This window comes from Salmo trutta, chromosome 26 (assembly GCF_901001165.1).
Source record: "Salmo trutta chromosome 26, fSalTru1.1, whole genome shotgun sequence".
NCBI classification, from domain to species: domain Eukaryota; kingdom Metazoa; phylum Chordata; class Actinopteri; order Salmoniformes; family Salmonidae; genus Salmo; species Salmo trutta.
In genome coordinates, this window is record NC_042982.1 from 11,108,798 (window position 1) to 11,167,178 (window position 58,381).

Here is a 58,381-nt window from a genome sequence, read left to right on the forward strand (position 1 = left end):
AACAATAGTACACAAGTATAAACACCATGGGACCACACAGCCGTCATACCGCTTAGGAAAGAGACGTGTTCTATCTCCTAGAGATGAATGTACTTTGGTGCAAAAAGTGCAAATCAATCCCAGAACAACAGCAACGGACCTTGTGAAGATGCTGGAGGAAACAGGTACAAAAGTATCTATATCCACAGTAAAACGAGTCCTGTATCGACATAACCTGAAAGGCCGCTCAGCAAGGAAAAAGCCACTGCTCAAAAACCGGCATAAAAAAGCCGGACTACGGTTTGCAACTGCACATGGGGACAAAGATTGTAGTTTCTGGAGAAATGTCTTCTGGTCTGATGAAACAAAAATATAACTGTTTGGCCATAATGACCATCGTTATGTTTGGAGGAAAAAGGGGGAGGCTTGCAAGCCGAAGAACACCATCCCAACCATGAAGCATGGGGGTGGCAGCATCATGTTGTGGGGGGTGCTTTGCTGCAGGAGGGTCTGGTGCACTTCACAAAATAGATGGCATCATGAGGGAGATAAATGATGTGGATATATTAAAGCAACATCTCAAGACATCAGTCAGGAAGTTAAAGCTTGGTTGCAAATGGGTCTTCCAAATGAACAATGACCCCAAGCATACTTCCAAAGTTGTGGCAAAATGGCTTAAGGGCAACAAAGTCAAGGTATTGGAGTGGCCATCACAAAGCCCTGACCTCAATCCTATAGAAAATTTGTGGGCAGAACTGAAAAGTTCTACAAACCTGACTCAGTTACACCAGCTCTGTCAGGAGGAATGGGCCAAAATTCACCCAACTTATTGTGGGAAGCTTGTGGAAGGCTACCCGAAACATTTGACCCAAGTTAAACAATTTAAAGGCAATGCTACCAAATACTAATTGAGTGTATGTAAACTTCTGACCCACTGGGAATGTGATGAAAGAAATAAAAGCTGAAATAAATCATTCTCTCTACTATTATTCTGACATTTCACATTCTTAAAATAAAGTTGTGATCCTAACTGACCTAAGACAGGGAATTTTTACTAGGATTAAATGTCAGGAATTGTGAAAAAACTGAGTTTAAATGTATTTGGCTAAGGTGTATGTAAACTTCTGACTTCAACTGTATATCCTACAACCTGTCACTTTTTATGTAGAAACCCACCTCAACCACTGCAGTACCCCTGCACATCGAATAACGTGCTAGCACTGACCTGTATATACTTGCATTCTCATGTTTCTAACTCACATCGCTGTTCTTGTGTGGTTTTTAATTAAATTACATTTTTTAAATGTTCTATTGTTATCTATATTATTTTTATTATCTCTGCATTGTTGGGAAAGACCTCTCAAGGTTAGAATTTATGCCTGTTGTATCCTGTGTACGTGGTGAATAAACTTTAAAACTTGAATCTAGTTGGAACAGATAGACAAACAGATGGATACCCAGTCATACAGGTCCTTCAGTGGTAATGATCCATGTTGCCCCAACTTCATCCTTTCAACTCCTGAAACCGAAGAACCAGCTTTAAATATCACTTAAAAGCCCTCCACTATGTGGATACAATGCATGAAAACAGACACATTCCCCTTTGATAAATCTGAGTGAATTTGCAAAACGATACTGAATGCTTCATTTAGCTTATTCATGATCAAATCTGAAGCTGGCTTTGTTTATGTTACAGGTCTTTCAGGTGTCAACCTGAATTCAGGGCTAATCATAACATGGTAAATGAAAATCCGGGACACTCAAATTATTATGATATGTTGCGTTTGGTATGGTATGTATTCATTTGGAGATGTCCATCATCCATTTCGTATGCTATGTTACAAATTACAATTCATGATATGTTCCGTATTACAATTCGTATGATATGTTACAAATTGCAATTGTTGTGGCTAACGTTAGCTAGGTTGGCTAGGTGGCTAACGCTAACGTTAGCTAGGCTTGGGGTTAGGGGTTAATGTTAGGGTTAGGAGTTAGGTTAGGGTTAAGGTTAGGAGTTAGGCGAAGGGTTGGCTAACATGCTAAGTAGTTGCAAGTAGGTAAAAAGTAGTGAGTAGTTGCAAAGTTGCTAATTAGCTAAAATGCTAAAGTTGTCCGTGATGAGATGTGAACACGCAACCCTGACCGATCACCCTCTTATGTAACCATACCAAAAGTAACATATCAAACTAATTTGAGTGTCTCGGATTTTCATTTACTATGTTATGTCAGGTCTATGAGACCAGGCTGCAGGTGTAGGGTGAACAGGTGAAGTTGCCTCTAGATGCTGATCTGGGGTCAGTTTTGAATTTCCCCCAGTGATGGTTAAGGCTAGTATCAGGATAGGGGAAGCTGATCCTAGGTTTGTATCTATGGGAAACTTCACCCCGGTGTGTGTCTGTCAGAGGTTGATTAATTTCCATAGACATAAATGCTATGCAGCTGTGGACCAGCTCCCTGTCCACTCTCACTGCCCTGGCTAAGGGTTCAAACCTGGCCAGCCTGTAGCCCAGGTCAGTGCTCACCATCTGATGTGAAAGGTCAAAGGTAATTGGAAGTCAAAAGAGATACATATCCTCATTGATGTATCAAGTAGACCTACTAAAAACACATTGGTCATGTTTGAGATCAATTACATTGCAGTCGGCTACTGCAAACTGACTGATCTCCAAATCCCCTTGCATGATAAATAACTACTCATTATTATTTTTAGATCAGTCAGTCTGCTCAGTTGGTGATCTGCGATTAAGCAAAATGTATGCTCTCGGAATAGGGTCATTGTCTTCCATTATGCAAATAGAGACAAGCTTGCATTCAAACCTAGTGAAATTCACACCATCTTCGTTTGGTCCCAATCGTCTGTATGGACAGAACCCTCCCTTTCAGGGTACAGCAGTAGAAGCACCGCCTTCACGACTTGACTGACATGGAAGTGGCGAGATGCATCCTGGGAGCTCTGGAGCGCCGCTACAATTGATTGGTCCAATCCGGACACACAGCGAACACACAGGTGCTCCAGCATGAAACATAGGAACAAGATGGACGCCCGCCACTCCCCTCCCAGGCCCTTCGTCTCTGTAGAAGAGAAATATTGTCATAGATTAGCACTGACTTAATATGCCAATTACTTGGCAAGTCTTGGTAATTAAACTTTTGTGGATTTTGTGTATGGCTATTGGTTACATGAAAAACTGCAGGACTGTATGTAATATGCACTCTATGTATGGCTTATAACCAATAATAATCAGTATGGTCCTATTATACTCTGGTTTGGCCTCTTAGTGTTCTCCTTTCCCTAACACCATGCCTCTCACCCAGCAGTGTGTGTTGCCTGCTCGGCTCAGTGCTCTCGCTGTGCAGCTGAACACAGGCAGCCTGCAGTGCCTTCCCTGCAGCAGACAGGTCCAGGCACATGTGGGGCTGCAGCCCCATCTGGTGGCCTGATGAGAGGGTTTATAACTCTATGTCCACCACCCCCAGGGCCCACCCAGCTGAGTCCCTCACAGGGAGCACCAGTCTGTACGCCCCAAACACGACATAGTGCCCAACCTGGGAGGTGTCACAGCACTGGAACAGGTAGTCTCTGGAATAGAGGGTGGATCTACATTAGCCTGGTCCCAGATCTGTTTGGGCTGTCTTGCCAACTCCTATGGTCATTGTCTTGTTTGGTATATGCAGCAGAAACAGATCTAGTATCAGGCTAGAACGTCATGTGGACTCTGGATGATAAATATCACAGTAGTTCCATAGACTGTCATAAGCTGGTAGATCAATGTGCCATTAGAGTAGTTTGACATCGTATTGTAGTACTAGCAAAGTCATACATTACAGACTAAAACAGGTCCAATTATTTACCTGGAGAAGTGATCTGAGCGCCGTAAGGAAGGAGGAGGGGAGAGCCAATGGGAGCGACTAGAACCTCCCTCCATCACCATCATCTTCCTCAGAGAGTAGCCACCGCCCTGTAAATGGTGCTTATTAGCCTGCTTAAAGTTGGTTAGATATCTTATTTGGAAACTTCTGTGTACCTGAATTTGATGGTTAGGGTGTGTGGTTAAGCTAATGCTGGGGTTGAGATATCTGTTTAAATTGTTTATTTAGTGTATGAGTGCTGTGTATAGAAAGTAGCCTATAGTGGATTGATGTTACTGTCTTCTCTTCAGTTACCTGTCCATCTGAAGGCTCCATCAGATAGGAGGTGATACTGTGAATGGCAGAGACTCTGCTGTGTAGCCAGAGTGAGGTGCTCTCCACAATGTGCAGTATGCTGCAGCGAGTCACCACATGCTGGAGAGCTCTGCTGAATTCACTGCTCACGCCCCTGGGCAAAAATAGGATATTATTACTGAGTCAAAGCTAATGAATGGTGTTTTTAGGATATTTACTTTTTTGAATACTCTTTGAGCGTTATAGAAATATCGCCCTGGGTTTTACACTGCACAATACAGCCATTCTAGCCTGGTCGCAGATCTGTTTGGGCTGTCTTGCTAACTCCTATGGTCATTGTCAGCCAAATGTTGGTAAGTTGGTAAGACAGCACAAACAGATCTGGGAGCAGCCATTCCTCTCACCTGGTAGAAGTCTATCTCATGGCGTGAGGACAGGTGTGTGTCGTTTGAATCTCGGTGTGTGTCGAGACCCAGCACCCCAATAGCTCGTCCCTGCTCTCGGGGGTCCAATATGGGAATGGCGATAAACGAGCCATAACACTGTGAAGAGGCTCGAGACTCGTCGAAAAGGTAGACCCCTCCGTGAGCGCCCACTCTGGGCACGTGCACTGGACTACAGCTCTCTATGGCTGAGAAACTACAGCAGGGAGAAACAGTAAAAGAGACAGTCAGAGATCCTATAATGAGAGAGAGAGAAGATAGCTACAATAACGGGTAACAAGGCTCTGAAAGAACTTCCCGTGCTCCCAAAAACCATAAGAAACTAGCACTTCAGATCCGCCTATAGTTGAAACTGAAATGGCATTAGTGAGTGAGTGAGAGCATAGAGGGACTACAGGGTTAGAGGGGATGGTTTAAAGGCCAAAACGACTAGACCAACAAATAACATAGACGCAAGCTGCAGCTGACATGTTGCTATGGGTAAGACGGTTATACTAAAGGCTAAATTGATCGACTGATTGACTGATTGTGTGATTGATTGGTTGATTGATTGACGTGTCGCTAACAAGGGCAGAGCTGTCTCCTGACACTGACCTGACAGGGGCCTGGTGTGGCTGGGGCATCTTGTTGAGAACCAGACGGGCATCCTCAGTAGTACAGGCCACGTAACGCAGTCTAGAGCCCTCTTCCTCCAGCAGGGCTACAGAGACACTCAACAGCTTCCCCTTCGCATTCACCTCTGCTTCCTGCCACACACAGACACGCGTGGCTTCAAATCACATTGATTTCATCAAGCTGTTTTTAGGTCAGCAGTTGTCACAAAATGCTTCACAGTAACAAAGTGCTGTGATCAGCTGGACAAACTACACAAACTGTCTTCAACAAATCCACATTCACCATAAGAGTCTAAGAAGAAATTAAGCAATATAGAACCAAAAAGGGTTCAACGGCACGCTTATGACCAAAAGAATACAAAATGATCTCTATAGAACCACAAATCACCTAAGCAACTTATTTTAAGCGGTATACATATTATACAATATTATTCAATAGTACCTATTTCAGACTGTTGACTATTGTTTTATGCTTCTGTATGCTACTGATCAGCCATCTGGTTAAAGTGAAACTACAGTAATGTTGTCATGTCTGAAATGTAAGGTGTCAGACTCACTCTGAGCACGGCGCTAAACACAGACCCATAAACAGGCTCCATCTGGGCTGCACCTCTTTGGGCTGCTCTCCCAATCTCCTGCAGCCAGGCCTGCCTGGTAGCCCCTCTACTCCTGTCCTTGCCCCCTCGCAGGGTTGCCCGCTCCTGCAGGTAGACCAGGAGCTCCTGGAAGACCCAGACCCATGAGCCCTCCTCTGGAGGCCTCTCCACCAGGAAAGCCCTCAGTAAGGCCTGGAATTGTCCCGGAGAGAGGACAGAGCAGCTGGAGAGAGGTGGCTCACCATGCTGCCAGGCTTGAACAGGGCGGGGGGAGGGGGACGGGGGAATAAGAGAGATTGTGTGGTTAAGGTTGTATGAAATGGACAGATAATGTCTTCACAGCACACACAGGTGGTGGACTTAATCATCACCCATAGCACAGCAGCTACTTTAAAAGAGACTAGTTGTGGGGACAGCAGATTACATTATACCAGATTACCGGTAGTTCTCATTGTAATGTGGTTGTAATGACGTCATTTCAGCCAGTTTTGCTTGCGGGGGGTCTACTATGTTGGTTAGCCCCCACAGCCAAGTCCCTGTGACCTCTGACCTCTCCGTAAGGCCCCTTCCTCTGTGCCATCCTTGTACAGACTTAGCTCTCTCTCCACCTCCTCTCTGTCCACAGCTCCTCTGCCCTCGCTGTCCCAGGAGAAGAAAAGAGACGACACCTCCTTTGACCTCCTGTCTTCTTCTTCCTGCTGGTTACACTAAAGACAACATAGTAGCCTTCATTATTTTAATTCTACACAGCCCATAAGGCCTAAGTACACAGTCGGACACAGTTTACAGGATAGCAATAGGAGACCGGGAAAAGACCTCCAGACCACGGCTTTTGTACAGCACAGTACAGTACACTAGTCATTCCATTTCTATAGGCCACAGACAGCTCCTTCACCGTCTCCTCTCGTCTCTCTTAAATCTCTTATCACCTGCTGCAGCTGGCGCAGTCTCTCGCTCTCTTTCTCTCTGTAGCCAGCTTTGATGTGTTCAGCCAGGCTGTCCACCATAGCGCCACTGGATGCTCTGCCCAGGAAACTGAGCACAAACTGCAGGAACTGCCCTCGGCTCACCGTCTGACTGTCATAGGCACACATGGTCCAGCGTGACCCTGGATCCTCTGCATCTGTGGAGAACAGATGGTGAATTAATAAATGACGGCTAGGACATTATTTCTGACCCTGACCCCTTCATGACCTCTTCTATGTTCCCTCGGTCCTCTGGAGGTTTATGGCAGTTTGGTGCCCCAGCTCTAGGCTCTCTGTGGGGGTAACCCTGTTCCCCTCTCCCTTCCTCTCTTCTCCCCCTTTTATCTCGTACGTGTGTGGGTGTGCGTGTTTACTCACAGAGGTTAGGATCATGTATGGACTCCTGTGTGCTCTCATTCTGATCATGGTAGAAGGACCAACACTCTCTGTCTGTCCAGACACCCAGTCTAAACCAACAAATAGATACTTTCATCAGATCTCAAAGCACTTTTATTATGTTAAATTACTTCCTCCATCAATCCTGATGGGATTCTCTGCGATAATTTCACCACAAGCTATCCGTTATGCAGTAGAAAGATGTGACGAGCTAATGGGGAATGGTGTTCTATTAAAAAAAGTGAATCATTGGTATTTACTGCAGTGTGTTAATGAATGTGGTTAAGCATGGTTCAGTTAGTCACCTTAGCACAGTCACAGTGGGAGAAGGCCTGAGAGAGTGTCTCTGTCCAGAGCCTCAAATTCCCAGCACAGCCGTGTTCCCGGCTACACATGGAGAGATGTTCCAGAAACAGCTGGAACTTCTCCTCAGAGAGCCCCCAGACAGACAGACAGACAGACAGACAGACAGACAGACTAAAATAACAGAAGAGAAATACTGAGCACTGCTCGCCTATACAAATCACAAACGAGGGGGTCAAAAGCATTTCTCACATGGACAAATTGGTCTTGCTGTAGTGAGTCAGGTGTGCCGGCATCATCGGTGTTCAGGTCCCAGGCCAACTGATCATCTGAAAAAGAATCCCTCTTAAATACAGATGTAGGATTTTAATTTGATCACTCTTTTGTTGCTGAGAATATGCAGATGAGCTTCGTGATTTACATAAATTCCCTGAAAACCCTCACAAACACACAGTTAGATTAACAGTATTGCACTTTTCATGTAGTGTAATTTTAGCTAGCTAATAGCCTAACCACCGATCAAGCAACATTATGGACAAAATGTTAAAATCCTGTTGCTGCAGGATTGATTTGCTGCGACAGTAGTGGTCAAAGTAACCCATTCTTGCAGTCAATGACCAAAAGCGCCCTCTTTGGCCTCATGAGTGGAATGTTATTAATATTTTTAATAATTGTATCATTAATAACATTTTTATTTATCCTGTGTGTCTTTTTCAAACAGTTTTATATCTGACATGGTAAAGGTGGCTTCTTTTTTGTAAGTCCATAACCATGTGTATGAGGTGTATACTTTTGTTTCAAAGTAGATTGGTTTAAGACTACCAAGAAACACTCTGTGTGGCCCTGATTTAGCACACTGCAGTAAAAGGTTAAGATCCTTCACCTGTACACTGGTTAAAATGCCTGAACATCTTCAAACTGCATCATGACCAGAACATACATGAACTTTTGGAATGAAGGAGTTCATTGAAGCTGAGTAGAGCCTTCTGCACCTGCAACATAGCCATGTGTTAGTGGGCTTACAGACGTCAAACACCCTCTTAGAAAAAATATCTAGAACCTAAAAGGGTTCTTCGGCTGTCCCTATAGGAGCACCCTGTGAAGAACCCTTGTTGGTTCCAGGTAGAACCTTTTTTTTTTCTTTGTGTAAAGGGTTCTCCATGGAACCCAAAATGGTTCTACCTGGAGCCTAAAAGGGTTATCCTATGGGATTTTTCCTCACAAATATAAATTACATGGATTTACTTCTATTTTCGTGCTGTTTGATGTTAGTTGAGTCAATTGGATTAAAACACAGAGAAAGATTGCTTGTTTCCTCTGTTCTCTTTTGTGCAGTACATCTTTGAGTTCCGCCCTGCTCCCAGTCCCTGATCCAAACACAGAACAGCTTTAATTAAAAGCTGAGTTCTCTATAGTCTTATTGTCTGTCTTGACGTTAAACCCCCAAAGCATTTATCCCCATCATTAATCCTAATCCCATTTTCTCTTACTCTCTCCAATCCACTAATCCATACAGAGGTAGATAGCTAGCTCAGATTAACACCGAGGTGCAATGTACAAGTCTGTACTGTACTGGTCTGATATACACAATGAATAGGGCCAGGAGGTCTTCTTGACTACGGGAAAACTCTGGACCCTATATGGCCAGGAAAAACTCCTGGACCTCATCATACATCACCCTACCTTGAGGCTCTTTGTATTCCTCATATGTCAACCCCTCCTCGCTTTATATGTGTGGTCTGTTCCTACCAGGTACAGAGAGAGGGTGTGGTCTGTTCCTACCAGGTACAGAGAGAGGGTGTGGTCTGTTCCTACCAGGTACAGAGAGAGGGTGTGGTCTGTTCCAACCAGGTACAGAGAGAGGGTGTGGTCTGTTCCTACCAGGTACAGAGAGAGGGTGTGGTCTGTTCCTACCAGGTACAGAGAGAGGGTGTGGTCTGTTCCTACCAGGTACAGAGAGAGGGTGTGGTCTGTTCCTACCAGGTACAGAGAGAGGGTGTGGTCTGTTCCTACCAGGTACAGAGAGAGGGTGTGGTCTGAGAGGGTGTGGCCCTCCGTCTCTCCACGGTACGCCTCTGGATCTCCTCTCCCCTCTGCAGCTCCACCCTGCACTGCCCCACCTGCCTCTTCAGCTCAGACAAGCTGGGACAACATTGGACAAATGGGAATGGTTAACCATGGGTTAAATAAGGACGTTTGCAGAATGGTATGTTTTTCCCTGGACTTTGAACAGATATCCATTCAATTCCTACAATATTCCTCGGTAACAATTTATTTGGATAGTGCATCTGTAGATGCTCTACAGACTATCAGTAACATTTCAACTAACTATCTACAAACCCTAGCCCTAATCTTAACCCTTATCCTATCCCTAAACCTAACCTTAACCCTTACCTTTATTCTAAACCTAACCCTAACTGTAACCTTAGCAAGCAGTTGCTTATCAACAGATAATTTGTTGATAGTATGACCATCTGTAGAGCATCTACAGATGGACTATTCGGACTCTCCAAATAAAGTGTGACCTATTGCTCTGCCGCTGATAGAACTGATGACATACTGTATATTTTGTTTTGGTTTCTTGTTGATGGAAAACAGTAGGATACAGCCTTCATCAGTGGTCTAAAGTACTTAAATACTACTTAAGTCGTTTTTTGGGGGTATCTGTACTTTACTATTTATATTTTTTGACAACTTTTACTTTACCACATTCCTAAAGAAAATAATGTACTTTTTACTCCTTACATTTTCGCTGACACCCAAAAGTACTCGTTACATTTTGAATGCTTTAGCAGGACAGGAAAATGGTCCAATTCACACACTTATCAAGAGAACATCCCTGGTCATCTCTACTGCCTCTGATCTGGAGGACTCACTAAACATACATGCTTTGTTTGTGAATTTTGTCTGAGTGTTGAACTGTGCCCCTGGCTCTCCGCCAATAATAATAAAAAAATATATAATTGTGAAGTCTGGTTTGCTTAATATAAGACATTTTAAATGATTTATATTTTTACTTTTGATACTTAAGTACATTTAAAACCAAACACTTTTAGACTTTTACTCAAGTAGTATTTTACTGGGCGACTTTCACTTTTTCTTGAGTCCTTTTCTTTTAAGGTATCTTTACTTTTGCTCAAGTATGACAATTGGGTACTTTTTCCACCGCTGGGCTTCATCATGTTCTTCAGAGTGCTTACTAATGAAAATGTTGTATAATCATCAGACTTCAATTGTCCATTCTCTCTGTCTCTGTGTGTGAGAGAGCGTAACCAAATGAGGGGTACCATACATGTTTATTATTATTGAATAATGGTGTGCCAGATTATTTGAGACATGAGAGAAATAGGTACTACAGTACTTCTGGTGGGGTGAGAGCAGCCTCATGGGCTGTGACAATCATTAAGCCAAGGAATGAGCATAAAGGCACATGGAGGCCCAGATACACTGTATGCTCCACCATCAACAATCTCCACCAGCATATTGCTATTCTATAAAATACAATTACCAATTTAACGAAAAGGGGTATAAGAATTAGGCATATGAGTAGATTGTCGCCTTTGGTTCTTCTTAGGGTAGAGTAGCATCCTAACCAAGCCTGCACTGATGGAGATGGAGGAGGAGCAATACGGTTTTGGTGGGGGAGATGCCATCAATCATTCTGTCATTACTCCATACACAATCATCTCTCCCTCACCCTCTCCCCACTCCTCTCTCTTCCTCGCCTTCACTTTGGTATGGCGCCCCATCTGTGATTTTCTCTCTATCACCCTCTCTCCCTCTCTCTCTCTCTCTCTCGCTCCCTCTCTCTCTCTCTCTCTCAGAGGTGATGAATATATCCCACCGGCTGCCTGGTGCATGTAGCAGTTGCAGGGTGAGCTCCAGCCCCAGGCGGTCCTGGGCTGCCTCTGCCTCTTCTCGGTCAGAAAGGAGGGGGATGAAGAGAGGGGGAGGAGGAGGAGGACCTTATCAAGCAATGGCACAGATAAAGCAGGGGACTGAATGGAGATGAACCCACTTCAACCTCACCCCTCCTCCTTTCCCCTTCTTCTCCCTCTCCCTCAGTCTCTTCCCTCCGCTCTGCCTCTCTAAGGAGCTGCACGACACATTTGACCAGAGACGGTAAGACCTTCTCCAGCAGGTAAATCCTGCAAAGACAGAGCAGAGCACACATTCATGAATAATATATGGTAGAGCTAATTCTCTTGCTAAATGAGCTACATCAGATTGGGGAATGGGGAGATGAATGTTCTAACCTAGAATCCATGGATTGTTCTTCATCCTGACTGAGCCAGTACTGGGTAAGAGGGTCAGTCAAGGCCCATGCTCCTTGGGTCAGTTGAACTTTGCGGACACACTCCCTGTGGGAGTCCAGTCTGCGCCCCAGCTCTGACCCTCAGCTGGTGATCTGTCTCTCCAAAGTGCTCTCCCACCCCTCTCTGTCCTCCTGAGACCCTTTCATTTGTATCCCCCTTTTCCCTCCTCAGATAGAGTGAGGATAGAGGGTCTGCTGTAAAATGTTAAAATGAGGAGAAAACTAGGGCAACTGATCTGATTGGTGGGTGTCTTTGACAGAAGGGGGTGGACCTTGTAGGCTATTTTGCACTCATATTCATTTTCTCTGCGAAAGAAGGTATTTAAGATAGGTATTTACTTTTTTTTTAGAGATCATTACAGATATTTATGTGCAATACAATATTTATATTCAGCAAAAAAACTGAAAATGATGTCAAAAGATTAAATGATGCATAATAAACTACCCTAAGAAATATGATTAATTTATGGAAAACACACAAATAACCCCCTGACCAAGACTAAAATGTATTCATGTTTTCTGTTAGTTATCTTTTCCTTTGCCTTCTATATCAGACTCCTTGTTTACCTTTTCCCGTTCTACTTGTGTGCGAAACGGATTGACGACATTCCAATCCTCCCCTTTCTCTCCCCTTGAGTACAATTCCCAAAGGATGGAGGCAATGCAGGCAGTCAATAAACAGCCCTGTGGAAATGAATCTCTGCACCTCAAATCTGGATCTACCCCTGTAACCAACAACACCCTCCCCAGTGTGTGTAGGGGTGGCGTCTGCTGGTTGCAAGGCACAGGTCTCTGTTTGATGGTCACTAAGGGAAGGAGAAAGATCACTTGTTGTAAATGAGAGGAGGCAAAGGGAGGGAGGGGCCACAGCCACTGAAACATGACCTCATCGCTCAGCTCAACTTCACTGCAGAGCAGTGTGTGTTTCATATGATAGGTTCCCTCCCTTTTATTTTGACACTTAATTGGGAGGCCTTTTCACAATAGAGTCTACAATGGAGTCTACTTGGAAAATACATTGGCGCCTTCATTTTTGCACAAAATGTTCTTGTGTTTTCTTTTCCCATTTCTTCCCCTCGGTTGCGTACAAGAGGAAGTGCAGGCTAGGGCATGGTATTTGGTACGTGACAGAAGTCACATTTCCTTTTCAAACCAACATTCTGTAAAATGACCTGAAACTCTCTCTGCGTAAAAGCTCCCTGAAAAGCTCTCTTTAAAAATCCTTCTGAAAGAGCTACAGTGCCTTCAGAAAAGTATTCATCCACATTTTGTTGTGTTACAGCCTGAATTCAATGGGATAGATTTTTGTTTTCTCACCCATCTGTACACAATACCCCATAATGACAAAGTGAAAACAAGTATTCACACCCCCTTGCTATGACACAATTGAGCTCAGGTGCATCCAATTTCCTTTGATCATCCTTGAGACGTCTCTACAACTTGATTGGAGTCCACCTGTGGCCAATTCAATTGTCTGGACATGATTTAGAACGAACCACACCTGTCTATATAAGGTCTCACAGTTGACAGTACACGTCAGAGGTGGGAGTTTTGGCGGAAAAGATGACGGAAGCTGATGTGGATCTTGAACCTAATGGTGGTTGAGCCAAGGAGAACTGGACTACTGTCCAAAAGAATGGAAAACAGAGCAAAGTAGCATACAGTGCTGAGAATATATTTTCTTGTCTTGTAGGATTACGGCTTATTCATGAGGAGCAGCTGATCGGATTACCAATCTTGAAGAATCCATTTAAGATATCCAAACTGGTGGAGAGAGTGCTGGGTAAAGTGAAAGCTGTGAGGATTACGAGAGGCGGGTTTGTTCAGATCTTTCTGTACTTCTGAGGATCAGAAGAAAAGTGTGTTGCGTCTCACCAGAAAGTTTGACATGTCGTGTGTGTCTCTTCAGGAACAAGGCAGCCCTCAAGGGGGTAATATATGGCGTCTCGTGGGAAGTCGATGTTACAGAGATGAAAAATGTTCCTGGAGTGAATGATGCACGTCGGATGAATCGTGTGGTGAACGAAGAAAAAGTGAAGTCAGTTCTTTCGTTTTTGATATGGAGTCTCTCCCTACTCAAGTGCGGTTGGGGTATATCAACTACAGAGTCAGAGCATTTATCCTAAGACCAATCATTGTAAAGCTTTTGGACATGTTTCAAATGTTTGCAGAAGGGAGAAGCTGAGATGTCCAAGTAGTAGAAATGTAATGTCTTGTGTTTGTTTATATATATATATATATATATATACATACAGTTCAAGTCGGAATACATTTAAACTCAGTATTTTCATAATTCCTGCCATTTAATCCTAGTAAAAATACCCTGTCTTAGGTCAGTTAGGTTGACCACTTTATTTTAAGAATGTGAAATGTCAGAATAATAGTAAAGAGAATTATTTATTTATTTCAGCTTGTATTTCTTTCATCACATTCCCAGTGGGTCAGAAGTTTAAATACACTCAATTAGTATTTGGTAGCATTGCCTTTAAATTGTTTAACTTGGGTCAAATGTTTCAGGTAGCCTCCCACAAGCTTCCCACATTAAGTTGGGTGAATTTTGGCCCATTCCTCCTGACAGAGCTGGTGTAACTGAGTCAGGTTTGTAGGCCTCCTTGCTCGCACACACTTTTTCAGTCCTGCCCACAAATTTTCTATAGGATTGAGGTCAGGTCTTTGTGATGGCCACTCCAATACCTTGACTTTGTTGTCCTTAAGCCCTTTTGATACAACTTTGGAAGTATGCTTGGGGTCATTGTCCATTTGGAAGACCCATTTGTGACCAAGCTTTAACTTCCTGACTGATGTCTTGAGATGTTGCTTCAATATATCCACATAATTTTCCTCCCTCATGATGGCATCTATTTTGTGAAGTGCACCAGTCCCTCATGCAGCAAAGCACCCCAACAACATGATGCTGCCACCCCCTTGCTTCACGGTTGGGATGGTGTTCTTCGGCTTGCAAGCCCCCCCCTTTTTCCTCCAAACATAAGGATGGTCATTATGGCCAAACAGTTCTACTTTTTGTTTCATCAGACCAGAAGACATTTCTCCATAAAGTACGATCTTTGTCCCCATGTGCAGTTGCAAACCGTAGTCTGGCTTTTTTATGGCAGTTTTGGAGCAGTGGCTTCTTCCTTGCTGAGCGGCCTTTCAGGTTATGTCGATATAGGACTCGTTTTACTGTGGATATAGATACTTTTGAACCGGTTTCCTCCAACATCTTCACAAGGTCCTTTGCTGTTGTTCTGGGACTGATTTGCACTTTTTGCACCAAAGTACATTCATCTCTAGGAGACAGAACGCTTCTGCGTACTATTGTTTGTACAGATGAACCTGGTACCATCAGGCATTTGGAAATTGCTCCCAAGGATGAACCAGACTTGTGGGGGTCTACAATTATTTTTTGGAAGTCTTGGCTGATTTCTTTTGATTTTCCCATGATGTCAAGCAAAGAGCCACTGAGTTTGAAGGTAGGCCTTGGATACATCCACAGGTACACCTCCAATTGACTCAAATTATGTCAATTAGCCTATCAGAAGCTTCTAATGCCTTGACATCCATTTTTTTGAATTTTCCAAGCTGTTTAAAGGCACAGTCAACTTAGTTTATGTCAACTTCTGACCCACTGGAATTGTGATACAATGAATTATAAGTGAAATAATCTGTCTGTAAACAATTGTTGGAAAAATGACTTGTGTCATGCACAAAGTAGATGTCCTAACTGACTTGCCAAAACTATAGTTTGTGAACAAGAAATTTGTGGAGTGGTTGAAAAACGAGTTTTAATGACTCCAACCTGAGTGTATGTAAACTTCCGACTTCAACTGTACTGTATATATAAAAAAGTTATTTTACCCCATTTTCTCCCTTATTGGTAGTTACAGTCTTGTCCCATCACTGCAACTTCCTTACGGACTCTGGAGAGACGACAGTTGAGAGCCATGCATCCTCTGAAACACGACCCTGGCAAGCTGCATTGCTTCTTGACACACTCCTCGCTTTACCCGGAAGCCAGCCGCACTAATGGGTCGGAGAAAGCACCGTCCAGCTGGCGACCATAGTCAGCTTGCAGGCACCTGGCCAGCTACAAGGAGTCGCTAGAGCGCGATGGGACAAGTAAATCCCGGCCGGCCAAACCCTCCCCTAACCCGGACGGCACTGGGTCAATTGTGCGCCACCTCATGGGTCTCCCGGTCACGGCCGGCTGTTACACAGCCTGGGATCGAACCCGGGTCTATAGAGACGCCTTAACCGCTGTGCCACTCGGGAGGCCCCGTGTTTTAAAAGGGTTGAAAATGTGACATGTTGCAATTGTGGTGGGAACCATGAAGCCACGTCTTTTGAATGCCTGACAAGGGCAAAAGAGAATGAGGTGGCCACAGTCAGGGCTGTCCAGAGCATTTCATATGCAGCGGCAGTTAAAAGGGTTGAGGGTTCGAATGGTGCTCCCGAAGAGTCCATGGTGGTGTACAGGCCTTCCGGGCTTGCCTTTCACCAGCAGGACCCAGATATTTTAAAGGTTAAGAAGGTCGACTTTGTGGCCTTTATAGCTATTGTGGTTAATGGCACTGCCAAGGTGGATAGGAAGTCAAGGAATATAGATCATTGTGGATGCGGCGGAGTGGTTACTTGGACTGAAAAACTTATTGGCGGAAGAGTTTGTCACAAGCCGTACCACCCTCTCAGGCTCTAGAGCCTGAGAAGGGAAATATGGAGATTTGAAGGAAGGAAGAAGTGGGAATTTTGTTTTTGTCAATGTACAATTTTTATTTCGGTGTATTAAGTTAGTTTTCCCTGTCACCTATGATCTTTATTTTTTTATTTTCAACCCCGTCCAGTTGGTGGTGGCGATACACCTTTTTGGGTTGTAGTCCGCCATAAAACCCACAGAAGAAGAAGAAGGAGTAGTGCATGTCAAAAAAAAATCTTAGTGTGCTGCTTCGGCGAGAGACGTATGCGGGAGGTCATATGAGGAATCATGGAACAACAACAGGAATATTGGGACAGGGACACAGAAACATGGTTTTCTGAGGAGGAATGGAAGCGTAAAAAGAGGAAGAGGAGGTTGAATAGAATGAGAAAAGCAGAGGTTGGCTTTATATCTGAGGAAGATGCCGATAAAAATGGAGATTGGTGTCAAGTTCAAACACAGTGATAAGTGCGTGAATTGGACTATTTTCCTGTCCTGCTAAGCATTCAAAATGTAATGAGAACTTTTGGTTGTCAAGGAAGTACATTCATCTCTAGGAGACAGAACAGGTCTCCTTCCGGAGCGGTATGACGTCTATGTGGTCCCATGGTGTGCATGAATTGCACTATTTTCCTGTCCTGCTAAGCATTCAAAATGTAACGAGAACTTTTGGTTGTCAAGGAAGTACAATAAATAAAAAGTACAATATTTTCTTAAGGAATGTAGTGAAGTAAAAGTTGCCAAAATATAAATAAGAAGGCTCCCAAGCGGCGCAGCAGTCTAAGGCACTGCATCTCAGTGCTAGAAGCGTCACTACAGACTGTGGTTCAATCCCAGGCTGTATCACAACAGGCCCTGAACGGGAGTCCCATAGGGCGGCGTGCAACTGGCCGGGGTAGATTGTCATTGTAAACTGACTTGCCTAGTTAAATAAAAAAGTACAGATACCCCAAAAAACGACTTAAGTAGTACTTTAAAGTATTTTTACTTAAGTACTTTAGACCACTGGAAATGAGTTGGGTGTAGTTGAAACAGTGACGTTAACCTGTAGTGGACTTGTGATATTTGTTTCTGTTTCTTCAGCCCAGAGGGAGAAGGCACTCCGTGTCACGAAACTTCAGGATCTGTTTCTTGTTTTGCTATTATGAACAGGGCACCATTGAAAAGAGTGATTTCTGGGGTAGCGTTAAGTGTGGAGGGAGAGCAATTGAATTTGAAAATTCCTGGTGTTTGTGACACCCGCCGTTTGGAGTCACTGTCAGTCCTTTTGAGTTTTGAGTCAGAGTCTCTACCAGACAAAGTCATGTTAGTATATATCAGTTATCCACTGTGTTTTTTTCAGGTGCAACATTTATGGTTATGTCGCAGCAGTGTGTAAGAGGAAGATTCCAAGATGTGGGAAGTGTGCAGGAGGGCATGGGATAGAGGATTGTGTAGTTTCGGTGGATAAAGTCGTGTGTCAACTGTAGGGGTGCCCATGTGCCTGGTGCGAGAGAGGCAGGTTGAAGTGGCCAGAGTCAGATTAGTGCAGAAGGTGTTGTATGCTGAGGCAGTGAAGAAAGTAGAGGAGGATGGGTAAAGGGTGAGGGATCCTGAGAGGATCCTAGTGAGTAGTAGATTTGTGCCAACACAGAGGGATAGGCCAACAAGTTATTTATGCTTCAGTAAGGTTGGCTTCTTAGTGTTCAAAGCAATGGTTATCAACTGTATTACAGAAATGGAACGTAAATCACAGAACATGGATGTTGTGGTGGCAGCTGCAGAGAAGTATTTGACTTTAGAAGAGTTACAGGGTGTGTTGAGGGATGGTGTCCTGTCCTCCCAAGCCGTTGGCATGGTGCAGGAAGAGATTAGGTCAAAATAGTGGAATGGTGTAGTGGGTTTTTTATTAGTATAGTTTGCAGCTGCAGAGAAGTACCTGGTTGTACAAGATATTACTGAAACCAAGAACCCAATGACCACTCTGACAGAACTACAGAGTTCTTTGGCTGAGATGGCCAGAAGGACAACAGTCTCTACAGCGCTTCACCAATCTGGGCTTTATGGGAGAGTGGCCAGATGGAAGACACTCCTGAGAAAAAGGCACGTGACAGCACTCCTGGAGTTTGCAAAAAGGCACGTTAAAGACTGAGATCATAAGGCAAAAAATTATGTGGTCTGATGAGACAAATTCAACTCTTTGGCCTGAATGTAAAGCGCTATGTCTGGAGAAAACCAGGCACAGCTCATCACCCGTCTAACACCATCCCTACCGTGAAGCACGGTGGTGGCAGTATCATGCTATGGGGATGCTTTTCAGCAGCAGGGACTGGGATATTGATAAGGATAGAGGGAACCATGAATGGAGCCAAATACAGGCAAATCCTTGATGAGAACCTGCTTCAGAGTGCAAATGACCTTAGACTGGAGCAAAGATTTATATTCCAACAGGACTATGACTCCAAGCATACAGTAAAAAAATAACCACTGGAATGGCTTCAGAACAAAAGTCCTTGAGTGGCCCAGCCAATGTCCAGACTTGAATCCCATTGAAAATCTTTGGAAAGACTTGAAGATTGCTGTTCAGCACTAATTTAAGAATTTGAGAAAATCTGAAAGGAAGAAAATCCCCCAAATCCAGATGTGCAAGGTTGATACAGACATACCCAAGACAATTCAAAGCTGTAATCGCCGCCAAAGATGCTTCTACAAAGTTTTGACTAAGGGGTTTAAATATTTATGTAAATTATATATTTCTGTATTTCATTTTCAATAAATGTGCAAAAATGTCTAAAAACATGTTTTCACTTTGTCATCATCTGTGTGTAGAAAAATATATATTTAATCCATTTTGAATTAAGGCTGTAACACAACAAAAATCAAGGGGTATGAATACTTTTGGAAGGCACTGTACATTTACAGTACTCAGTTCAACATCTAGTTTTGATTTACATTTGGTTGAGTTGTCAAGTAACGTAAAATCCCCCCCAAAATTACCATGTCATTGGATTTAGGTTAAAAGTGAGGTGAAAAAATACTAAAATCCCTTGTTGATTACTTTTCCACGTTGATTCAACGTCATCACATTGAGTGAATTGGTTGAAATTACGTTGAAACAACGTTGATTCAACCAGTTTGTTCCAGATGGTATTGCATTTTCATATCCATTAGAGTTCACTCAGCTGCATATTGTTTAAACCATAGACTTATGTAATTACCTATATTTGGTGCGAGGAGCCTCATGTCAAAACGTAATTTTCAAACGTGTAGGACCGCATTATTTTCTTCCAACCTTGCCTGATTGAGTCCAGCATGGTTTTGCTGCGTTCATAACAAGTGGGAAACTTGGAATATACTAGGTCTACTTGTAAACTGTGAGAATGGGATTGTTGTGTGCATTCACATGCTTTGAACTCGACTGACAAATGTCAAACAAGTTGTGTCAACCATAAACTATACGTACAGCTATCATGCTTCCAAACAAATTATGGTGTTAAAAAGGCACAATAATATATATTTTTTTATAAATTACGTTTTGTTTCATTTAATTGCCGAAAATGCTGTTATCGAAGTAATTTCCTTAGTATGTGACGTCAGAGTTCAGCATGTGGGAGAAATCGGAGTTCAGCGATTATTTCCCACTTGTAATTACGAGTTGGCGGGCCGTTCAATTGGATTTCCCCCAGTCGTACACTGGTAATTACGAATGTACGAGTTGTTATGAACGCAGCATTAGACAATGTCGTTTGACAGCTGGCCAGTGGATCGCATGCGCCAAAAGACGCTGCTGAATGAATAGGAGGGAAATCACCAACGACCCAATAACCTCGGGCGCCTTGCATGTCATCTGCTCAAATTATGACCATCTCGCCGCCTCTGCTTTCTCTAACTAAGATATCTGTTTCCTGGACCTTGAATGGCGCTGGTCACCGTTCAGCGTTCGCCAACACCCAGCGTTAGCTCCAGTCCCTGCGTTTCGGTGAGTTGTCGAGCTTGGTCGTCTGTCATAGCACGGGATTTAAGGCTCAATTCTACTGGTATTGTTTAGGGTGGCTATAGCTAGCTAACAAGTAGGTTGTTGTCCCATGCGGTAGTTAGCTAGGGGAAACACTTTTCACAGCACTTCGATACCGAAGTGACCTTTTCGTGGCAGGAGACTGAGGATAAGGTTAGGAAAAGAGTTAGGGTTAGCGGATATGGTCTCCTAACCTGCCACGAAAAGCACTTTGTAGCGAAGTGGGGTGAAACGTGTGTCCCAGCTATCTACACTATAGCTGGTTATGCCCTGCTTTTTTGTGTGCATGCGTTCCTAAGAAACTGTTAAACGGAAATGTGTTTTAGTTGTCTGCGTTGTTGTTTATAAATATACACTTTTGATTTTTGCATGGACACAGTTAAACTTTCCTGTGTCCAGGGAAGTTGTCGCTTAGCTACCACAGTCGATGGCTGGCTGGCCAGCTAGCCAGTGAAGTTTCTCAACTTGTAGCTAGCTAGTTAGCTAGGTATAGTGACTGTTTTGCAATGCAAATAATTTCAGTGCATATCTGACCTGTTTATCCCCAAGTCAATTATATAAATGGTCTAAAAGAACTCAAAGAAGCCAACTCATCATAGCTTAGCTATCTGTCAGTGTCAATCTTGGTTGGCGAGTTTACCGGAGGCATAGCTATCTGATAATAAATGTTGTACTCAGTCACTGCCATAAATGTATAGACAGTGGTGCAAAGTACTTAAGTAGTACTTTAAAGTATTTTTACTTAAGTATTTTTTTGGGGGGGGGGTATCTGTACTTTGCTATTAATATTTGACTTTTACTTCACTACATTCATAAATAAAATAAAGATTTACTTCTTACTCCATGCATTTTCTCTGACACCCAAAAGTGCTCGTTGCGTTTTGAATGGCTACCAGGACAGGAAAAGGATCAAATTCATGCACTTATCAAGAGAACATCCCTATTGCCTCTGATCTGGCGGACTCACTAAACACATGCTTTGTTTCTAAATGATGTCTGAGTGTTGCAGTGTGCTCCTGGCTATCTGTAAATAAAAAAAACAAGAACATTGTGCTGTCTGGTTTGCTTATGTAATGATTCATAATTTTAATACTTAAGTATATTTTAGTAATTACATTTACTTTTGATACTTAAGTATATTTAAAACCAAATACTTTTAAACTTTTACTCAAATAGTATTTTACTGGTTAACTTTTACTTTTTCTACTATGGCATCTTTACTTTTACTCAAGTATGCCATTTGGGTACTTTTTTTCTTCATCTATTTTATTACAACAGACCTAGCCAAAACAATGTCATGGACTCTCACAACAGTTCCATATCAACTAGGCTCTAGTTATTCTGTTAATGTTTTGCATGAAAACCGGGTTAGTATGACATGGCTGTCCAACTACATTTTATGACCCGCACTGGGGAAGATTCCATATGACATATCGACGGTTGCCTGGCTGGCTGATATGCCAGCGGATGATTCCCCATAAGGGTTGTAGCTAGACAGCCTAGCCCAGGGGTAGGCAACCCTGTTCCTGGAGTGTCTGACCAACAGCGTTAATGGATCACTTCTGTGATTGTTAAATTCAACAGCCCTATCCAGCCCTAGACATTGTTTGCATCCCGAATTACACTTTATTCCCTTTTGGTCAAAAGTAGTGGACTATATAGGGACTAGGGTGCTATTTGGGACATATCCATTGAGGGCAGTCTGAGGTCTGTTAGCTAGAGAAAGAAAAATACTTGCTGTGACAGCTCTCAGTGCGAGTTGTCAATGCCTGAATCACATTAGGCCAGTATAAATGGGAAAGAGGAACGTGAGAGATGAACTGTTTGAAAACAATTAAAGCAAAGGTCAACACAGAAATTATGTGTTAGGGGCTCCAGAATCTCCTGTAAGTGTTCAATTGGGTTGAAATCCGGTGGCTGAGACACATACCCTTTAAACCCCCAACAACAGCCGCTGATGATGATTAAGGTAGACACCCCCCCCCCCCCCCCCCCCCCCCCGCAGGGCCTCCTGAGTCTAAGGCACTGCATCGCACTAGAGATCCGTGTTCGATCTCGGCCTGGACCGGGAAACCCATGAGTCGGCGCACAATTGACCCAGCGCAGTCCGGGTTAGGAAAGGGTTTGGCTGGCTGGACTGTCCTTGTCCAATTGCGCTCTAGCGACTCCTTGTGGCGGCCGGGCGCATGCACGCTGACTTCGCTCACCAGCTGTACAGTGTTTCCTCCGACACATTGGTGTGGCTTGCTTCGGGTTCAGCGAGCAGTGTGTCAAGAAGCAGTGCGGCTTGCAGTGATGCCAACTTAGCAATTTGTTGCTACATTTAGCAACTTTTCAGACTACCCTGGTAACCTTTTTTTCAAACAGCACCTAGCAACAAATTTGGCTACTTTCAAATATTTATTTGGAACTTTTAGCTTTTGAAAAGTGACTCAAATGCTAAAATGCACTCATTTCCCCTCTAAATGACACAAAAACAATTTTCTCTGTCACACACAGTCACAACACACATGCCTGGCTGCAAAAGTGCATTGTGAGTGACGTCAGCAGCAGGCGCTCAGCTCGTGCACAGGCAGCAGCAGGCCAGCAGCAATTTCAGCAAATTGCAAATCATTGTTGGCTGACTGCAGTAGTATGCGTTCGAGACAAACCCAATGACTATAGTTGGTCACAAATGTTTGATCTTGAACAGAACTTACATCACTCAACATGTCTCAATCAAAATGATAATAAACAAACAAATCTAAACTAACATGTCAAATCATATTTTTCGCTGAGATGGCCAGTCAATTTGAGTAACGTTATTGTGTATTCTACATAATGACACAGTTTTACGTAATGACGTCATCACGCAATAACATCACAACGTCATTTAGCAACAAATCCACCTGCCTCTAGCAACTTCCCCTGAAAATTGCTTAATTAACTCAGGAACCACACCTGTGTGGACACTAGAGGTTGACCGATTATGATTTTCCAACGCCGATACCGATTTATTGGCGGACTCAAAAAAAAAAACAAAAAAAAAAGCCGATACCGATTTAATCGGCTGTTAATTATTATTATTTTTTTTTAAATGACAATTACAACAATACTGAATGAACACTTTTTTATTTTAACTTAATATAATACATCAATAAAATCAATTTAGCCTCAAATAAATAATGAAACATGTTCAATTTGGTTTAAATAATGCGAAAACAAAGTGTTGGAGAAGAAAGTAAAAGTGCGATATGTGCCATGTAAAAAAGCTAACGTTTTTAAGTTCCTTGCTCAGAACATATGAAAGCTGGTGGTTCCGTTTAACATGAGTCTTCAATATTCCCATGTAAGAAGTTTTAGGTTGTAGTTATTATAGGACTATTTCTCTCTCTACCATTTGTATTTCATATACCTTTGACTATTGGATGTTCTAATAGGTGCTTTAGTATTGCCAGCCTAATCTCGGTAGTTGATAGGCTTGAAGTCATAAACAGCACAATGCTTGAAGCATTGCGAAGAGCTGCTGGCAAACGCACGAAAGTGCTCTTTGAATGAATGCTTACGAGCCAGCCTACCATCGCTCAGTCAGACTGCTCTATCAAATCGGACTTAATTATAACATAACACACAGAAATACGAGCCTTAGGTCATTAATATGGTCAAATCCGGAAACTATCATTTTGAAAACAAAACGTTTATTCTTTCAGTGAAATACGGAACCGTTCTGTATTTTATCTAACGGATGGCATCCCTAAGTCTAAATATTGCTGTTACATTATGTCATAATTATGTACAATTCTGGCAAATTAATTACGGCCTTTGTTAGGAATAAATGGACTTTACACAGTTCGCAACGAGCCTGGCAGCCCAAACTGCTGCATATACCCTGACTGCTTGCACGGAACGCAAGAGAAGTGACACAATTTCCCTAGTTAAAAGAAAGTCATGTTAGCAGGCAATACTAACTAAATTTGCAGGTTTAAAAATATATATACTGCTCAAAAAAAACCAAAGGGAACACTTAAACACATCCTACATCTGAATGAAAGAAATAATCTTATTAAATACTTTTTTCTTTACATAGTTGAATGTGCTGACAACAAAATCACACAAAAATAATCAATGGAAATCCAATTTATCAACCCATGAAGGTCTGGATTTGAAGTGGAAAACCACACTACAGGCTGATCCAACTTTGATGTAATGTCCTTAAAACAAGTCAAAATGAGGCTCAGTAGTGTGTGTGTGGCCTCCACGTGCCTGTATGACCTCCCTACAATGCCTGGGCATGCTCCTGATGAGGTGGCGGATGGTCTCCTGAGGGATCTCCTCCCAGACCTGGACTAAAGCATCCGCCAACTCCTGGACAGTCTGTGGTGCAATGTGGCGTTGGTGGATGGAGCGAGACATGATGTCCCAGATGTGGTCAATTGGATTCAGGTCTGGAGAACGGGCGGGCCAGTCCATAGCATCAATGCCTTCCTCTTGCAGGAACTGCTGACACACTCCAGCCACATGAGGTCGAGCATTGTCTTGCATTAGGAGGAACCCAGGGCCAACCGCACCAGCATATGGTCTCACAAGGGGTCTGAGGATCCCATCTCGGTACCTAATGGCAGTCAGGCTACCTCTGGCGAGCACATGGAGGGCTGTGCGGCCCCCCAAAGAAATGCCACCCCACACCATGACTGACCCACCGCCAAACTGGTCATGCTGGAGGATGTTGCAGGCAGCAGAACGTTCTCCACGGCGTCTCCAGACTCTGTCACGTCTGTCACATGTGCTCAGTGTGAACCTGCTTTCATTTGTGAAGAGCACAGGGCGCCAGTGGTGAATTTGCCAATCTTGGTGTTCTCTGGCAAATGCCAAACGTCCTGCACGGTGTTGGGCTGTAAGCACAATCCCCACCTGTGGACGTCGGGCCCTCATACCACCCTCATGGAGTCTGTTTCTGACCGTTTGAGCAGACACATGCACATTTGTGGCCTGCTGGAGGTCATTTTGCAGGGCTCTGGCAGTGCTCCTCCTGCTCCTCCTTGCACAAAGGTGGAGGTAACGGTCCTGCTGCTGGGTTGTTGCCCTCCTACGACCTCCTCCACGTCTCCTGATGTACTGGCCTGTCTCCTGGTAGCGCCTCCATGCTCTGGACACTACGCTGACAGACACAGCAAACCTTCTTGCCACAGCTCGCATTGATGTGCCATCCTGGATGAGCTGCACTACCTGAGCCACTTGTGTGGGTTGTAGACTCCGTCTCATGCTACCACTAGAGTGAAAGCACCGCCAGCATTCAAAAGTGACCAAAACATCAGCCAGGAAGCATAGGAACTGAGAAGTGGTCTGTGGTCCCCACCTGCAGAAACACTCCTTTATTGGGGGTGTCTTGCTAATTGCCTATAATTTCCAACTGTTGTCTATTCCATTTGCACAACAGCATGTGAAATTTATTGTCAATCAGTGTTGCTTCCTAAGTGGACAGTTTGATTTCACAGAAGTGTGATTGACTTGGAGTTACATTGTGTTGTTTAAGTGTTCCCTTAATTTTTTTGAGCAGTGTACTTGTGTATTGATTTTAAAGAAAGGCATTGATGTTTATGGTTAGATACATTGGTGCAACGACAGTGCTCTTTTCGCAAATGCGCTTGTTAAATCATCACTCATTTGTCGAAGTAGGCTGTGATTCAATGAGAAATTAACAGGCACCGCATCGATTTTATGCAACGCAGGACATGCTAGATAACTACACATGGTTGATATTACTAGTTTAACTAGTGGTTAAGTTTAATGCTAGCTAGCAACTTACCTTGGCTTCTTGCTGCCCTCGTGTAACAGGTAGTCAGCCTGCCATGCAGGCTCCTCGTGGAGTGCATTGTAAGTCAGGTGGTTAGAGCGTTGGACTAGTAACCGGAAGGTTGCAAAAACGAATCCCTGATCTGACAAGGTAAAAATCTGTCGTTCTGCCCCTGAACAACGCAGTTAACCCACCGTTCCTAGGCCGTCATTGAAAATAAGAATGTGTTCTTAACTGACTTGCCTAATTAAATAAAGGTGTATAAAAAAAACGGCAAATCGGTGTCCAAAAATACCGATTGTTATGAAAAATTACAATCGGCCCTAATTAATCGGCCATTCCGATTTAATCGGTCGACCTCTAGACTTAACCATAGGGAGAGGAGGAAGCTTGCGGTCTCTCCTCCACTTTGCCACTAAAACACCTTCCTATAGCAGCCTATTGGCCTCTGTTGCCTTCGCCATTGAAAAAAACGTGGGTGAAGTGTTTTGGAAAGTTTGTCTCGTTGAAGGGATGAGTTTCTCCCTCGAGTCATATTTCTCCTGTGTCACCATGTTTCTTAAATGCTTTTCTCAAATGTCATATGCCTGGCTGTGGCAGCGGGTGATTTACAACACCTGATGTGTGAGGGTTTATGTCCAGGCCAAGGCTTTTTCATTTGCTCATGTTTTCTCTAGTTTGTGTGCCATCATGGTCATGTACACAAGCCCAACAAGCAGAACTCTTTACATAGATTAGGCCTAATTGTAAGCATTTTTGTGTTCTTGAGTATATGTCTGGGGTTGTGTGTGTGTGTGTGTGTGTGTGTGTGTGTGCGCTCTTCTCCTCAATGAAGATACATTGGCTTCATCCCATCCCGTGTGTCATGTACATTGTGTGTCTGCATAGGACATGGTGAATGTAGCCAGTGTGTGGTGCATTGGGCTTTATTAACCCAGTTCAGTATCTCTCTGACTAGGCGGGTGGGATCTGCTAGGGCTGCCTTGTCCAGGATTGACAGCCTGATCCCTGGGAGAAAGTTCCCTGAGTTTGGAGATTACTGGAGCAGAACAGGCTGGGATTAGGGTCTGCCTGCCTGTCTGTCTGAGCAGGGACAACAGACTGCCGGGCCTGGGTGGAGAGAGGGACACTTCAAAACAGGCCGGCAGCCATTTCAACCCTTATCTATTCTGCCTTGTTCTGGGTTTAGTGAAATATCACAACGGCCAACCCCATGACATGGATGAAAGTGGATATTTAGCGGCACATTTTAGCCGATGTGGAATTCATTATCCTCTTTAAAACAAGGTTAATTCGCTCTTCCTCGGTGCCCGATGCAAAACGTGTTGCAAAATCTCCCTTGAATGGATAGCTATACACTTATGTCTAACAAGCCCAAATATGGACATCTTGTTTTGACTGGGTGTGGAATTCTTGTTCAAAAGGTCTGGCAGCATCACACCTCCTAAAATTGCTGTAGTAGGAATCTGTTTGGCTCATTGTTAGTCATGAGACACTTGACTTGATTCCTATGCTTATCTCCTTGTTCAGGCCGGTTATTGTTAACAAGCAACCTTGTCTATTCATGTGACCGCAGCTATATGTCTGTCTGTAAAATGTGTCATTACTATAGTCCGTTTATGGATACATTAGAATGTGCATGTTGGTTTCTGACTGGTTCTCTGCTCTCTCCCCAGGAGGCAGACAGTGGTGAGGATGATCGTCGCTCCCAGCCCCGGAGGTAAGGCTAGACCATTACCAGTTAGCAGTAAAACAAAGTATTGTAATCGAACAACTATGAAGTATTTTGGGGCATTGCACTGACAACCTTCGAGGCCCCGCTGAATTTCTCAATTATTGTTGTGTTCAGTGCCTGAATCAGCTGAGACAAATATCTGTCGTTGGACCTTTGGAAGCTCAGCTGTACTTCCAGCTACTGTCCACCAGGGAGAGTGTGTTGACAAGAGTATATTTGCTGTGTTGGCCGTTGGGTTGATATCAGTACTGTCTCTTGGGTGAACTCAGCTCACATATACTGCTGCAGAGTCAACTGACTTTCATTTAGTCTCAGACCCAGGCAGCAAAATGACCGACAGAGAGGTCGCAAGCAAACACAGGAACATTATAATGGCTATACATTGCCAGTTAGGCCTGGGCTGTTAAAAAGCAAGCACGCACGCACGCACACGCACGCACCCGTGCACAAAACGAGTGACTGCATATCTCCTTTCAATTTACAGTATATCACACAATATATTTTCAATTATCTTGAAAAAGACAGTTCTATCAACATGTAGACTCGCTCTTGACTAGCATCATTGTCAGAATTTGTATTCACACTTAGTTTTAGGTCATTACAGGAGAAGGGTAGAGAAGGACTAATGGTTGTCATTATGCATCTTCAAAACACTAGGCTATTTTGGAAATGCAAAATAGTTAGCCTATGTACCTATTTGGGTTGGTTTGTAGTACTCGTGTATGACTACTCCAGTTGTTTACTCCTGATGATCTATTTGCATGGTTGTATCTGTTATCTGTGTTACCAGCCGCTTGACGTCAGTGTGTGTGTTTTTATAGAAGGACAAGACGTCACTGTTGTTTCACTTGTCTTGACAGTTGGGTTTATCAGTGTGGATGTCTTGGATTAATGCCTATTCATACAGGACATACTAATAGTTATAGGTTATTATGGGTTAGCCTATAGGTTAATAGGCTAACCTATAGTTTATATGCCATGGATCATCAACTAGAATCAGCCGCGGGACTATTTTTTTTTTATGGAGTGGATGGTAGGGGGGCCGTAACATAATTACAAATATTTTGTAGACTGCAAATTGACCACAAGAAGCCCAAACGGATGTGTTTGACTAAAACATAATTATTTCAAACCTTGCTTACATTTGTATGCGATCATGTGTCTCCCTATTATGCGTGGAACTTCTTGGGAACAGATTTCTTCAATTAAAATCAATTGGAGTTAATTGTCTGTTTTTGTTGTCTTTTATGTCCAGCAATGAAAATTCCACAGAAAAAAGTGTGTATAGTGTATATACAGTAGCAGTCAAAAGTCTGGACACACCTGCTCATTCAAGGGTTTTTCTTTATTTTTACAATTTTCTACATTAATAATAAACTAACACATGGAATCATGTAGTAACCAAAAAAGTGTTAAACAAATGGAAATTTATTTGAGATTCTTCAAAGCCTTGACAGCTTTGCACTCTCTTGGCATTCTCTCAACCAGCTTCATGAGGTATTCACCTGGAATGCTTTTCCAACAGTCTTGAAGGAGTTCCCACATATGCTGAGCACTTGTTGGCTGCTTTTCCTTCACTCTGCGGTCCAACTCATCCCCCAACCATCTCAATTGGGTTGAGGTCGGGTGATTGTGGAGGCCAGGTCATCTGATGCAGCACTCCATCACTCTCCTTCTTGGTCAAATAGTCCTTACACAGCCTGAAGGTGTGTTGGGTCATTGTCCTGTTGGAAACCATGATAGTCCCACTATGCGCAAACCAGATGGGATGGAGTATCGCTGCAGAATGCTGTGGTAGCGATGCTAGTTAAATGTGCCTTGAATTCTAAATAAATCAGTGTCACCAGCAAAGCACACCATCACACCACCTCCATGCTTCACGGTGGGAACCACACATGCGGAGATCATCCGTTCACCTACTCTGATTCTCACAAAGACACACGGTGGTTGGAACCAAAATCTCAAATTTGAACTCATCAGATCAAAGGACCTAATTTAATTTTAATTTTGTATTTATATATGTGTATATACACACACACACACACACACACAGTACCAGTCAAAGGTTTGGACACACCTACTCGTTTCTTTATTTAAATGTTTTTCTGGTGACAGTGTCGGGCTAGTTGACCAAGAAGGAGAGTGATGGAGTGGTTGGTGAATGCCAGTTGTTGAACCCTGCTGTAGGGTGTTAGGATCTGGCTGTAGTACACATGGAACTGATAAACAAGGGCGTGTGTTTGTCTGAGTTTGAGTATCACTTCCCCTTGGCTTGGCCTAACGTCAAGTATTGTTCTTGTCAGTAGCATTTCACCTGAACTCTCCATCATAGGACCTTCATGTATTCATAACAACGTCAGGGTAATAATATTACATAGCATTACTTGATGACCGAGCTGATTGTTGTGACAAGCCTAACTGTACACAGTCATGGCAGACACCAAGCTAGTCGGCTTGCATCAAAACAGCACTAGAAAGTCTGTTCTTATAGGCCTATTCAGCTATCATGGCTGTTTATGTTCTGTTCCCTTGCGTTAGTGTTATGACTGTGGTGTTAGTGTTATGACATGACTGTGTGGTGTTATGACATGACATGACTGTGGTGGTGTTGTGACTGGGGTGGTGTTGTGACTGGGGTGGTGTTATGACTGGGGTGGTGTTGTGACTGGGGTGGTGTTGTGACTGGGGTGGTGTTGTGACTGGGGTGGTGTTGTGACTGGATGACAGGACATGACTGGGGTGGTGTTATGACTGTGGATGACATGGTTGCGGTGGCGTTATGACATGACTGTTGAACTAAACCCTTGCAATGTTGGGTCTTTTCTGTACATTGATTTAACTTGACTTCTGGTCAGGATTTAGTCTATTGAATTCTGCTAATGCAAGGTAGGAGTCAGAGTTCTCCATACCAGTACAGTTGGTGCTAGTTTGTAAACACTGGGTCCACCACTGCAAACTGTTTGGCTTCATGCTGAGAAGGAGCCAACATGACATGTGCATTTGGCCAGCACAACCCCATAACAGAACATTTTAATGTCCATTATGTGTTGCACTGACTTCACCATTCAACTGCAACGCTGTAGGACATGTGGGCTCAATTATCTATTAGGTAATACTATGGTGATGTTGAGGTCATCCCCCCCCCTGCCCTGCCCATTCAATGTCTTCAGATCTTGGACTATTTTGTCATTTGGATCCCTCTTTTGTCAATTACTCCCCCCATCTGCTACTCACCCAACCCCCCCCCCCCGTTGGTTATATAACAAGAAGCCCAAATGAACTGTGTATTACATACACCACAAGGATTCCAGAACTAGAAATACATTGCATTTAATTGGATATCAGAAAGCTAGAGGCAACGTTTGAGGGGGAAGGTTGTGCTGTACTCCATGTTCAATGTTTTGTCATCTATTCTGTGCCACACACACACACACACACGAAAGACACGACAGCTGTTGTTCCCACGGCTCTGATTGAAGTGTAACATACTGTAATACATTCATCTGTGCTCTGGCTTTGCGACGTGTATGCACTGCAAGGAATGTCAAGGACAGCATACTTTCTACTACAGGCCTACTTGATTGTCGTTCATAGTAAGGAGAGGGCTGTTGAGCTGCAGACCTATTGAGGGGGAGAAGGGATGGGCAAAAGGATGTTCAGGGTCTTTTCTGTGACCTTGTCTATTCATTGTTTTCAGTAGGCATTTCCTTTCAACTGCTTACTTCAACATGGCTCTGGTAAGATTTGAGTCGGTAGACACACTAATGTGCAGGGCCGTGCACAGACCTTTTCAGGGGGCAAAAATACACAAAAAAAAGCCTTTTAAAAGGTGTATGCAATCGAGCACACATCCATGCAATCTCCATAGCTAAACATTGGCATCAGAATGGCCTTTCTGAAGAGCTCTGTGACTTTCAACGTGGCACCTTCATAGGATGCCACCTTTCCAACAAGTCAGTTCATCAAAGTTCTGCCCTGCTAGAGCTGCCCCGGTCAACCGTAAGTGCTGTTATTGTGAAATGGAAACCTCTAGGAGCAACAACGGCTCAGCCGCTCAGTGGTAGGCCACACAAGTTCACAGAACGGGACTGGTTGCAACACTCACTACAGAGTTCCAAACTGCCTCTGGAAGCAACGTCAACACAAGAACTGTTAGTCAGGAGCTTCATAAAATGGGTTTCCATGGCCGAGCAGCCGCGCACAAGCCTAAGATCACCATGCACAATGCCAAGCGTCGGCTGGAGTGGTGTAAAGCTTGCCTCCATTGGACTCTGGAGCAGTGGAAACACGTTCTCAGGAGTGATGAATCAGGCTTCACCATCTGGCAGTCCAACGGATGAATCTCGATTAGGTGACCACATCTCAAGCCATGCATGTTTGAATAATGGGTGTGCACAATCCCAGTACGGGACAGACTTGGGAACCGGTACAACCGGGCGTGCGCCACCTCCGTACAGGGCAGACCAACAGGTGCAACCAACGAACGGGGTGGCGAACTTGATGACACAAACCACCAAAGGAGAACTTGGCAAGTGGGAGGTGTACAGGTTGACTCCCATCTGTGTATTTGCCTACTGCTGCGTCTCTGATGTGGCTGTCAGAGCAGGTTATTCTGGATTTGGGTTACCCTATGCATTCCCATTACCGGTTGCGGGAAGGAAAGGAAATAGCAGCCATCTAGCTGTGCAAACCGACTCAAACCCCTGGCCTGGAGTCATCGTCTTTTCATTGCAGCGTGTTTTCTCACATCTGTCTGTCAAGGGGAACACCTCTCCTGGCTACCAGCACCACCCTTCAAACCTCAGCTGACAATTTTCCTGATCATATCACTGTTTTCCTCCTAACTTGTTTTTTTAGCCTTTCACTTACGTCCCAAGGTGCTCAGATCACAACTAAATAGGCTAAGTGGTAGGTTAAAAAAAAAAAAAAAACTTTAGCTTGACCGGGCATGCGTTAGCCTGCCCTGTGGTTGGCCTTGTAGTGTTCATGTCCAGGTCTGTTACTAGTGCTGCAGTTAGTGTAGGCTAAGTGTTCTGGCTGGTCTCATTTCAGACCCCCTATTCCTCCAACTAGCTCCAGTGCAGCAGGCCTATAGGAAACAGCTGCTCACTTTGTAGTGGAGAGCAGGATGTTAAGGGGTAACTTGGCGTACACAGAGACCCAGTGGCTGACTGCAACACTTTGACCCTTTTTTTCCCCCTGCTAACTCTCATTCAAAGAGCGAGAGAGTGACACGAGCCATTGCGCAATCGGACCCACATGTTGCCCCCCCCGCATGTCGGACCCTATTACCAGAGTCAAAACAAAACAATGTGATTTAGTAGTGGTCTAGCCTATTAAGAGGTCCAAAACATTCTGTGCCACATGACTAGCACAGATGCTGGTCGCACAGATGGTGTTTTGATGCGTGTTGGTTGGTTTAACATTGGTTGAACGTTGCCTGCTATGATGACCCAATGGGTGACCGGCTAAACCTCATAACCGGAGAGGAGGTTTGACTGGAATGGAGGAGACCATGTGACGATGCCCTGTAACTGAAGACACCCAGGTATGTGTGTGTTTCTACATCTCCTTCCCCGTCATGTTATTCTGAGTGCACGAGAGGAGTCAAGTGTTACACACACGCTTTGTAAACACAGAGTGTAACCATGTCCCATGCTGTCGTGGCCAGCCTTATCTTTTCTTTGGCCACTTAAGTTGTATAACTTTAGGAGGGCAACTTGCGTAGTAGCTGCCTGTTTGTGTGTACCGGCAGCCTGTGTTATGTAGTGACTTGGGTAATGGTGGACCGTGGGGACTGGAAACATCAATGGAGTGTTTTGACTAAAAGCCCTCTGATTTGAGCCCCTGTCGTCAGGTGTAATTGACCTCTGGCGTCTGACCTCTTCTACGCCAAGCCTCAGGCAGCACTACATTTGCATAATACAGCCTATAGACCTCCATGGGGGAGCATGTGAAACTACACTGGCCGCCACCATTTGAAGCTTTCCAATATGAGTGAGGCCAAATGACCAAACAGACTATGGCCTGTTTTTATAAGGTGGACATTTTAGCCATGTAGGCCTAGCCTATACAATGTTTGTTTTGGCTCAAGCAGACCAGGAAGGAAGTAAAGGACAGAGGAAGAGCTGTGTTCTCAGAACCGTCATGTTTGTTGTGTACACACATTACCGCTTTCATTCTTTATCCAAGGCCAGGTCGTGTTAAGTGAAATTCCAGGACTGGCTTATATTCGTTCGGAGACGAGGGACAATGGGGAGCAGGAAGAGGAGACTGAGCTGTTGACTTTGTTGGGACTCATTGTAGAGCAGACCTTGAAAATACTGTACGGTTGCCTGCCTTGTTTGTACAGTAATAGTACAGACTTAAACACACTAAAATAGCTTCCATAGTCTGCTTTGTCACCTGGCTCTTGTGATACTGTTGTGATCAGTGGTGAAGATTCTCTCATGGACTTTTGCATATATCACAAATGAATGTCAAAGTTGCACCCTTATCTCAAGTCTGAAATCGGCACAAACCTAAGTCGAATTAAGAAAAACAAGTACATTCTTGTTAATAACAATCCCTTAACTAGCTAGCCTTTATATGACATTGGGAGCTTCTAAATTGTATTTCCTTGACTCATGTCCTCTTTCTTCCTTGCAGCCTCCTCAAAACACATTGGAGGAGAAGGTCCTAGAGGAGGAATCTGACTTTCTCCTCAATGCATTTTGAAAAGGAAGCTAGGAGAGAGGACGTAAGGAGAGAGGACATAAGGAAACGCAATCGAGATTCATCTATTGGAGCCCAAATCCATGTGAATGATTTCACCCCCAGTGGCGTAGTCAACACCGTTCCCTCGTATAGCCTTTTTACACAACTTCATTGACTTCTCCCTTTCCTATTTAAACACTGTATATTGCTTGCCAGTCTGATCCAGATAACAGGCCAACACATGAGTCTGGATTTAGATATACAAAACAACTCTTTTGTAATGTTTAACACTGGGGCAGTTAAGTTACAGGTGTGGTGCCAAATGGTTGATGGCCCTTTTCTACTGAGATGCACCCCATGGACAATGTGTCTATAACACAGTTTTATTACATAGACTTTGGTTTGTCTCTGCAGCTGCCAAGTAGAAGTGTTGTACACTTGTTTCCTTACCGACACTGAGAGTGCCTGGTTTTCCTCATGTGACCCCTGGTCAATGTGCGAATGAGCTCTCACTCCATGAACCATATGAGCTCCCACTCCATGAACCGAATGAGCTCCCACTCCATGAACCATACGAACTCCCACTCCATGAACCATACGAGCTCCCACTCCATGAACCATACGAGCTCCTACTCCATGAACCATATGAGCTCCCACTCCATGAACCGAATGAGCTCCCACTCCATGAACCATATATAGTTCACCTTCTTATATCTGATCAGAATGGCAAAGGTACAGCTCATTTTGCAGTCTGTTCCCAAATCCAATTTACTGAGTTCTTCAGCTGTGTTATTTGAGACTTTGTCAAGTTGCTGTCTGGGTGTGCTCAGTAAGGCAAAGCAGTGTGCACGAGCACAGTTCCAAGGAGTCAGTTGTTGGTAAACACACCGCTGTCACAGAACATGTGGTTGCAATATGTATGTACAGCTCTGCCAAAAAGGAATGGAACTGCTTGAGTAAATTAGGGATACAATGTGTATTGTAAACAGGTTCCTGAGTTGATTAAGCAATTGACATCCCATCATGCTTAGGGTCATGTCACCAGATCTCAACCCATTTTCACACTTATGGGAGATTCTGGAGCGGTGCCTGAGACAGCGTTTTTTACCATCAACAAAATACCAAATTATGGAGTTTCTTGGGTAAGAATGGTGTCTCATCCCTCCAATAGAGTTCCGGACACAATGTAAAATATATGCCAAGGTGCATTGACGCTGTTTTGGCTCATGGTGGCCCAACGCCCTATTAAGACACTTTGTTGGTGTTTCCTTGATTTTTGCAGTTACCTGTATGTTCCATCTGTACTTTTACTCTTTACTTCAGCACCTCCCTGTACTTGTCAGTCATCACATTATATGGCTGTGTCTTGCGCTTCCACAAGCTTGTCGCTGAAGAAGTGCCCAATCTGTTGTGCCTCATTGTCGCTCTCCCCTCGTCTTTCAATTGGGACATTCTAAGCAGATGTCAGCAACTCCTCCCTCTCACGAGTTGAGTTTGTAGCTCCTGCCGGTGTCCGGTTTACAAGTTTAAAGCTTTTACAGTAGGACGGACACGAGTGCTCTTCATAGACAAATATTGATTCTAGTTCGTTTGAAAAATCCTACCGCTAGAATAACTCCGTACGGTGTTACAGAATTTGGAACAGTCTTGCAATTAGAGGATACTGTACTTGATACACAGTAAAAAAAAGTTTACTAATTGTATGATAGGCTTAACGTTTTTTATTTTACTAACAGTTTACTTTATTTTCCAGCTGCCTATTTTATAATGCCGCGAAGGAGATAGGTCGACAAAACATACTGTCGAATATCTATCGGATTCGTTGTACTAATAAGTTTTGACGATGGTTGGAGTGGAGTGAGCCTTTTCGAAGGTATTTGGCGTTATCGGTCTGCTGTTCCGTGGTCCGGTCATGACTCTCGGTAGTGTCTCCGCTACCGGGAGCTCGGCGGAGGGCTGCTTCTGCTCCTGCTGCGGAGCGAAGATGATGCCCTACTTCTCCGACAACGGCGTTGTGTCTCAGAACCAGATCAACCAACTGTGAGTTGTACATTTTTGTTACGAATATTTTTGTGGTTAAAATTAAGAACATTTCTCCGCAGGATTAATTTCCCAATGTAGTGGGTATGCGATATGTATGAATACATTTACGATGTATTTACTTTAGCTCAGTTGTCAGTCTGACGTTGCAACATTATTGTGAAGGAATTTGACACATTTCTGATAAAGTTGTGACAGTCCATCCTGACTACATGTATTTCCCGATAGTGACGTAACAGGATGTAAGTAATCTTGACAGCTTCCTCTCCTGGTTGAGAAATAATGGCACAATGGGTTTCTCCTTGATCATTGCGTGGCGTGAGATCAGAATCATCTACCTGGCTGTCTCCAAACTGGTCTGACGAATCCTGTCGGTCAGATATCCATATAAAGCAACAGTCTGCTCTATGAACGAATGCCAGAGAATCAGCCTGCCAGTCTCACTTGACCCCCCCCCCCCCCCCCCCCCCCCTGTCAGTTGCATAGCTCTCTTCTGTGTCCTCCAAGCCTCTAAACTGGCTTCTCCAGGCGTATGGCAGTCCCTTTTTAATTTTGCCCTTCTTTAATAGCACAGAAATATATTAAATCAAATTGATTTATAGCTTATTTTCAATTATATTTTGGCTGATGTGTTTTCTGATTTGTTGTATTATGTCTCCTAAGAAAATATTCTATAGCCCATCCATCCATGTTTTTTGAGTTGAGGCTCTGCACTCTGAAGCTTGCAGCCATTCTAACTAGGCTAATCGTCTGAGGAGTTCTTACCTGGGCCTCTGTATGAAACAGTGAGGCCAGTCGTCAGGTCCGGGTGGCCGGCCAGAGACTGATTTGATAGCAGGCTTGTAGTACAGGTGTGAACATAATACAGGAATGATTTAGAACTCAGCCGTTAAAGAGAGCGCTTTGAATACTGAGAAATAGCCTACCTGATGAAGGGTAGGTAGTGGGTTGTATTTGTATGTTTGATTGTTGTGTAGGAAGGCACTCCAGTAAGGGTAGCTGTATTTCCAGGTGTAAGTCCATCAGATGATTTAAGTTTAGTCATGCTGTTAGTGTTAATGTTGGAACTAGCCTAGACACCCTTGCTCTAGAGTTTTAGTCTATGCCTACTGCATGTTTCAGGGAAGTAGCAGTCCATCAATACGGACTTGATCAGTGTTTTGGTTGAACCAATGTTATATGCTTGAATCAAAAAGCCCATATCTGTGTTGCAAATTCCGTACCATCAAAGCTGCAATGGTTATACATGGTCTGGACAGCCAGTCATTGTCACAGGGGAATGTGATAAAATATATATGACTGGCAATGACTGGCTGTCCAGACCATGTTGCATGTTACACAACACATGTTGCCCCAGACTGATTTTGCATTGTTTGACCATTGGCTCTGATGAGAGGCTTCTAAATGAAGACATGCAAATGAATTGTTTGCTGTCCATATACTCAATTTGCACTGGTTTCTATGGCTACATGGGTAGTAGTACTACTTATTTGCTTATGGGTGAGATTAGATATCATTGGGTACTTCAGGAGTGGATGCCTTGTATTTCCTGACTCACTAGTACACTGTGTGTGTGTGTGTGTGTGTTTGACAAGGGCTGTTGTACTTTATTATATGGCCTAGACTAGTTAGTCATTTGAATAGCCTAGACTTTGTCTTAATCTGAAAAACACACACATGCATGCACACAGGTACTTGTATGCCATAAACAGCACCAGATGTAAGAAAGCCAACTTCTTCGTTTTGGAGGGAGACTTTGGTCAGGTTTCAGTATGTATTCTCTTAGCCTTTTCGGGGGGGCTATATAACGGCATCATGGCCTCCTTTCCTCGACCACTCTGTCAAACCGATCCAGAAATCAATGGTTTATGACTGTATTTACAAACCAATTTTGTTATTGGTGTGCAACCATGTTAGAAAGAGACAGAGGAATGTCTGTGTGTCAAACACTTTGTTTAACCATGGGCTGGGCTGATTACAGGTTTACAGTGTGGCTACCTGCTGGAAACCTGAAATCCCAAAGAGGTGTTGTCCCACTAATTTAGAATACTTCGCTGTACGACACACACACACACACACACACACACACACGTGCTGCGTTACTGTTATTCTGGGGAAAAGCGATTTTAAGAATATGAATCTGACTTGTTTTGTGTAGAGATTGGCAGCCACACAAGGAAGCCAGATTTAGTGTGTGTCATTAGTATTCATAACATCGGTAAACATGAAATGGAACGGGAGACGTGGATGTTGGTAAGAGATGTTGTAGGTCTGCTTCATCAGCAGTCTAGTGAGACATTACCATGACGGTGCTACAAGGGAATGGGGATGTGACAAATGTACCATTGTTCTTAATGTTTAAACTGCAATTTTTTTCCCACCTATCGTTTAAACAATAAGAGAAAAATCATAAAATGACGTGAATTCATAATTCAGATATGATCCTTCTTGTGACTGTTCTCTGCTGTGTCCCTCTCTTCCGTGTTCTCAGTTGTCAGCACACGGGACTTCATATCCCACTTCTCATCAATGTGATGGCTCGTTGTAGGGATGTATGACAGCAATCCTACAATCTGTTGTTAACGCCACGTATGGTGTTTGAATGCTCGTGCTTTATCCTTTTACATCTAGATGTTCCGCTAGCGGAACGCCTCGCCAATATCCAATGATAGAGCGTGGCGCGAATTACAAACTCCTCAAAAATCCCCAAACTTCAATTTTTCAAACATACGACTATTTTACACCATTTTAAAGACAAGACTCTCCTTTATCTAACCACATTGTCCGATTTCAAAAAGGCTTTACAACGAAAGCAAAACATTAGATTATGTCAGGAGAGTACCCAGCCAGAAATAATCAGACACCCATTTTTCAAGCTAGCATATGTCACAAAAACCAAAACCACAGCTAAATGCAGCACTAACCTTTGATCTTCATCAGATGACACTCCTAGGACATTATGTTATACAATACATGCATGTTTTGTTCATATTTATATCAAAAACCAGCTTTTTACATTAGCATGTGACGTTCAGAACTAGCATACCCACCGAACACTTCCGGTGAATTTACTAAATTACTCACGATAAACGTTCACAAAAAACATAATTATTTTAAGAATTATAGATACAGAACTCCTTTATGCAATCGCAGTGTCCGATTTTTAAAAAAGCTTTTCGGTGAAAGCACATTTTGCAATATTCTGGGTAGATAGCTCGGCCATCACAGGCTAGCTATTTTGACACCCACCAAGTTTGGCACTCACCAAACTCAGATTTACTATAAGAAAAATTGGATTACCTTTGCTGTTCTTCGTCAGAATGCATTCCCAGGACTTCTACTTCAACACCCAATGTTGTTTTGGTTCCAAATAATCCATAGTTATATCCAAATAGCGGCGTTTTGTTCTTGCGTTCAAGACACTATCCGAAGGGTGACGCGCCGGCGCGTATCGTGAAAAATGTTTTCAAAATATTCCATTACCGTATTTCGAAGCATGTGAAACGCTGTTTAAAATCAATTTTTATGCTATTTTTCTCGTAAAATAGCGATAATATTCCGACCGGGAGACGTTGTATCCGTTCAAACACTGAAAGAAGAAAATGGTGTCTTCACATGCACGCGCGCACCCGTGTCATTGTTCTCAGATCGACCACTTTCCAAACCCCCTACTGTTTTTCGCCCAGGGACTGCAGAGTCATCATTCCCCGTTCTGCCGCCTTCTGAGAGCCTATGGGAGCCTTAGAAAATGTCACGTTACAGCAGAGATCCTCTATTTTCCATAAAGAGGCTATAGAAGGACAAGAAATGGTCAGAGAGGGCACTTCCTGTATGCAATCTTCTCAGGTTTTGGCCTGCCATATGAGTTCTGTTATACTCACAGACACCATTCAAACAGTTTTAGAAACTTTAGGGTGATTTCTATCCAAATCAAACTTGTATGCATATTCTAGTTTCTGGGCACGAGTAATAACCAGATTAAATTGGGTACGTTTTTTTATCCCGGCCGTGAAAATACTGCCCCCTATCCTAAACAGGTTATACTTGCAGAACAATCATTGTATAATTTCTCCATGTAGGCCGTCACGTTTTTTTGACATGGCGTCTTGTGGTCTTTGTTCTAGGCATGCTGTCAGAACAGTGAAGGGGACATCCTCTACCATTGTCTTTGTTCTAGGTCTGAAAAACAGCGCACTTGGTAGTGTGTACTGGTGCTCGACCAGTCGCGAAGCCAACATCACCCACGACAGAGAACGGTTGATTGTCAAGGGCAATGAATTCCATCATCTTGGCGTTAATGGATTTCACCTTTGAGTTGTCTTGCTGAAAATGTCTTACTCTTTCAAATGACTGCTCGACTTGTTGACTGCTCGATCCACACAGCAGACATTGTGGGCTAGGTTAGGAATGCTGTGTTGCACGTGTAGCGCAAAATTTTATGTGGCGTCATTATGTCATGTACCTATGTTATATAGGTACACACGTCAGCTTTGACATCGGTTTTGCACATCGGCGTTAAACTGAACATCGGGCCGATACCGATTTTTGCCGTTTTTAGCTAATATTGTCCGATTCCAATATGTTCACCTGAAATCTTGTGCATCCCTAATTGTTGCATTAGATTTTTGTTGAATATTTCCCTTTCATGATAATGATCGAGACCTGTTAGTGGTAGTTTTGTGATTAATGCACTTACATTTTTTTTTTACATTTTTTTTTAAATACTTTGGGATTTTTTTGTTAACCGTAACGATCCCTATGTTTTAAACGTTTACACCCCGTGTAGGGAATAGGGTGCCATTTGGGACGCAGACGTAGTTTTGATTTGAACACAGGCTGCTTTCTTACATTTCAGCGTTGGAGCCCCATCTTCATTCCAGTGGATTGGAGTTTGATGTAGGTGGTGGTGCTGATGTGGAATTTTCCTCCTCTCAGAATAGTCCTGAGGCCTTTTAACTGAATGCCTCTGTCCTTGTGATGCAGCTCTGAGGAAGCTAGGTCTGCTCACCGGAATTGGTCCCGAGCCTGACTGCACTTACTAGGAAACTCTGAGTCGTCGAGACTCCAACTTCAATCCAGCTCTAGAAACACACTCACAGGTTGTCAGTTTATTTTTAGCCTTGGCCTGTAACTCACTCTTTCTCTCTTAGGGTCTCTCTCTCTCATGGTCTCTGGCATAATTATCTCCCCTCGTCCGTTCGGCTACTCTTGCTCTGTATTTAAACAGCTCGCTAATTCACATCTCTGTGTGTGCGAGTGAGTGTGTGCGTGCACATGTCTCTCATTGCTTAATCTGTACTGTAGGAAGTGCTAGAATGCAGCCCTACTATCCACCCCCCACCCCCACCACAGCCCTTATCTTTCTGGGCTGAACCCAGAGCCTTCAGCAGCGCTGGCCACGGCGGCCAGGCCTCTGCAGCCTGGGCCTATATTTATCTCTCCCCTAGTTAGAGTGGAACTAATATGGGCAGGTACAGGGAGGGGAGGGGGCATGTCAGTCCCCCACACGTCTTTTTGGGAGTGGGAGGAGAGTGGGGCGCTAGGCTATCAGAGAAGGGCCCCTTACATAGTGATGATTGTGTCTGTACCCTAACAAGTACTGCCCTGTGCTGCATGCCAAACGATCACCCTCCCTCCCTTCCTGTCCCCACTTGTCTGTCTGCCTGTGGGAAGAGGAGAGTATTCCCTTACATGTCTGCACAGTAAAATGTCAGCCAGGGCAAAATTCCTGTGTGCCGCCTCAGACTCGGCCTCAATGCCCTCTGCTGCTGACCTGCTGCCCATAGACCTGAATCAGGGCTAACGTGGCTCTAGTCTAGAGTGGCTCTCTTTCTACCATCATACAGCCACACTCGATATTTCCACTGTTAGGGGCTGCACCCACAGGGCTCTGGTCAAAAGTAGTGCACTGTGTAGGGAATAGGGTGTCATTTGGGACGCAGCCATAGTGGTGATTCGGAACACTCTAGCGTAGTCAGAATAGTTCTGCCATAATTTGACGGACTGTGTATGAGTTTCAAACTATATTGGGGAAATGATCAGCAGGGGCCTTATCAGTTGTTGAGGTGTGGGTAATATTTCACATTGGAACCAGTTACACCTCGGTGTTCTAGCTAGCTAGTGGACAACAAATGCCCTCTTTGTCTACTGATCTGACTGTTGGGTTTATCTGACACAGTAAAGATGCACCTGAAGGGGATTCAATGTGCTTCATTTCAATGTGAAGTACAGTGGCTGATCAAGGCAGTCTAGGCTGTAGTTATTTATAGTCATTTAGAAAATAACAATATATTTTTAGCAACAGTAAAGAGCCACTTGACAGTGATGTATGTCTGACTACCTAGTTTTGGATTCCTACGCTGGCAGGAGGTGCAAAGCTCTTCGCTTAGGGGTCAATGTTTTATACTTGACGAAGTGTCGCTGTCTGTCTGCTGGAGCTCTGTCCTGTCTGTCTGCTGCCTGCTGGACCGCTGTCCTGTCTGTTTCTGAAAGCTACTCCATCGTTTTCAAGCGTCTAGTAGCTGAAGACACAAGGTGAATCCTATACTCTCACTCACATATACTGTACACACCATGTGAGGTGCTGCTCTCCTCCTTCCTGCCCTATGTGGGCATGTGTTACACACCATGGTTCAGACATGATTAGACACAGCTGTACAGCAGGGGAGAGAAGTTGAGTCAAACAGAGTGTGGTATGAAGAAAGAGGAAGTGAGAGAGGTATGAAGAAAGTGAGGGATGCTGAAGTAGGAGGAAACAGCTGGGTCAGGGTTGAGGGGGTCAGGATGGGAAAGGAACTCAACCCGGCCCGAGTTTTCGCTTTGTTTGTTTTCTTTCTTCTTCTGGTCCAGGTTCTGTGTCCCCTCACTCCTCAGATTGTACAGCGTCTCTTGCACGTCTTCCCCACGCTTCTGCTATTCGGCTGATCGTTGCTCATTTCCCCATCCCGCGTCTGTTTGTGAGGAAGGACCGGAGGACACAGACGGGACGGTACTGGCTCTGTACCGCCCAGTCAACCCACGCTAGATGTGATGGTGTGGATATTGAGCAGTACTCAGGGCAGGGTTGTTACAGAAGGTTTAGCCTAGTAGCAGCTCAAGACACACTTCACATGGGGGTCAATGAGGTCCTTTGTTTTGGTAGCCTAGGCCTATATCAGTCACCTGCCACTTTTAGTCTTCAGTAGGTCTCCTCGCCCTCTAATGAGATGAGGTAAGGTCAGTGTGCCACTGTGAGATTCTGTAGAGTATATATTCTGTGCTGTGGAGATATAGGCTACCCGCTCGTGTACGTACACACACACATATCCATCAGATAGTATCCCCTGTCGATCACGTGACCTCGCCACTTGTTCTAGTGTGGTGATGGTGTGCTGGGTACTATAGTTAATTTGATTATGTGGTACCACAGAGGAGTGATCCCGTACATGAACTCCCACAGCGGGAGCTCTGCTCCATCTGAGCCGGGGGGGGGGCTCTGACCCTCAGCTCTACCTCCAGCTGTTAGGGGGATGCGGCCTGGCCAGAGGGGAACGTTGTGTTCTTTGTTGGAGTGCACGTGGCTCTGTCTGTTTATGAGATGTAGCCGCCTGGATCACATGTTGTTGCTCTTCAGACTGGCTTATGAAGAATGAAGCTCTGTCTGTGTGTGTGTTTGTGTGTGAACCTCTAGCCCGGGAACGTTCTGTTAGCGTCTGTCTCTGGCCCCTCTGTGACCCTGTGTTTTCTCTCCAATCAGCATCAGCGAGAGCTTCCTGACGGTGAAGGGCGCCGCTGTCTTCCTGCCTCGGGGAAATGGCTCCTCCCCTTCCTCGGCGCCCCGCATAAGCCAGCGGCGGAACAAACACACAGGTATGCCCTCCCGCTGACTGACTGGCAACAAATCAACCAACAAACAGACAGCCATAGGACAGGAGTTCATTAGGCAAACGTTGCAGATGGACATGTCACAAATAGAACCAACATGATTCTTTACTTCATGTCAGAGAAGCCTGTCTGTTCAGTTCTTTACAACATAGAAATGTTCCACAACGTTGTCCTGCTGAACGCGCCTCAATTCTCAACACAGACTCGTGGGAAACAGACACTGCCCCAACATGAGGCCAAACCATAGTGCTGCTTATCATTGGAATGCAGCAGGCATTCTACAGTGTTGAGGGAACCAACACTTACTCTAAGTCACCAGAGCAAAGCTGTCCAGTTCAATTGACCCCATAGCTGTTACAATATGACACCGGTGGGCCACTGAATGCATGTTGCTTTGCCATAGAGTTGCTATTTAGGCGTGTGTTTTTCCATACCAGTGTCCTCGTGCTCAAGGGCAGAGATAATTGTTGTAAGTATGTGTACTTGTGGAAAGGCTACTCCGCTGGGTTTTCTATGAGTTTATCACCAGCTCTGTTATCTAGGTCTGGTACGTCCCTCTGTCTTGTTTTCACTGACGAAATGTCCTTTTGGCCCTTAATTGTGGGGAAACGCTCTCAAGTGACGGACATTTCCTGTTACCTTGGCTGCATTTGAATGTAAATGTTTATCCGAGCTACGTTTTGGAGTTTCTAGAAGCGTTTAATCAGACACTGTCTTTTTTTGTATGTCTGCATAATGTGGACTAACTTCACCCAGAAGAGTAATGAGTAGGAGCAGATGGTGTGCAATGTGTTCTGATGTGTTTCTCTCTCCTTCCCCAGGTGACCTCCAGCAGCACCTGCAGACCATGTTCACTGTGCTGCGGCCAGAAGACAGCATCCGCCTGGTACGTCTCGTCCTACATCAAGTTCAAATGTCAAATTCATGATGTTTCGTTCACATGGCAGACAAATGAGTCTAGGACCATTCTGATAAGTACTTCTAAATGCAGAGGGATTGACCAGAGGATATTTATTCTCCCTCCCTCTCTCCCGTCTTCCCATAAGGCTGTGCGCCTGGAGAGTGCGTACGCTCAGCCTCAGTGCACGCGTTACATGGTGGTGGTGTCGACCAATGGGAGACAGGACACCGAGGAGAGCGTGGTGCTGGGCCTGGACTTTGGCTCTTCAGACAGGTTAGTAGTGAGTACCACTCCATGCAGTGTGTGTGTTAGTGAGACCCACCTCTTTGGAGTTGTGTGTGTGTGTGTGTAGCATCTTTAACAGCTGTCTCCTCCTGCAGCTCATGCACAATGGGGCTGGTTCTACCTCTGTGGAGCGACACACTGATCCACTTGGACGGAGATGGGTAAGAAGAGCAATACGACTCCCGTTTCCTCCTTCCTGCATTTACTGTAGTTCTTCTGTCCAGTGGGACTGTCACATAACCTGTCTGTGTCTCTGTAGGGGCTTCAGTGTGTCCACGGTCAACAGGGTCCATGTCTTCAAACCGGTCTCTGTCCAGGCCATGTGGTGAGCGCGCCTCCTTTCTCTCCTGCCATCTCATCCCCCTCTCTTTTACTCTGACTTGTCCCCTCTTTTATCTGTTGGTTTATCCTGTTATTCATCTTTCTCCCGTTCTCTCCTTCCTCCTCTTCTTCCCTCTCCACCTGTGCCCCCCCAGGTCTGCCCTGCAGTCACTCCACAAGGCGTGCGAGGTGGCCCGCTGTCACAACTACTACCCCAGCAGTCTGTTCCTGACCTGGGTCAGCTACTACCAGAGCCAAGTCTCCTCCGACCAGGTCTGCATCAACGAGTGGAACGCCATGCAGGACGTCCAGTCCCACCGCGCCGACTCGCCCGTCCTCTTCACTGACGTGTGAGTGTACCAGTCAGTCTCTCTCTCTCTCTCACACACACACACACACACACACACACACACACACACACACACACACACACACACTTCCACATTAAGCAACTGGGAAAGTCTTGTGTGGGGTAGGTCACATGGACTTCTCTCCCAAAGAAAACAACATTGCCCAATTACCAGTGCAGTGTCATCTGCTTCTATTGTTGCCACAACACCCAGCTTCAGGCAGACTTCCCAAGACCCCCTGCGACCTTTGCCTTAGAGACCAGAGGTCAAACACGCACAGAGCTCTGAGCGCTACCTCGTCATGACCGAGGTATCAATCTCCTGTAGCAGAAAGATGCAGCTCAGAGGTCTGTATTAGCGGGGGAAATTCCCCACCCAGACGCTGTCACGTGTGCCTGCTCGTTTAGGGGGCCTGTCTACAACGCCAGAACTCGGCTTGCGTGCCAGCAGAGTCGAAAATAGCCCCCTCTCCGTGACCGCTTTAGTTATGCATGGAAAGAGTTGCTAGACAGATAGGTAGACGAGCGGGCGGATGGATGGAAGCAGGTGGCCCAGGGCAGTCGTAGCGAAGGGGAGGATGGAGGGGTAATTGAGTAGAAATAATAGCACTCGACACGTTGGACGACATTTTAAGAGGTCAAAACCAAACTGTTTTAAAGGTATTTTACTGGAGAGGTAAGCCTCTGGATTGACATCCAACGGCCCAGCTAGCTTTAAGCCTAGCCATGCAGGCACAGTTGAAAGACGTGCACGGACACACACACACACACACACACACACACACCCTGGTTAAGCTTGAGTACTTTGCACGCACACTTAAAGGCAGACAATGCGAGTGTTAGTCAACCTTGTTGGGGTCACTGCCAAAGCTGAGATACCTGTCTGACAGACATCATATTTGCCTTTGCTCTTTGCACATTCATTTTATTCACTATTGAGGGCTCACTCTGACGTGGAGGATTTTACCCACATTTGTCACCCGCAAATATGTGTGTTTGTGTATAGGTTGAATGTGTGCAATTGCATACAGTGTAGTGCTTACGACTGTAGTGTGGTGGGGTCAATTCCATTTAAATTCAGGTGTTCAACTGATACTCCAATGGATTCCAATTCCGAGTTTACCTGAATTAACTGAGTTAAAATGAAATCGACCCCTACCCTTGTGTTCATTGGCACATGGGTGAGTGTTATTCAGAGAGGTCAGGCACCTCTGGCATAGCCAGTAACCCAACCCCGGCAGTAGCTCGGTCTCTTGGGGAACTTGAAACATGTTGCATCTTCCAAGTCCCCAAACCCTTTCCTCAAGAGGCCAATCAAGTCTTTGTTTCTATAAACAAGCTGCCCCTGGCTCTTTCCGATGTTCCAATAAGGACGCGACATAATAATAAGCATGATGGGTCATCAGACTGGGACAACAACACAAAGTCCCAACACACTTCTGCTGCTGCACAATCCTGCTGACTGTTGTGGGAGCGTAGCTACTGACCTACGTTGCGGTGTGAATTGTGAAGAGGTGATTTGGTAGGAGAGGGAGCGGGGGGGGTGCAGAAGAGGGTCTCAAGGGACCTAATCAGGGCATGTTGCCCTTAGCGCTGCACAAGTGGCTAAATGTGTCCTCTAGATGCAGTTAGAGAGAGGAGAGGGTAGGGACTTTTCATTAAAACAAGAACATAAAATCTAGACTTCAACTGAGTTCTGTGGTTTTGTATGATGTGGAGACTCTTTGCTCTTATCAAACCAGAGGCACTTAGTGGCTTCCTCACTAGTCCTATTTAGTGTTGTGTGAAGCTCTTCTGGGTGAGAGAGCCCCCACAACCCTCCGAGGTAGACTGAGGGATGTGTCCTGAGGGTGTCTTTTGTGTGTCCACAGGCCCACAGAGAGGGAGCGCACGGAGAGGTTGATCAAGACTCGCCTCAGAGAGATCATGATGCAGAAAGACCTGGAGAATGTCACCTCCAAAGAGGTGGGTTGAAGACTTTGTCTCACACACTCTACGGGTTCTCTACTGGTCCTAACGGGTTCTCTACTGGTTCTAATGGGCTCTCTACTGGTTCTTCAGATTCGCACAGAGCTGGAGATGCAGATGGTGTGCAACCTTCGGGAGTTCAAGGAGTTTATTGACAACGAGATGATCGTCATCCTGGGTCAGATGGACAGCCCCACAGAGATCTTTGACCATGTTTACCTGGTAAGAACACAGTCAAGGACTGCATGGCACCCTATTCCCTATATAGTGCACTACTTTAGACAAGGACTGGCACCCTATTCCCTATATAGTGCACTACTTTTAAGTCACCTTCCTCTTTTTGTCCCTTTTTCTGCCTGTTTGTCTCTCTGCTGATATCTGTCGAGTTTGGCTTAATTCTGTTTTGTATCCAGGGCTCTGAGTGGAATGCTTCCAACTTGGAGGAGCTGCAGACCAGCGGGTAAGAGACCATTCTGAGTTGTCTATCATCATGTCAGACTGTTGGTTACTGTGACAGTTGCAGCACAGTTTCAATACGGAGTCGAAGTTCCAGCAAGTGACGTTCTCTGTTTCACTCCTTCAGTGTGAGGTATATCCTCAACGTGACGCGGGAGATTGACAACTTCTTCCCAGGCGTGTTTGAGTACCACAACATCCGCGTGTACGACGAGGAGGCCACCAACCTGCTGGAGTACTGGAACGACACCTACAAGTTCATCACCAAGGCCAAGTAAGATCTCTGATTTGTTGCACTTCATTAGGTGTCCTTGAGTGTCTTGAAAATGTATTATTATTATTAAATAGGTTTCAGGGGATTCTCTTTAATTTTATAACTTTTTTTAAGTTTCATTTTTTGCATTTTTGTTTTTAGCACTGTTATTTTTATGAAGTTATGAATAATCAGGGGTATTCAACTCTTACCCTACGAGGTCCAGAGCCTGCTGGCTTTCTGTTCTACCTGATAATTAATTGCACCCACCTGTTGTCCCTGATTTAGAGGGCAACAATGAAAACAAGCAGTGGAACTGGCTTCGAGGTCCAGAGTTGAGTTTACCATAAGACACTATATCAATACAAGATACAATACTGTGTGTCATAATCAGTTTGTCTTCTGCATCTTTGTCCTCTTCACTCCCTCTCCTCTAACCCGTGTCCTGTGTTCCCCTATTAGGAAAGCAGGGGCTAAGTGCCTAGTCCACTGTAAGATGGGTGTGAGTCGCTCAGCCTCCACGGTGATAGCTTACGCCATGAAGGAGTACGGCTGGGACCTGGAGAGGGCCTTCGACTACGTCAAGGAGCGCCGCGGCGTCACCAAGCCCAACCCCTCCTTCATGAAGCAGCTGGAGGAGTACCAGGGTATCCTGCTGGCCAGGTAGGCAGCTCTCACATTCTGGGCCCCACACACAGCTCTCACATTCTGGGCCCCACACACAGCTCTCACATTCTGGGCCCCACACACAGCTCTCACATTCTGGGCCCCACACATATCTCTCACATTCTGGGCCCCACACACGGCTGTCACATTCTGGGCCCCACACACAGCTCTCACACACACCTTTCCTCCTCCTTTCTCCGCAGTAAACAGAGGCACAACAAGTTGTGGCGCTCCCACTCGGACAGCGACCTCTCAGAGCGCCACGAGGCTCCGCTGTGTAAGACGGGCCCTCACAGCCACACCCTGGGCCTCTCGGACACACACAACAACAATGGCCCCACGCCCTCCCTGCAACACTTCCTGCTCCAGGCGCTTGGTGCCGCCAATGATCCCGACAACAAGACCGAGGGCTCCCACATCTCAGACACACAGTCGGAGCCCGTCCGACTCACCCGCTCACTCTCCCACTCCCCTGGCCTGCCAGCCTCCAACGGTTTGTGTGACTCCCGGGAGAGCCTCTTTTCTCGAGGGCGAGGACCCCGCAAGGACTCCTTCCTCCCGTTGGCAGTCACGGTGCTGCCCGAGGAGAGAACGAACAACTCTGCTCTGGTGGCCGTGACTGTGCCAATCACCGCCGTCCCCCATCCTCCCCCCTCACTGCATATCCTCCCTCCTTCTCCCTTCCCCCAGCCACTGGCCAAACCCCTCCATCTAGGTTTGAGCACACAGCTGTCCAGTCCTGTGCCTAAACAGAAATCCCAGCGTGTAGAGCTGACCCTGGATCTGCCTGACCTCAGCAGCTCGGAGGTCGTATCTCAGGCCACCCTGGAGTCCAGCGACGACTCGGACACCCTGGGACGCTCCCTGTCAGACCCGCTGAGCGAGAGGGGGGACAGTGTCAGTATGATGTCCCCAGGGACCCCCATGGCCGTGAGCCCTCTCACCCCAGCAGCGCCTCGGTCTTTAGGACCCTACGCCAACGATGACGACAATAACAACCCCAGCGGGAGCGGTGACACAGACACTATCCCCGCTAACCCTGTCGACGCCACATGCATCACCGCGTCCTCCAACCTCGGCACGGACAGCATCGACTTCTTCAGCGCCCGCGAGAAATTCCTGGGCCTGTCCCAAGACGGGAAGACCCGGACTCTTTCCGAGCAGATGGCTCAGCGGACGCCTCAGTCACGGTGCCCCAGCCAGGAGCTGCAGCCGCTGTCCCCCGAGAACCCTGCAGGAGCACTGCCACCACTGCCAAGCACAGAGGAAGAGGAGCAGGGAAAGGTGAGGCGGCCATTTAATTGTATTTGCGCTGAAATTTGAAGGATGAATGCCTTCCTCTTGTAGAGTGCCATCTATCTAATGCCTTCAGAGCTCCACAGCCCTGCTGAGAGTTACTGAGTGATTTTAAACAAGATTACAATCCTCAATGGAGACAGTCAATCGAATTAATTGTGATCTAATTCACTAATCCATTAGATAGGGATTGAGCAAAACAATGATATGTCTTTGGGGATGGTTTGTACAATACTGCCACCTATTGGCAGTATTGGGGCGGCAGCGTAGCCTAGTGGTTAGTGTTGGACTAGTAACCGAAAGGTTGCAAGACCGAATCCCGAGCTGACAAGGTACATATCTGTCGTTCTGCCCCTGAACAAGGCAGTTAACCCACTGTTCCCCGGTAGGCCGTCATTGTAAATAAGAATTTGTTCTTAACTGACTTGCCTAGTTAAATAAAGGTACAAATTGGAAGTATCGGGGTTCTACATATCAAATTTCTCAGACAAGGGAGTGCTGATTTAGGATCAGTTCTGCCTTTTCGATCACAATGAAAAAGATTATCTTGACAGGGGGACCTGATCCTAGATCAGCTCTCTGAGGCGCTTGATACATACGGCCCCAGTCCTTTTGAGACAGCCGTTGTCGACAGACTTTGTAATAGTGGTGTCATTCTCTTTTCTTTTTTTTTTAATATAAAATGTAATTTGGTAGCTGTTAGTGACGCCCCCAGCATTAATACACAGCTAACTGTGCTTAGATATCATCTAAACCATTCTCTCTGTTCCGTCTCTCTCAGAGTTCCCCCCATACGGAGGACGGTAGCGACCGAGCCAGTCACGAAAAAGCCTCGTCGCCTCCCCATCACGAGAACGGCGTGTCAGTCCGCCATATTGTCACGGAGATAGAGTCCATATCCCACCCACCGGCGGCGCCCCTCTCCTCCACCCAGCCGGCCCCCCGCAGCCCCCAGCAGCTGCACCCAGACGACCGGGACGAGGAGACCCCATTGACCTCGCCCTCCTCCTACCCACAATCCCCCTCCGTGCCTCTGTCGGATTGGCCGACCGGCTCGGTGCGCAGGGCCACCAAACAGCTGGAGCAGAGGCTGAGGCAGGAGCTGGACTTACCTCTCAGCAACACGTCTACCCAACGCTCCCCTCTCCACTCCCCCAGTGCAGAGTTCCACCCCACGGGCTCCCCTCTCCATACGCCAAGCACGGACTGCCCACCCCTCCTCGCTCCTACCACAGACTGCCCCGAGCAGTGTAGGCCTACCCCTGCTCCTGAGCGAGGAAGAACTCTGAACGAGGCGTTCACTGTGTCGGCAGAGCCCAAAGGAGAGACGGAGCAGGGAGGGTTTGTCGTCTCAGACATGGACGTTGCCCCAGCCCCTTCCTTCTCTCACTACCCAGATGCCAGCCACACCCCTGAGCCCATCCCAATCATCGCATGCTCTTCTCTAGAGCCATCTAGGGTCCAGCCCCAGACCCCCCCTGCACTGCTGTGGCTGGAAGGGGTGACGGCCCTTGACTCAGACACGGATGGCCCCTCCCCTCCCCCGCCCCACGACGGAAGGCTGACCCTGGCACGCAGCACTGAGGAGCTGGAGAAGATCCAAGAGACTCTGAGGGAGCTGCAGGCCTTCCTGTACGAGGCGGGGGGCCTGGGGGCTGGAGAGAGACCTGGTCAGGGGCACCATCACAGGGAGACTCCCGTGTGGCAGAGGGCCATGGAGATCGAGGCGCGGATCCGCCAGGCGGGCCTCACGCCCCCCTCCTTGATGAAGCGCTCAGCCTCGCTGGCCAAGCTGGACTGCCTGGAGCTGTCAGCCAACGACCTGAGTGACTGGGACCTACGGCCCACCACCGCCAGCCCTCACGGGCCCCCATTGATGCCCACCCCTCACCCCCGCTCCCATCATCACCCCAGCCCAGACGATGTCTCCAAGAAGCAGCGGGTGTTGTCCCGCAGCCCCCCCACCACCCCCAGGGCCCCCCTAGGGGGGGTGTTCCCACTGGACTCAGACAGGACTGATAGGGGCTCCCAGAGTGCAGGGAGAGATCCTCCCTGTCTCTCCTCACCTCCATGTCTTGTTCTTCAAGGGGAGGAGGAACTAGAGACAGACCCCTCCCTCCGGCTCACCCGCACCCAGTCCCCGGCGAGCGCTCCCGACGTCACTATGACAACCGCGCTGCAGCAACCCCGCGGGAAGAGTCACCCGCTGCGGCGGCTCCGCAAGGCTGCCGACAAGAAACGGACTGCCACTGTTCTCTACCACACCATGTGACCTCACTGCACTCGGCCCTAGGCCGAGGGTGTCTATGAGTGTGTGTGTGTGTGTGTGTGTGTGTGTGTGTGTGTGGTGTCCTAGGTCCGACATGTGCACTATGTCTAGACTGTCCCCCTTGGGCCCTTGTCTGTATTATGTGTGTGTGTGCACTGACTAGCTGTGTTGGACTCTATGTAAGCTGTTAGTGTTCAGGTGAATGCTGACTCTGGAGGTTTGTTACTGTAGGTGCTTATACCTCCCCCCCTTTATGGTTTCTAAAACAGTTGTAATTTTTACAACTAAAAAGAGGGGGCTGTTTCTCAAAAAACATGCACTTTACTCTCTTGTTTTTACCTTTTTTTAATTTTTTACCTGGGGAGTGTTTTTGCACTGAATCTATGGTAGCCTGTCTGTAAGTCACATCTTTTATTCTTCTTTTCAACAAGACAACGTTGATCTTTTATTTTTTTTATCCTTTTCTTAGCTGTGACTATTAAAGAAACAAAAGTACATATATCATGACTCCTGTGATTCCTTATTGAAATCAAGAGGATGTTTTTTTAGGAGATCCCCCTGGGGTGCCCTGCGTTCAGTTGTAAACGCTGTGGAGTGTTGCAGATAGAAATGTCCTGAATAGAAATGACATGGTTCCTTTGTCTACATGTCAGTCATGTTTGTTCCACATAACATATTTCTATGTGAACACTCCTCAAAGTTGTGCCCTGCTGAACTCGGCTCTGTTTCAACAGCCCCGCCTTATGTTGAAGATCTGTCTTTACATCCCCCATGTGGACAGGACAGGAAGTGCCAGTAAAGTTGGGGGGGGGAGAAGACACTGGCTTTCCGTGAATCCTATCTCCTCACCTTCCTCTCAAACGTATTGGAGAAGGTCCAAGGTCCCACTCTGAAGTTTTAATCCAATGTGTTTTGAGAAATATCCAGCCTCTACATGTAAGTGATGTTTCCTTAAGGTAGTGACGTCTGCACTGCAGAATATTTAACGCTGACGATGTGACTCCTCCGGTTCATCCGTTCTTAATTAAAATGGTCTCGGATTTAGGTTTCTAGCCTCCCAGATGACGTAGACCCCTGTGTAGATCAGACGCTATCGTACTGGAAAGCTTTCAAATAATCTGCCTCGTGTGAATGAACCGTAACGCCTGCCCCTAAAACTCAGTAGTTTAACTAAAGTGTTGAAATGGTACACCAAAACATTTTTAATGGGTTTAATTATGGAAGTTCAATATGTTCCCTCCGCAATGTCAATAACGGAGAGGAAAGTGTTTTTAAATGAGGTGTCTCATCCTTGGTGCAGATGTTTTGGTTTAGCTCCCGCCTGTATACTGGAGATGTTTACGTCCCAAATGGCACCCTATTCACTACATAGTGCACAGCTTTTTGGCTATGGCCATATGGGCCCCGGTCAAAACTAGTGCACTATATAGGGAATGGGGTGGCATTTGGGACTCACAATTTATCCTCTCTGTCTTTTTAAGGATTCTCCACGCGTTTGCAGCACTGAGCCCCTCTTAGCGGTTTTAATGTTGTTCATTGAGGTTGCCACTATTCCAGACTGCCGACAGCTGAATCATATTGGAATTCTTTGGCTGGATGCTACATATAATGGCACACTTCATTGCAGTGTTGTCTTGTCTTTCCAAAATAACAGGAGCCAAAGGGCCCTTGGTTGTCACTGTAAACTGTTACCCGTGGCGTGAAATGATGCCAAGTACGTTGAAGCGCCGCCAGCAAAATCAGATTTGTTTTTAAAGATGGTGGATGTGAATGCCGCTCAAAACAGCCCCTCTGTCTAGTTCCTAGGCTGTGCTTGTGCTGTGCTTTCACTTCTGTCAGTTGGTGAGCTGGCTTGTAGGTAGGGTATCAATCACCCAATTATGTGTATAAACCCTGGTTTGCTGATGCTATGTAATGGCCAATGAGAGACTTTGAAGCCACCGGCCACCATATTGGTGCTCCTCAGAAGGAGCAGTCCTCCATAGGGATGAATGGAATTCTACAGTATTTCAATAAATGTTTCAAGGACAAAATGACATGTTTAAGCATTTCTTTGTTATAGTGGGGACAGTAACATTAGTACTCTATTTTTAAAAAAAAATAATAAATACTTTCTTTTTTAAAGTACTTTAGTGACCACAAAGTCAGGACGCCCATTTAACATCCCATCTGAAAGACGGCACACTACACAGGGCAATGTCCCCAATCACTACCCTGGGGCATTAAAAAAAAAAAAAAAGTGCCTCCTCCTGGCACTCCAACACCACTTCCAGCAGCATCTGGTCTCCCATCCAGTGAGCAACTGTGACCAACCTAGATTAGCTTCACAGTCAAGCCAGCAGTGGGATGCAGAGTGGTATGCTACTGGCACAGAATAAAGTATATTCAGAGATCAGCCATGGTACTGGGTTGTCATAAACTTTGTGGTTGGAAAAAGTACTCAATTGTCATACTTGAGTAAAAATAAAGATACCTTAATAGAAAATGACTAAAGTGAAAGTCACCCAATAAAATACTACTTGAATAAAAGTTAAAGTATTTGATTTTAAATATAGTGAAGTATCAAAAGTAAAAGTATAAACCATTTCAAATTCCATATATTAAGCAAACCAGACATAATTAACAAAGTATTTTTGTTTAGTGAGTCCACCAGCTCAGAGACAGTAGGGATGACCAGGGATGTTTAGTGAGACCACCAGCTCAGAGACAGTAGGGATGACCAGGGATGTTTAGTGAGACCACCAGATCAGAGACAGTAGGGATGACCAGGCATGTTTAGTGAGACCACCAGATCAGAGACAGTAGGGATGACCAGGAATGTTTAGTGAGACCACCAGATCAGAGACAGTGTGCAGGTTATTGTATTGCCTGTTCTATGATGACATTGAGTAATTCTTAAGGACTTTTTCTTACCGTATAATTTTAACAGAACGTAGAACATCACTTAGACACTGGTTTGGTCCTGGAGATAAGTCATCTGATATTAAGCTGTGAACTGCTTGTTTAATGAAAGAAACAGGAATACCACTGTTTTTTTATTTATTTTTTAAGTAGTTTTATTGACTTCCTTACATACGCCACAAAATGTTTCATTGCCTTTAAATCCTACTTTGTGAAAACCAGCCACTTAAAATAATAATAATCTGGCAAGCTAAACAATAAATAGGAGTATGAACCGGACTCCTAATTTGTGCTGATGTCCTAATGTTCTTTGTTTTCATAACTTAAAAAAAACCAAAACAAGCAACTTGTGACACCTGCCCATTTAATGTAAATCGCCTGCCCCCCCGCCCCCCCCGAGATTGGCTCAGGTCAGAAATGAAAACCCACACAAGTGTCGGCCATGCTGAAATGTCACACAAGTACCACTCCATTCCCCACGCAGACAAACACATCACAACTCCATATCGAGTGCAGAGGCTTTTTCTCAGTAAAATATCAAACTCACAAAGCTCACCATGAAACGTGTCTCCACCAGTCCTCATTTCTGTCATCTCTAGTCTCTCCATGTCTCACCTCTCCCTTCATAACAGAAACCTACAATATATGTGCTCGCTGTAATAACCTCTGTGAAAAAGATGGATCTACACTGAACAAAAATATAAACGCAACATGTAAAGCATTGGTCCCATGTTTCGTGAGTTGAAAAAAAAGATCCCAGAAATGTTCCATACGCACAAAAAGCTTATTTCGCTCAAATTTGTTTGCATCCCTGTTAGTGAGCATTTCTCCAAGATAATCCATCCACCTGACAGGTGTGGCATATCAAGAAGCTGATTAAACAGTATGATCATTACAAAGGTGCACCTTGTGCTGAGGACAATAAAAGGCCACTCAAAAATGTGCAGTTTTGTCACACAACACAATGCCACAGATGTCTCAAGTTTTGAGGGAGCGTGCAATTGACATGTTGACTGCAGGAATGTCCACTAGAACTCTTGCCAGAGAATGTCATGTTTATTTCTCTACCATAAGCCTCCTCCAATGTCACACATTCATGTTAATATGATAACACCAAGACAGGAGTTCATGTTAATATGATAATGCCATGACAGGAGCATTTCTCCAAGATAATCCATCCACCCGACAGGTGTGGCATATCAAGAAGCTGATTAAACAGTATGATCATTACAAAGGTGCACCTTGTGCTAAGGTCAATAAAAGGCCACTCTAAAATGTGCAGTTTTGTCACACAACACAATGCCACAGATGTCTCAAGTTTTGAGGGAGTGTGCAATTGACATGTTGACTGCAGGAATGTCCACTAGATCTCTTGCCAGAGAATGTAATGTTTATTTCTCTAACATAAGCCTCCTCCAATGTCACACATTGGATGTTAATATGCAGTATGTTCAACTGGCCTCACAACTGCTGACTGTGTAACCATGCCAGTCCTGGACTGCCACATCCGGCTTTTTCACCTGCGGGATCATCTTGAGACCAACCTCCCGGACAGCTGATGAAACTGTGGGTTTGCACAACTGAAGAATTTCTGCACAAACTGTCAGAAACCGTCTCAGGGAAGCTCATCTGCATGCTTGTCGTACTCACAAGGGTTGTAACCGACTATAGTGGGAAAATGCTTACCTTCGATGGCCACTGGCATGCTGGAGAAGTGTGCTCTTCACGGATGAATCCCGGTTTCAACTGTACCGGGCAGATGACAGCCTGATCAACTCTATGCGAAGGAGATGTGTTGCGCTGCATGAGGCAAATGGTAGTCACACCAGATACTGACTGGTTTTCTGATCCACACCCCCTACCTTTTGTTTTAGGGTATCTGTGACCAACAGTTGCATATCTGTAGTCCCAGTCATGTAAAATCCGTAGATTGGGGCCTAATGAATTTATTTCAATTGACTGATTTCCTTATATGAACTGTAACTCAGTAAAATCTTAGAAATTGTTGCATGTTGCGTTTATATTTTGTTAAGTATATATTCATGTGTAGCCATATAGTGTATGTCATGGTTATATTAGCCCCTCTGGAGTTCAAAGGGTGAGCAACAGCAGCTGTATGGTGGCAGTACACATTAAAAGGTATAGGATGC

General features: G+C 45.1%; 2 protein-coding genes and 2 long non-coding RNA genes across 6 annotated transcripts; 1 reads left to right on the forward strand and 3 right to left on the reverse strand.

Annotated features, from left to right (window-relative positions):
* Window positions 1-1,082: 1,082 nt before the first annotated feature.
* Window positions 1,083-3,968, reverse strand: LOC115163114 (uncharacterized). Its single transcript, XR_003869689.1, has 4 exons — window positions 3,832-3,968; window positions 3,291-3,559; window positions 2,797-3,051; window positions 1,083-1,498 (listed from the first exon to the last, which is right to left on the reverse strand). It is a non-coding gene; the product is annotated as an uncharacterized LOC115163114 (long non-coding RNA).
* A 168-nt stretch (window positions 3,969-4,136) lies between these two features.
* Window positions 4,137-8,367, reverse strand: LOC115163113 (EF-hand calcium-binding domain-containing protein 5-like). Of its 2 annotated transcripts, XM_029714735.1 has the most exons (8): window positions 8,344-8,367; window positions 7,463-7,789; window positions 7,140-7,228; window positions 6,726-6,919; window positions 5,758-6,503; window positions 5,181-5,332; window positions 4,548-4,782; window positions 4,137-4,297 (listed from the first exon to the last, which is right to left on the reverse strand). In XM_029714735.1, the coding sequence occupies exons 5-8, from the start codon at window positions 5,797-5,799 to the stop codon at window positions 4,283-4,285; spliced, it is 444 nt and encodes a 147-aa protein (XP_029570595.1). In that variant the 5' UTR covers window positions 5,800-6,503; window positions 6,726-6,919; window positions 7,140-7,228; window positions 7,463-7,789; window positions 8,344-8,367; the 3' UTR covers window positions 4,137-4,282. The 2 variants fall into 2 exon arrangements, with proteins under 2 accessions (XP_029570595.1, XP_029570594.1); XM_029714734.1 differs by lacking the exons at window positions 4,137-4,297; window positions 4,548-4,782; window positions 5,181-5,332; window positions 7,463-7,789; window positions 8,344-8,367 and having other exon boundaries at window positions 5,853-6,503; window positions 7,140-7,297.
* A 3,158-nt stretch (window positions 8,368-11,525) lies between these two features.
* LOC115163115 (uncharacterized) lies at window positions 11,526-12,592 on the reverse strand. The gene is made up of 3 exons (XR_003869690.1): window positions 12,343-12,592; window positions 11,717-12,081; window positions 11,526-11,608 (listed from the first exon to the last, which is right to left on the reverse strand). It is a non-coding gene; the product is annotated as an uncharacterized LOC115163115 (long non-coding RNA).
* Window positions 12,593-20,244: 7,652 nt separating this feature from the next.
* On the forward strand, window positions 20,245-53,831 carry LOC115163116 (protein phosphatase Slingshot homolog 2). 2 transcript variants are annotated; one of them, XM_029714738.1, is made up of 15 exons: window positions 20,245-20,423; window positions 27,909-27,952; window positions 44,439-44,551; window positions 45,388-45,452; window positions 45,613-45,740; window positions 45,848-45,913; window positions 46,012-46,077; window positions 46,229-46,423; window positions 48,294-48,387; window positions 48,484-48,612; window positions 48,804-48,850; window positions 48,974-49,120; window positions 49,562-49,762; window positions 49,969-51,049; window positions 51,843-53,831. In XM_029714738.1, exons 1-15 carry the CDS (start codon window positions 20,361-20,363, stop codon window positions 53,331-53,333), a joined length of 3,930 nt encoding a protein of 1,309 aa, XP_029570598.1. In that variant the 5' UTR covers window positions 20,245-20,360; the 3' UTR covers window positions 53,334-53,831. The 2 variants fall into 2 exon arrangements, with proteins under 2 accessions (XP_029570598.1, XP_029570597.1); XM_029714737.1 differs by lacking the exons at window positions 20,245-20,423; window positions 27,909-27,952 and adding an exon at window positions 36,112-36,703.
* The last annotated feature ends 4,550 nt before the right edge of the window (window positions 53,832-58,381 follow it).

What these genes read in the sequence shown, in the direction of transcription:
- LOC115163113 (XM_029714734.1), bottom strand. Translation starts at nt 7,254, where the DNA reads ATGAAAGTATCTATTTGTTGGTTTAGACTGGGTGTCTGGACAGACAGA. An exon ending in CATACATGATCCTAACCTCT is followed by an intron (nt 6,920 to 7,139) that starts GTGAGTAAACAC and finishes TGTTCTCCACAG; the next exon opens with ATGCAGAGGATCCAGGGTCA. An exon ending in GACTGCGCCAGCTGCAGCAG is followed by an intron (nt 6,504 to 6,725) that starts GTGATAAGAGAT and finishes TGTTGTCTTTAG; the next exon opens with TGTAACCAGCAGGAAGAAGA.
- LOC115163116 (XM_029714737.1), top strand. Translation starts at nt 36,576, where the DNA reads ATGACTCTCGGTAGTGTCTCCGCTACCGGGAGCTCGGCGGAGGGCTGC. An exon ending in TCTTTGACCATGTTTACCTG is followed by an intron (nt 48,613 to 48,803) that starts GTAAGAACACAG and finishes TTTTGTATCCAG; the next exon opens with GGCTCTGAGTGGAATGCTTC. An exon ending in AGGAAGAGGAGCAGGGAAAG is followed by an intron (nt 51,050 to 51,842) that starts GTGAGGCGGCCA and finishes CGTCTCTCTCAG; the next exon opens with AGTTCCCCCCATACGGAGGA.